General features: G+C 40.3%; 1 protein-coding gene across 1 annotated transcript; it reads right to left on the reverse strand.

Moving 5' to 3' along the window:
• Positions 1–12148: 12148 nt before the first annotated feature.
• Positions 12149–16579, reverse strand: LOC126355575 (trypsin delta-like). The gene is made up of 2 exons (XM_050005938.1): positions 16172–16579; positions 12149–12511 (listed from the first exon to the last, which is right to left on the reverse strand). The coding sequence occupies exons 1-2, from the start codon at positions 16574–16576 to the stop codon at positions 12149–12151; spliced, it is 768 nt and encodes a 255-aa protein (XP_049861895.1). The 5' UTR covers positions 16577–16579.
• Between the last annotated feature and the right edge of the window lie 55510 nt (positions 16580–72089).

Consider the following 72089-nt stretch of genomic DNA (forward strand, 5'->3'; position numbering starts at 1 on the left):
AGAAAGAGTGTCTTTCACTGTCAGTCTACTCAAGAAATACAATGCATGTACAAACATAATCGTCCTGCTGTTACCATGATACTGTCATGACAACATAGTGGATCATGTCAGGTGACGCTGTGATAGACTTGTTACTTCCTGGAATGAGAGAATTACCTTGAAAAATTCACCTGATGTATTCATGGTATACCTATCAAAGATTCTGAATTAATTCCAGTTTCATGTGTCATCGGCTTATCGAATGTCTGTGTACCGACAGGGCTGATAAGGGCAATGAGGAGACGATGAACGTACGTCGCTTGCTGCATGAATATGTCGAAACACTGTAAAGAGTAAGAGACAGCAGACTTCAGTTCCAAACTAACTCAACAGTAATATTTGACCTCCTTTGTGACAGAGCTACAAACAGCAGTATCGATCACAGAATGAAAATCTTTAAATTTTGTTATCATAAAACAGTTCGCTAGGTAGCAACCAGTAGGTGTAGACGTACGAAATATAAAATACTACGAAACTGCCATTGAAATTACACAAATCTCTCAATGAAATCGTGTCACTAGCTACTCTGTTAACTGTGTTTCATTCAGCAACTACGTTCACAGCCACATTTCAATATTTATGCCGTAGTTCGGTAAAGCTACTTTAGTATGAAAAATTAATTAATTAATTAACATAGCCATTCTTTGTATGGCATTATTATGAGACACGACTTGCATGAGTGTACCACATTTTAATTGCGTTCCTTGTTAGGTTATTAATTAAAACGGAGACAAATATCAGAGAAATTGTCAACAATATGACCCGCCTCGTTATAGAAAACCGTCTGATGATGTGCAGGTAGTTTTTCGATCCCACGGACGTATCGACTTGCTGACTGAGTTAAGCCACGTGAGCCGTTTGGCCCAGCTTCTTTCGAGTTCTCAGGGTCGGTCTGTCCTTAGTTTTTGCCCTTCTGAGAACTTCTTTTTCTGGTGGAGGCGCAGGCGTCTCGGCGGCTGGTCGATATCAGCGACGGTGGCCACGAGAGGCCGCCATCGGCATTACGACAAATGGTGTTATCGTTGCAAGGCAGTCTGGTGGAACGTCTCTGGCTGGAAGGAATCCGCAACGTGAGTAACAACTGTTGATATCTCTACAAGTGTTGGGAATCCGATACATCGGTATTTTAATGAATATATTTTCTGCGCTCGATATATCCAGGGAAGTTATCAATTATCCACATCTGGCAGGTGCAAACGTGACTATATTCAGTACACTGAAAGTATGATTTAGAAATTGCCTTTAGTCACAACTTATGTGTTTTTATAAGTAAACGATGCATTTCGGACTTTGTGGATCCATCATCAGGTGTAATTTGTCTTAATAATTTCTTTGTTTTTTCTCATCTGTGAAGTGAAATGCATATCCTGTCATGAGAAGGTTGATTGGTAGGTTATGAATTTAGTAATCAAACGCAGAAAATATGTGCGAAATAGTGTAAAAGATGAACAGTGTAAACTTACTACATAATCCATGAATAGCGGTTTTAACGTTTTAGAAGGTGCACATATTTCCCGCGTTTGACTTGCGAAATTTATAACCTAATATCAAACATTTTCATGCCAGGAATATGCATTTAACCTCATTCAAAAGAAAAATTAAGCATGTATTAAGACAAATTACACCTGATAATGGACGCACAGGGTCCGAAATGCTTCATGTGATTACCAAAAAACGCAAATCTCTGACTGAATTAGGTTTTTTTGATTTATTCTTCCAGTGTATCGATATATCGAAATGGCGATCAAAAATAATCGACGTACCAGCCAGAAAAAATATCGGCTTCACATTGTAGCCTAAATATACTGTCGGTTTTAAAGCTGTATATCGAAGTATTGATATTTATTAGATATTCACTACATCAACAAGCTATCAGTCTGCTTAATCCCCTTAGAGAAAGAACTGAACGGAAAACAATGTACTTTCACGCTTCGCGATAACCACTTTGATGACAATCATAATTGCAGTTAAGCGGCACAATACAAGGTGTCCGATCGGTTCATTGTTCTGTCTCGTCACATATCGGGTCTGTGTGGTACACTTCATGTCGACGTCCTGTTTGCTTCATTTCTGCAAACGCCAGCGAAATAGCGGTGATAGTGTCAAATGTGCATGCTGAAGTTAAGCTATAATACTAGAGGTCTAAGGTGCTACTAATTTATTTTGCTTTTTTGTTTCATTCTATGTAGTTCTATGTAGTCTATGTAGTCTGTAGTTAAACTGCTGTAAATGTTATTTGACGGTATCGATACCATAATAGTGTTTGCTTTTTTCTTTGTAAAAACTTTGATGTTATGGTTTGCTCCTATGCTTCTTTTGTGTGTTAAGATATATAATGGCGGTTTATGATCACACACCTGTCTTCTTCAATTTTTTTTTATTTTGGGCCTACTGAAAGTAAAGTTAACACAAGTATTATTATGTATGAAATCAGTTACTTCTTTTCTATTAAGAACAGTGCAAATATGTTTGTAAGAGAACTATATTTAAATTCGTGCTATGTAGAAAGGTTTTACTCAACTTCAGACTGAATTCATGCCCAATTTCTAAATCAGTATCGATCTGCGGTAATAGCATTAATGAAGTTACTCAGTTTGAGAAAATATTTCATATAGAAAAGTGCATCAGTGTTTGTTGTGTTGGTGAGAATAGGTTTGTTTTTTACTAAGATTCCTGGCACTCACTTTATGATTTTCGTATGCTTGTCCCTGGGTTCATTGCACTTTCGTACCAGAAAATGTATAGGCCTTGTCTTTCCAGTAAAGTTGCGTATATCTTATTCTTTGAAAAGAGATATTTCACGTTTCTATGCCTAGTTAGGCTAGCGACCGTTTTCTTTATTATTTGAGCAGTTTGAATAGGTAAAACATTATCTGGTATTTGTTGAACAGTTATGTAATCCTGACTTTTACGTAAGATAGGCAACCTCATTTAGGCACATCACGGTCAGTACAACAAAATTCCTTTCAGAGGGTAACATTGCACAGTTTCAGAACGTAAATAAAGTGCAGTACGAGTGTTATACGTGGTTTATGCCGACAGGACTATTAATTCTGCTGGGACATGGTACGTGGTAAACCAAATTTGGTAACGGATAGTAAACACGTTACGGAAGCAGTGCAGTGTTATAAAGCGTTGTAGTTTCCGCCGGTGAGACTGAGCGCCGATTACGTCAGCGTATTTCTCTCACACTTCTCCACCCACCGCAAACCAGCCTTGTCATTTAAATTTTTGCTGATCAATTTTTTCAGTTTTTGAAGAAAGCCGATGTGACGAAATAGCAGACTAGTTCCGCTAAAAATTGTTTTTAACGCACCTGGTGTGCTGTTGCTTAATTTTGGATATCTTTTTATTTCACTTACATTGCCACCTCCCAGGCAATCGGACTCCTTTTTTGAACCATGTCAACTTGTTTCATATAGTCAAAGAGAAAGACTCACATGTTGAAAGTTGAAGAAGTAGCAAGACTCCTTCACACAATGAAACTGAAGTGTATGACAAGATAAAAATAAAAATATTGGCACTCGATTACGCCATTCGATATCGTTATATCGATGTATCCAATGAAAACAGACCGCCGATATATAAAGCTATTTCTTGGATTAATATAGGTATAACGATGTATAGCTATTTTATGTTTGGTCCTAGCGTGAGTTAGGACGCGACAGCTAGAACAGACAGGAGGAAGCCTCATCAGTTGTCAGAACGAAAAGTCGAAGCGTGTTTCAATTAGGTTCAGCGCGATTATCATTTTTATTCCCAACTACCAATCTACGATTGATGTTTTAGCTGTTTGCCTATGTGAATTCCCGAAACGATGATCCCGGATTGTGTCGCCTTGGTGACAATTGTTCCATGTTTATTCATTCACCATTTAATCACGAATTGCTGTATTCTCGATTTTTCCAGACATGTTCGAGGTAACAGATGAAAATCCTTAAACCTTGACCATGACTAGATGTTGTTGACTTCTTTGGACACGAATTACGTTTGGCGGGTTCAGGACTTACAGAAGGGTCTCAGTTTAGTTCATTGTTTACATTTGTGCGTTCACTAGTTTCAGTGAAGTTTCCACATAGATTATATCTTTCATCCCATTTAAGACTGTGGTTTTTGTTCATATGAAATATCTGTTTCCAACTGGTCACACCTTTTAAGAACTGCTGTGATGCGCGAGGCATACGGCTTTCACCGTCACACCTTGGCGAAAGATGTTGCCGAGAACCGAGAAAATTCTCGCCAAAAGTAAAATCTAACTTCACTAGTCGACCAGTCTAGGGTAGCAACAGAAGACATCAAAATATGAACTTAAGTTTTAAATCACTTGTTTAAGAAATCATCTATGCAAGACGATAGTACCCAAAAAATAAATGTTTAAATTCTGATGAAGAACCTCTTAGAAATGTTGAAACCTGGTTATTAAGACTAAAAATAGTGACCTAGAGCTCATTTGTTTCAATTTTAATTTATAAACAGTCACTACACGAAGCGGCTATGTTTAAAATTTTGCAAAACATAACATCATCCGCGTATGCTCTGCATTTGAATGACAAATGCCGTAGGGAGATCCCGGTAAGACGGCGGCGAAGGCCTGCGAGGCACGGTTCTAAGGCGGTCGCGTAAAGGGGGATCGACGAGGGGCAACCCTGTCGCACTGATCTTAAAATCTGAAAATACTCAGTTCCCCCTCCGTTGACCACCATCGCTGATCTGGCGCCGTGCAACAGCCGCATCACAGCATTGGTCAATAATGGCGGACATCCATCCTGTTCATCACCGCCGCTAGGTACACGTGATCCACGCCTGCACTTTTTTCCAGTTGCATGGGACTTTGCACTGAATTTGCATGGGACTTTGCACTGAATGAAATATTTGCAATAAACACAGCCAATTCTGTAGAGTACTCTTTGTAAAAACCAAACTGGGATTCCAGCAGGAGCTGGGACTTACTTGGTTTCAACTCCTTCACTTGTTTGTGTTTGAAGTCATGCTGGTACAGTCTGCTGCTGTGTGTTTCCATTCCATGATTAATGTGATTTGAAGGGAAGTAATAGAACGAGCTCTAACATGGCAAGTAAGCGTTTCCGGACACATGTCCACATAACATTTTTCTTTCTTTGAGTGTGAGGAATGTTTCCATAAAGTTTGGCTGTACCTTTTTGTAACACCCTGTATAGTTACTCATTGACTAGTCTGGTGTGGCAGTAGACAACAGCAAAAGTACAGTCAATGTTTTAATTTCTTATTTAAGAAATCATTCATTTAGGAGATCATACAAACATACCAGCATTTGAACATTGCACAAACCACCACATGGAGGACACAGTAATAAGCATCACTGATACAGAGAAACAACTGAAAGAGTTGAAACCAAGTAAGTTCCAGCTCCTGGTGGAATCCCAGTTTTTACAAAGAGTTCTCTACAGAATTGGCTGGCTCGCAAGACACGCCGCCCACACGATCACGCGCGGCCGTCCTGACCTCGGCTCCTTCCACAAGCTTCTACGTTGCTGGTCACGTAGCCCACATTTACCCTTAACCGCAACCAGAGCAAAGGTATATGAAGCTCTGAATTGCAAGAGTACGTTCCAAGGACAGTGTTCTCCATCTTGATAGAATAAAAATCAGTGATAACAGCACACACAAGATAATAATGAAATTTTCACTCTGCATTGGAGTGTGCACTGATATGAAACTTCCTGCCAGGTTAAAACTGTGTGCCGGACCGAGACTCGAACTAGGGACTTTCGCATTTCACGGGTAAGAGCTCTTTACAAGCGAGATTGTCTTTGACATTGAGAATTTCGGATAGTGCGAAACCCTCACACACTGTAATAAAACAGTACTACATCAAATGAAACTTGGATATGTTTGTGGGCAATATCCCTTCAGTTGCTTTTCTATGCACGTCCATAAAGCTTTAACAGTGGTTGCTTTTCGACCAATCATATCCCATATCATTCAACGGGAAAAATGTCAAGTACCAAGGAAGCAATGACATACATCGTGCTTCGAAGAAAGCTTGCTCATTCATCTCCACATGTGGTTGTACATTGTTGTATCTGCGAAATTCCGAACCTGTAGTTTTCTTTTGGATTGTCTGTTCTTCGAGCTTTAAATCCATTTTCACCTCCTAAACCTTAGAAATATGGTTAACATTATGTACCGGAATACCCAATGTAATATAAAATTTCTTGTAACTTCCTGGCAGATTAAAACTGTGTGCTTCATGAACTCCTTTCCTATTGTATGAGGTTTCATAGATTCAGGAATTTGAAGAGTGACACAGTATGGAATTTGCAAACTAGCTTCTATTGACTGGAAAAAGAAGCCTGAATGAATCCATGCATGAACATTTCAGTGCACCTTATTAGCATTTGTAGAATTCAATGTTTCAATTTATCCTGGGGTGTTTACTGCAGTTTGGTAATCATATGTAATGGTGAGCATAGGTGGCCCAGCTGTTGCAGTGCGTTTTTGTACCTTAGCTTTCAGCACTGTTTCATACCCTTCAACTAATCTGTACATCTGTTGATGTATCTCTTCCTGTCAGTCTACTTAACAGGAATTTTCATAAACAGCTGTCAAGAATACAAGCCGTTGACGGAAGATGTTTCTAGTACTGGGGACAAAATGTCTCAGAAATGGCCATTTACTCTCCAGTGCCTTTACTATACTCGCTACCCAACTACATAAATCGCACGGCATTTTCGAGTATACTGTTCGGTGTCTAACACAATTCTTACATGTTCGCACCGAACATAAGGGAGTGCTCCGCAGGCCGTTTTCGACTCGGATGTACATGGATTTCAGATTCAGTGTGTTTAGAAACACCAATCAATCGGGATGTGTTTGTGTGCAAACAGGAGGAAGCCTCATCAGTTTTCAGAACGAGAAATCGAAGCGTGTTTAAATTAGGTTCAACGCGATTATCATTTTTATTCCCAACTACCAATCTACGATTGATGTTTTAGCTGTTTGCCTATGTGAATTCCCGAAACGATGATCCCGGATTGTGTCGCCTTGGTGACAATTGTTCCATGTTTATTCATTCACCATTTAATCACCAATTGTTGTATTCTAGATTTTTCCAGACATCTTTGAGGTAACAGATGAAAATCCTTAAACCTTGACCATGACTAGATGTTGTTGACTTCTTTGGACATGAATTAAGTTTGGCGGGTGTTCGGTTCAACCTTCGCGTCTGCCAGCCACATCTTGGATTGTTGTGAGTCTCCATAACGCCTCTTTTGTGTTCTGGTTTGATACGGCCGCGGTTGGGTTTAAGAGCCTTGGTTTCTGCTCGTTGCCTTTTGAGTCACTCGTAGCTCGGTGTTTCCATATTGACGGTGGTTTCACAAAGGTGCTGTGCTATTTCGCACCGGACTTATTCCCCCCTCCAGTGTGGATTTATTAAAACTGCATCTGGACAAGTGATATGAAACCTACCGTCAAAGCATGCCTTAGTGCTTTCTAGTTTTGCGGGTGAGAGAACCATACGCCTTGCCGAAGACGCCACCGGTCTGATGGTGTGAAAGGACGCACGGATCTTCGACAGACGAGGAACGACGGCTCTGCAAACGACTCAAGAGTTACGTAAACGAGTTGAAATTACCTTCTGGGGGCTTGTCTCAAATCGTTGTTTTGATCCTTAAATGATTAAGACTTTTAGAAATTTTCTATTTTTTGTTTGACTGAAAGAAATTGTAATAGTTTGTGAAGTATGATGGAATCGCTGAAATTTTAATATCTTAAGGCAATTATACATAATTGGAAAATCGCACTGAAAACACCTTTTTGGTGTGTCTCTCAAATTGTGTCCTTTCTTAAACAGTTAATACCTTTTCTTAAAAAAAATGCCGTTGTTTGTTTAATTGAGAGAAAAATATAAGGTTCTGCTAAACATTCTGGACTCATTGTGAGTTTAATATCTTAAACAATTTGATACATATCTGCAAAGTTGAGCTAAATACAAATTTTTGGGGAATCTCTTGAAATGATTTTTTTTTCACTCTTAAGTGGTAAACACTCCTTTTAAGAAATAGGAAACTCTAATCATTTATCAAGCCCTTGAGTAGGCCTGTAGTTTACGGTATGTGTTTCGCATTTATGTTTTTGTTATTATATTTCTTATAACACCGGATATTTTTTCTTATTGAAGAAGTTTTGGCGCTTGTTTAAATAAAGTGTGTAAACTAAATGGTGGAACGTGGCTCTTCTGTCCTTGCCTATCCGTTCCACTTTCTATTGGCGTCTTTTCTAAAACTGTAATTACGTCCTGGTTGGCCACGTCAGTGGTTACCACGAGAGTGGTTTTTATTGCTAAGGAGGAAGAGGGGGGGGGGGACCATTAAGAATCTTTCACCTTGGTCATTTATTAGTGATATAATATTTAAGATTAATTATTGTTACTTATACACTTATGATTTTCTGGTCACAGGTCACTGTGGGAGCTCGCCATTGCCTGGGGCTAAACTTGTTAAGGAAAGGCCTGATCGGCTATGAAGGATAGATTCACTCTCAAGTTGGCGAGGGAAGCGTACCCGACGTCACTGCATGGGTTAGGGCGGCGTTGGATAATACCCTCGTCATTGTGGCAACTGTCGGGGAAGTCTGATTTTCTTGACAGCGGTCTTCCCACTCCTAAATAACTTGCTCGTCTTCAGGCAAAACTATAGCACTGGGAAGATCGGGTTAGTGTTCCTGGTCAGCTTAATCCTGGTGCAGACCAAATGAGATATATTCAACAGCCAAAGGGCCAGGTTGCTAATTTGAAAGATGTTGCAAATGAGCTCGCTATAGAGGGTGTAGTAAGTCCGATTGGGGAACAGGTTTCTGACACCCAAGTTCGTCTGAATAATTCTGATCAGGCGCTCACTTCTCTTCAGCGTTTTGCAATGAGTTATTTCAAAAAGTTACCATACGCTATGGGAATTTTATTGAGAGAAACTGACGAGTTGTCCATTGAGTCTATGAGTTTCACCAAGGATGTTTTATGGCTTTCGGTTAAATTTCAGCGTCATGCTGACTCACTGAATTTGCCACATGATCAGTTTCTTCGCTCACTGTACCCGTTAGGGCAGGGGACACTGAGCCGTTTATTTGCTGACATTTTGTTGAAGGAGTTACATCAGTCTCAAACTGTTCCCACGTTTGAACAATGACTTGCAGTGTAAACATTATTGGCTCGTGTAATCAGATACTCAACCTTTAAGTAAATGTATTGAGCGGATCCGAAATGGTGTTTTGGCTTTAGAATTGTAAGTTACCGAGGTCAAATTTTAATCAACATATTGGAAGGAATGAGACTCGAAGATCGATCTCTCATAACCTTTCCTTGTAAACCTTCCGCCTTTGATAAATTAAGTGCTTTGGTTTCCACATTGAGTGACTTCGTTACACTGATAATCAGCGTTTTCGATCACCTTTTGGTTGTTTGTGACCTAGAGCCTGTTCGGTGGAACATAAATTCGATAGTGTCCCGAGAGAATGATCAAAGGTTTGTTTCCGTTACCGGAAGATAGCACATTTTTTGTGAGTGTGCGGTTCATCAACAACTGGAGGTAGACAGCCGACAGTGTCGGAAATCGGGGAAGGAGTCCATACCTTTCTTTCCTAGCCGTCGTTGTCTAATTAGGTGCGAGGTGGGTGAGCCTTTACCCATCGTTTGTGCGCAGTTGATTCATGAACCAGTTTACGCCTTTGTTTATTTCGGCTATCATTGGTAGATGGAGATTGAACTTTATGAAAGTTTGCTCCCTTGTAAAATTCTTCACTAAGGTGTCGATGTCTTAGCAGCCAGCAGCTTCTTGTAGTCGGCAGGTTCATGATTAATTTAACATCTGGGAAGTTTTCCTGGGGGTTCAGTTGTTGGTGGTAAAGAATTTGTCCGTTAATTTTATCCTAGGCTGTGATTTTGTGTATCGCACGGGACTAATGTTTGATAGTCAACAACGAACTATTTGCATTATGAGATTTTCACTCTGCAGCGGAGTGTGCGCTGATATGAAACTTCCTGGCAGATTAAAACCGTGTGCCCGTCCGAGACTCGAACTCGGGACTTTTGCCATTCGCGGGCAAGTGCTCTACCATCTGAGCTACCGATGCACGACTCACGCCCGGTACTCATAGCTTTACTTCTGCCAGTATCTCGTCTCCTACCTTCCAAACTTTACAGAAGCTCTCCTGCGAACCTTGCAGAACTAGCACTCCTGAAAGAAAGGATATTGCGGAGACATGGCTTAGCCACAGCCTGGGGGATGTTTCCAGAATGAGATTTTCACTCTGCTGCGGAGTGTGCGCTGATATGAAACTTCCTAGCAGATTAAAACTGTGTGCCCGACCGAGACTCGAACTCGGGCCCTGTTCGAGTTTGAGTTTGAGTCTCGGTCGGGCACACAGTTTTAATCTGCCAGGAAGTTTCAAAGAACTATTTGTTTTAAATTTTATCCCTTAGAGTGAAACGGTTTATGGTGCAAATGGTTCAAATGGCTCTGAGCACTGTGGGACTCAACTGCTGTGGTCATTAGTCCCCTAGAACTTAGAACTACTTAAACCTAACTAACCTAAGGACAACACACACATCCATGCCCGAGGCAGGATTCGAACCTGCGACCGTAGCAGTCGCGCGGTTCCGGACTGCGGGCCTAGAACCGCGAGACCACCGCGGCCGGCGAAACGGTTTATGATCCTGTAAACATTCGCTGCCGGTGTGTTCTGTTTTTCCTGCTACTGCACGTTATGTACTGAGTCATTTGGAGCCTAGGCAAAGGGATCAGTTGCCGTGGTTGCGCGATAACTTTCCGGAAGTCGTCACCAAGAGGTTTGGCATGATCCTGTTTGTCAGTTGCTCTACAGGCTATGCCTCCCCAAGGTGAAGTGCCTAAGTGTCTTGATAGACAGCCTGTTGCATGACGTGGTCATAATAGCATCTGCCTCCCCATACGTGTCACGAATGTTCATGGTTCTTAGGTAATAAGGTGGAGTCCCAGCCAGTGGTTGACCACAGGTTGGTGAACAAAAGGGTTATCTTTGAATCTGTGCCTATACGTGATATTCCTCATTGTTGCACATTATTATTTGTCGCCAAGTATTTCACCGTTTTCTGGATGTGAACCATATTACAAATTAGCACTGTCAGAGGATTCCATGCACGCAGCAATGACAGTGGGTTGAGCGTCTGGTGCCAACAAGGCAGACGCCTAAGAAGACAATTTGCTAGATGGAGTGAACAAGTACGAGTTGGGGCCGCGACTTCTTCAGATAGCGCGAGTAGGGGAGTGAGGAAATTATTTTCAAATTAGTGTTGCGTAGCACGAGATACATTCAGAAACTTCGGTGTCTAACAAGTGAAAGGATGAAAAGTGTGTATGTCCATTTAAGCGGAGTGAACTTAAGATCGATATAACAACGCGTTTCAAGAACAGAATGTATAACAAACCCAAAATTAATTATAAACACTTTAACTGGAAGATTCTTTATCCAACATAGTTTGTTTAAAAATTTATACTTGAAATTGGAAGTAGTATATTGAGAGGTCAGATGTTACATGTGAACACGTTTGTAGAAGTTGTGGTGATGTCCAAAAATGCAACCTTCAAACAAGCCAAAGAAAAAAACAATACCATTGCAAACCACAGTTCAAGCAAATGAACAGTGAATAAAAGCGTCAAAAGCACAGGGCACCTTAAAATTAAATTATTGTTCGTTCCTGTTGAGAACGTCGATAAAGTTTCCATTTTTGCATGTTCTTCATAATCGCTAAAGAAATATGCCGATGCCCGTTGATCTGACCTTCTTTCTTCACTTTGGTGTTTTACAGTTGTCACATGATTGTTTGTGGTATTGTCCATTCTACCTCTGTCCGTTCATTCCCTCCATTTACGACTCAAAAATCTGATCCTGTTCCGTTTTACATCAACTCCCGCAGCCACTATATGTGCGTATCTGTTGCAACGTGGTACTTTTTTTTTAATATCTCCAAATCTACCTGGTTTCCTGCTACCAGTGATTTACCTTCTTACTGTATGTTAAAGAGTGCACCCTCTCTGATGTTGTTATGGACAGTGTAAAGAAAGAACGATTTATTTATAAACCACTCCATCAGTTGCTAGACACCACTTACTTGAGTTACCCAGGAACGCAAATTCGCCACGTTGGCATAGACGCCAGGGTAGCCGGGCAGAGCGCATCCTCTGCCCCAGGAGACGATGCCGTACTGGGTGGATCCTTCCACCAGGGGTCCTCCGCTGTCGCCCTGGCACGAGTCCTTTCCGCCCGCATCTTCGCCGGCGCAGATCATCCGCCACGTGATCTCGCCGCCGTAGGCAGAGTTACAGGAGGTACGGGCCACGATGGACGTGGTGACCGCCTGCAACTGCAGGGGGGAGGAGCCTCCGATGGACAGGTCACCCCAGCCCGTGACGGTCACCGCTGTGCCTGCAGATGGTTCCGTCGAGCCGAGGCTCACCGCCTGCAAAGTACAGTACACATTCATCAAGTAGCGCCCTTGAAAACAGCAGAGCAAAAGGCGTCCGTAGCATAATTTTCAATTCACTCTGTTAACACAATTATTCCCTAAGTAACATTACCGTACCAAAGTATGATTAGGTTATATATCGAAATCGATTGGTGAAACTTAAATGGGAAACAAGTGCAACTCTTGTACACACAATCATATCCCTCAAATATCTTAGGGCATTTAACTACCGCTTGTTCAAGATATTACCGATACTGCCGAGAATTTTTTCGGGTTGTATGGCCGTAGTCCATGGAACTCTTGTAGGATAGAAGAGGTCCGTGAACCAAGACCATACAACCCAGAAGAATTCTCGGCAGCTGAATTATCCGGCCATGAAAGCCTTCATTGTATGATTACGGATACTGTTTTCTTCTACATCTACATTCGCCACTTCAGTTTCCTTCACAGTTTCCAAGTGACTTCAAATACTAGCCGTGTAGACTATTTCGTTTTTGGCCTGCTACGTATTTCTTTGCAAGTAAGTACATCAGAAAGTAGTTATAAATTTTTTCTTGTCTCTCTACCAACATTACTTTGCTACCACGTAATCTCTAATACCACAAGCTAGTGACCGGCTGGTATTTCATCTTCTGCCTAAGGTGATGTAAGATAGTAATATCCAAGAAAAATATGGTAACATTTCGTCTCTCGGCAGTTAGCACAAATTTCCAAGCTTTTGGTTGACACAAGTATACAGTTGTGTCCTAATGAGAGAAATCTGACTGTATTACTGTTCTCCACCACTGGCAAAATGATGTCAGTATTGGAGAGAGAACTCAAGTCTAGCAAATGGTTGTCGGGTGAACTGTCTGCTTAGCTGCAAACCTGCCCACTCGATTCAAAATTTTGATTTCATGTGGTTGTTGTTGTTGTCTTCAGTCCTGAGACTGGTTTGATGCAGTCTCCATGCTACTCTATCCTGTGCAAGCTTCTTCATCTCCCAGTACTTACTGCAACCTACATCCTTCGGAATCTGCTTACTGTATTCATCTCTTGGTCTCCCTCTACGATTTTTACCCTTCACGCTGCCCTCCAATGCTATATTTGTGATCCCTTGATGCCTCATAACATGTCCTACCAACCGATCCCGTCTTCTAGTCAAGTTGTGCCACGTACTCCTCTTGTCCCCAATTCTATTCAATACCTCCTCATTAGTTATGTGATCTACCCATCTAATCTTCAGCATTCTTTGATTTCATATCAAGACCATAACCCAAAAGCTCTATAGCTTTAAAATTCATCGATGACATTCTTGAACACTCTTCCTGAAGTTTTACAATAATTTCAATATCGTTTGCTTAGTGAAATGAAGTTTAGCGCATTCTAAACCGAACACATTGTCTTCTGTATTACTATATTGTTTACAACAATGGAAATGTTTTGTCAGTAAGAAATGAATATTAGCTAAGTGATGGAAAGAAGCGAAAGTTTTTATTGATGTTCCACAAACGACGGACTGCAGTCATTGTGTCCACAACTGCAACCTGAAAATTCCTAATGTTTCACTGGTTTTGGAACAACTATTAAAACCGACAGCAGCGTAAAGTCGATTACGAACAGACAGCACACATTCGACCGTACCTCTAACTTCAGTTCACTGTAGTGCGAACAGCAGCTAATCACTCTGGTTCACCGTCGAAAATATTTCTGATGCTACGACAGCACTGCCAGGATTACTGAGCATGTGAAACAGATCGTTCTGCCTGTTGGACAACATTATTTTCCATTGCCGCATTGTTTGGGAAGCTGTCATACAGAGAGAAATTTAAGCAATAGAGTTTAAAAATATATTTTGCATATATTTTCACAACAATACTCTTCTCATACAGACCAACAAACAATCCACAACTTTCTAATAAGTATGACGTACTGTATTCATATTTTAGGAATACATTGAAAGCTACTTAAAATCGGTTGTTTGTATGTATTTGATCGAAATGAACACCAAAGCAGGATTAGGTTCAAATGGTTCAAATGACTCTGAGCACTATGGGACTTAACATCTGTGGCCATCAGTCCCCTAGAACTTAGAAATACTTAAACCTAATTAACCTAAGGACATCACACACATCCATGCCCGAGGCAGGATTCGAACCTGCGACCGTAGCGGTCTCGCGGTTCCGGACTGAGCGCCTAGAACCGCCAGACCACCGCGGCCGGCAGGATTAGGTATATCAGCTCTAAGAGAATATTTTCATGGCAAAACTGTTTCACTCAGTCGAGATTACGTACCGGAAAATGAGGAAATACTATATTATTCACATTGTTTATGATGTTATACTACAGTATATGCTTTCAGTCCAGCACGAAATTATGTTACTGCTAAAGTACAACATTTCCTACTGCCCATACCATACCTATTTCTTAGCATAACCCCTTCATATAGTGCCTCATCAGCCCGAGTTTCGTAATTCAGTTTAGGCCTAAGGGTAGAAATGTGCATTTGAAGTTATACATAGTTTCAAATTTTGACGTCTAATTTACATTCAATGCTTATTCCTGAACGTCTATTATAGAAGAGTTTTTATTATAGATGAACAGTTTCTATGTGTGGGCCAATCTGTCATTTTTAGATTTGCCTTGTCTCTGCCATCTGACCTGTAAGTGAGCATACACGGTCGTTTCATAAACTGCCATTAAACAATGACTTGTCCTCCGACTTTTAACTTTTGCTAAATTGTGACTTCTTCCATTTTATCGTTATCTCAAATAGATTCCTACAATGTCTTTCATTAAATATGTCCTTCAATCTGACTTCTTCATCCACCAACGTCAGCCGCATTATTTGTTCTCATTTATTTGGTCCATCTGAATTTTTTTTTCTTATCATTATTTGCTTCTATCTCCTTCATGAAAGACAAATGTATGGTGTATCCTCTGTTTTATTCAGTCTTGAGTTTGGATGAGTCAACAAACCGACAGATGGACGGAATTTGAAATGCATGTAACAAAATACGCATAAAGAAACACTTTGGCCTAGACAATAGACGAATGGGCTATAAATCTAGAAAAAGAGAATTTGGAAGTGTAGCGCAATAGAGTATCCACAGTTTATAGTGCCTTTTCTGTTTGCTTAATGCATTGCCATCAAGTATAAAGTTACGATAACAAACCTAGATGATAACCATCTGTTCATTATGGCCGAGAACGTGAGCTCATACGAATAGTTAATGTATTATCTTTGGATGAAGGATGATCGTCAGAAACCCTAAACCTCCTAAAGCGTGGAAGGAGTTCAGGTAACGATGAATTAAAGATTTCAGCGAATTCCAGGTCAGATCTATGACAGAACTGGGATGTAAGAAAATCCGTCTCCTTGATAAACAACGTCTATTTAACTAATAACAACCAGATATACCGGGACGTTTTAGATGATTGAAACAAGGATCACAATTGGGAAGGTGGAGGTAAGTTATTATGGCAACATGTATAATCCACGACCCTTAAGTAATGATGATAACTATAATGCCCTACGACTGTACCTTTAACATCACTTAAAGATAGAAACTATGTTCAAGGGAAAGGAAAAAAGCTGATCTCGAGCATAAATTCTTAACTTAAAGACAAACTCGATGTATGGGGAAGCAAGTGATTTCTGAGTGCTTGTTGTACCTGAACGTTGCTATCGAAGGAGAATGATCCGGAGATTTGTACGACACCGATGTCGTAGTCAGTGGTAATGGAGTCGTAGTCCTGGTGGTAATATCCGTCGGCAGCATCGTACACAGTTCCGCCGCTTTCGCGGATGGACGATCCGGCCCTGAAGGACATGAAGCTGATGAAGGCGCCCTCGAGACAGTGGGCCGCCGTCAGCACCCAGTTGGAGCTGATGATGGAGGCGCCGCAGCTGTGGGAGCCCAGCTTCTGCAGCGACAGCTGCCAGGGGTACTGCGAGATGTCTACGGCCTCGCCGCCCACGATGCGGCCATCGAGGCGCGGTCTGGGCAAGTGGGACCTCGAGGATGGCGCAGCGCTGCAGAGCGCCACCAGCAGGCACAGGACGACGGCTGTCTGCATGGTTCTGGCCGGCGGATGCACGCAGTCCCCTGTGAACGGCTTTTATAGCGATCTTAAGAAGTACGTACAGCTCTCCACTTAAATGACCACTTGATAATCTGACACTCACGGCCTCTCAAGTACTCTTAATGAGGGCTGTGTAGGAATGTATGACGCAATGACTCTTGATTACTAAGACCACACTTGAGACCGTTTATATGATATCAATTCGTCATTAACAGCCTACTGAAATGCTACACTGATATATCAATGACAGACTAGTGAATGACTTATTTACCAGGGTAAGGTAAAACATCCCTGGGCGAGGATAAAGGCTAAAAATATTTATGTTCTCTGTGAGCGAAGACTAAACGTTTTAAAAATTTCCCTGTACATTCAATAATAAAATAAACTTATTGAATGAACTTGATACTTCCCTCAATAATTTTTATTCCTATTCAAAAAATGGTTCAAATGGCTCTGAGCACTGTGGGACTCAACATCTTATGTCATAAGTCCCCTAGAACGTAGAACTACTTAAACCTAACTAACCTAAGGACATCACATACACCCATGCCCGAGGCAGGATTCGAACATGTGACCGTAGCTGCCCCGCGGTTCCGGACTGGAGCGCCAGAACCGCACGGCCACCGCGGCCGGCTATTCCTATTCAAATCGAGCTAAAATGTCGACATAAACAGAAGACTGTTGAGTCTTTAACCATCACCATCAAAGTAAAAGTCTTAGTGAACACAAGAGCGACTATCTAGAGTACGGACTACAGACCATATGACAAAGGACAGACCCTTAAACAAGCGTAAAACTCATTACAGTTAATGGATTGGAATGAGGAACGCTACTGCCGGGCGTACTGGCCGAGCGGTTCTAGGCGCTACAGTGTGGAACCGCGTGACCGCAACGGTCGCAGGTCCGAATCCAGCCTCGGGCATGGATGTGTGTGATGTTCTTCGGCGTTATCGAATTGGAATTAGAATTTGCATCATTTGCAGTAAGAGTCTTAATTACGTAAAAGTATTGTTGCCTCAGTGCTCCCAGTAAGGCAATGTAAATGACAGTACGTAATGCATTTAAATTCATGAAGACGAGTGAGAAATACTCTCTGACGTCCGTCACACAATATTTATATTAACTGAGGGCGTCATCAGCGGTACGTGGAACAATAGCACTGAAATCTGGTTTTGCAGTAGAGAGCGGATGAAGTTATGGTTGTGGAGGGGGCCATAATCATTTAATGTTAGTGGCACAAAACACACAAACTTTTATTTTACTAAGAACCACTTAATTCCACACTGACTTAAAAGGATCAAATTGAAACAATACGGCTGAAGGCCTAGTTAAGAAAACTTGCAGTATCTCATGGGCTGAAGGCCCAAACCCACACCGAAAACAAGAGCGGCTCAAGGTCTGAACACAAGTTATAAAAAATTGCTTTAAAGAATAAACGCGGCTGAAGGCATTATTTAAAAAAATATTTCACGTAAATTCACTGCTGAAGGCCACTCACGAGACATTGAACAACTGAGGCTTAGCGCCTGGATAATAAGAATTTCAGATAGAGCAAATTAAAGAAAATAGTTTTAAAGGAATCTATTCTCAAAATTTTGATTTAAGTCGGCTGAAGGGCTTATTTAATATTAAAACAAACTAAATTAATAGACGGCTGAAGGCGTTGCAGAGTATATCAGACTAAAATGAAAATCTCAATCTATAATCAACAGAAAGGAGGTGCTCAGAGGTGCTCCAAGGGTCGGCCTGAGGAGATAGCTGTAACGTAAGGTGCGGTGAGACAGGCAGCCAAGAATAAGGTTAAATAAATGGATGGCAACCCGACCCAGGGACAGCTGAATGACCAACCAACAACCTAATCAATTCCCTTCCGCCCGACCAACGGCACGACAACAGAAAGTATGAGCCGCGACAAAGATACCAGCAGCACTACGTCCCTCAAATTGGTGTCTAAGAACAGCCGAGGCACAATAACCACACTGAAGAAAAAACTATGAACAATCAACTAAAAGCCTGTCGAACTACACGCCGTGCAATGGCGAGGGAAAACACACTGCCAGAAAACTACACTAACGACCAGGGCAGATAACCGGGCGTTAACGGCCACAAAGCAGAAAATACCGCTGGTGCACTTCACTGATAAGTAACAGCCAATTTAATACTTACCAAATACACGTTGTCCGATAAGACAACAGATCGAACGACCAACCAAGGTCATACTCAAGTCGTGTGTCGACTACGGTCGGAAGAGCCATGGCCATCCGGACCTCAGTATGCTTCGTCCCGACTGAACTCCGACACACGACGACCCGGAAATACTAGCGGTCGCTCCACAGATAGAGCGACAGTGATCTTATAGATACACACTGCTACTGCCACTCACGGGCAGGCAAGTCTGCAACTTAGTGACGCCAGTAAATCGAATACGAAACTAGACGGCAGTACCGCAAATGCAAGATGTCCAGCAATAAATGGCGCGGACACGAGCTGTGCACAGCTCAAGCACGTCTCTCTCGTCTGTAGATAACAGCTATAGTGCCCGTTGTGTTCATTAAAAAATCGCTAAATATAGTAACCGTACTTAACAAGCCCCAATATTCTTCTCAGGAAATAATAGTAGTGGTGTATTGTGTAGCACAGGAAACACCACTTCCGATCAAGTGAAAAATTGAGTCGTATTAAAGAAAGCAACATATGCTCCCCACATCGTGAGTAACTACACCAGTTTAATCAAATTGTAAAACAGTGTTTGCACCAAGAGCACACTGTTTGCAAGAGAAAGACCACTGCAGGAAATACTCCTAAAAACGGGGGTAATGATTTTATAATAGAAACTGTTGGAGTAGCTTACAGTCTCTAACCCGTAAGAGTTGACAGGCTTATGTGGCTGGAACAGCCTATTGGACAATAAGACGTTAATCTTGAAAGTGTGTTCTTTTTAAATGACCTACTCCTCTTCAACCGTGGCTACATTTATTGAAGAAAGAAAGAGAATGTATTTGCTCAGGAAAGGATGATTTCGGGTGAAAGCCATTTTGAAGTGGACCTAAAATTGAATGTTTAATTTCATAGTGACGGCATTCTCCCACGTTGCACTTTTGTGCTGCTCATATTAGCACAATATAAGAGAAAAATTATGGCGTGGAAACTTAATTTTTTATGTATAAAAATTTATCTTCTTAAGCAGTAAAGCAAAAACTGTTTGAATGAGGCTGGTATTACTAACAGTAGGGTTTTAATAAAATTACACTAAGGCTGAATGTCTACATCAACAGGAAAACTGTATTGTCATTCACCGCTACCAGAGTAGTAAATTATTTAATTAATAGTGTCGTCGTAACTGCAGTCTGCTTCACATCTCTGTGCAGCAAGCTACGTAAATTTAAGTAATAACTGTATTTTTCTAACTTGTCACCTCTTTTTAGGTTTGTTTTTGCTTTTAGGAAGCTTTAACTTTCGACTACTAGTTATAGTGGTCTATAGATTTCGTGATTATTTTGAATACAGTCCAGAGACAGTTAGTGCTTATTTTAATTGTTTCCAAAAATAAGTGTCTAGTAACCACAGTTTAGTCAGCTATCAGATGCCTTTAGTGAATTAGCAGTCTAGTTAAAAGTTGATTACCTAACTCTGTACAGTAAATTGTTGATTTCTTAAGATGGATAGGATGTGGACTGCTGTGTAGGGACGCACACAGCTGAACGTGCTGATGCCCAAGATCAGCTATTTTACGGCTTCTGCCTCGGAGTGTAGAGACAGTGGGGGGGGGGGGGGGAGGGGGTGGGTTCTGGTGCGTCGCATGGTACACCCCAGGTGTTACATGCTTCACCTACGGTCCCTGCTGTCTAGACATATTCGAGGGTACCGTGCGTGGTTGGGCCACCGTCTCCACAAGAGGAGTGGTGGTTTCAACGGCGTTCACGTCGCAGAGGCGGAGGCTGAATGTGGAGACTGGCCGTGTGGCATCACCCGCTCTGCCTGGCCTGTGAGTGGGCATGTGGCCGCTCCTTCAGCAAGGTCGAACAGGCACCCCGGGGGAGGGGTTTATTAGTGTTTGGGAGCTCCAATGTTAGGCAGGTGATGGAGCCCCTTAGGGAAATAGCTGAAAGGTCGGGGAAGAAGGCCAGTGTTGAGGCCCTGCCGGCGGCAATAGAGATGACTGGGTGCACCCAACTGCAAACTGTTGCTCACGTCGGCACCAATGACTATTGCCATCTGGGTTCAGAGGTCATCCTCAGTTCATATAGGCTATAGAGGGAGTTGCTGAAGTCGGAAAGCCTCGCTCGCGGGGTGAAATCTGAGCTATTTATAGTGTCGTTCCCAGAACCGACGGCCGTCCTCTGGTTTGGAGCCGAGTAGCAGGCTTAAACCAGAGGTTTAGAGGCTCAGACGATTCTGTGGAGATCTGGGATGCAAATTTCTCGACCTCCGCTATCGGGTGGAGAAATGTAGGGTCCCCCTGAATAGGTAAGGCGTACACAACACGCAGGAAGCGGCTACAAGGGTAGCGGAGTACGTGTGGAGTGCACATGTGGGTTCTTTAGGTCAGAGAATTCCATCCCTAGGCACGACAAGATGCCTCCTGAGACGCGACAACGTAGCAGTAGGCAAAATACAACAGGAAGTGACAATATTAATGTGGTAATAGTAAATTGCAGGAGCGTCTATAGAAAGGTCCCAGAACCGCCCTCATTAATAAACGGTCATAATTCCCACAAATTACTACAGATGGAAAGTTGGCTGAAACATATGTACACGGCAGATACAGGCTGGACAGTGAAGAGGGAGGAGTGTTTATAGCAATAAAAAGTGCAGTAGTATCGAAGGAAATTTACAGAGATCCAAAATGTGAAATAATTTGGGTGTAGGTCACGGTTAAGGCAGGCTCAAACATGGGAATTGCAGGTCTCTATAGGCCCCATGACTCAGCAGCAGCTGTTGTGGCAGAACACCTGAAACAAAATTTGGAAAATATTTCAAGTAGATTTCCCGACCATGCTTTAGTTTTGGGTGGAGATTGTAATTTACCAGACATAGACTGGGAGAATCAAACGGTTATGACGGGTGGCAGGGATAAAGAATCCAGTGAAATTTTTTTATGTGCATTATCTGAAAACAACCTTGAGCAGTTAAAAAGAGAACTGACTCATGGCGATAACATATTAGACCCGAGCTATTTGAAACAGTTAACGCAGAACAGGGGATCAGCTATCATAAAGCGGTTACAACATCTGTGATTTCAGCCGTAAATAGAAATATTAAAAAAGGCAGGAAGATTTTTGTATTTGGCAAAAGTTACAAAAAGGAAATTCAAGAGTACTTGACGGCTCAACACAAAAGTTTTGTCTCAATTACAGACAGTGTTGAGGATCAGTGGACAAAGTGCAAAACCATTGTACAATATGCATTAGATTAGTATGTCCCAAGCAAGATCGTAAGCGATGGAAAAGAGCCACCTTGGTACAACAACCGAGTTAGAAAACTGATACGGAAGCAAAGGAAACTCCACAGCAAACATAAACATAGCCAAAGCGTTGAAGACTAACAAAAATTTACAAGAAGAGAAATGTAGTGTGAGGACGGCTATGCGAGAGCCGTTCAACGAATTCGAAAGTTGATTTCTACGCACTGACTTGGTAGAAAAACGTAAGAAATTTTGGTTTTTTGTCAAATGTCCAGAGATTCTGTGATCAAAATGGTACTGAAACAGAGGATGAAAGACTAAAAGCCGAAATACTAAATGTCTTTTTCCAAAGGTGTTTCACAGAGGAAGACTGCACTGTATTCCCTTCTCTAGAATGTCGCACAGATGACAAAATGTTAGATATCGAAACAGATGACAGAAGGATAGAAAAGCAATTAAAATCACTCAAAAGGGGAATGGCCGCTGGACCTGATGGGATAGAAGTTCTATTTTACACAGAGCACCTTAAGGAACTCGCCCGCTTCTTGCAGCGGTGTACCGTAGGTCTCTAGAAGTGCGTAGCGTTTCACAAGATTGGAAAAGGGCACAGGTCATCCACGTTTCCAAGAGGGGCGTCGAACAGATGTGCAGAACTATAGATCTGTATTTCTAATGTCGATCAGTTATAGAATTTTGGAACACGTCCTATGTTCGAGTATAATGACTCTTCTGGAGACTAGAAATCTACTCTGTAGGAATCAGCATGGGTTTTGTAAAAGACGATCGTGTGAAACCCAGCTCGCGCTATTCGTCCACGAAACTCAGAGGACCATAGAGACGGGTTCCTATGTAAATTCAGTGTTTCTTAATTTCGCAAGGCGTTGATACAGTTCGCCATAGTCGTTTAATGCACAAAGTTAGGGCATATGGACTATCAGACTAATTGTGTGACTGGATTGAAGAGTTCCTAGATAACAGAATGCAGCATGTGACTACGAAGGCTTTCCCGGCGTAATAATTGATAATATTCTTCTCGGGTATGCAGCCGGATCATAACGTCTTCATGAAGACGTTATGATCCGGCTGCATACTCGAGAAGAATATTATCAGAATGCAGCATGTCATATTCACTGGTGAGAAGTCTTCCGAAGTAGGAGCGGTTTCAGGTGTGCCACAGGGGATTCTCGTAGGACCGTTGCTATTCACAATATATATAAATGACCTTGTGGATAGCATCGGAAGTTCACTGAGGCTTTTTGCGGATGATGCTGTAGTATATCGAGAGGTTGTAACAGTGGGAAGTTGTACTGAAATGCAGGGGGATCTGCAATGAATTGTAGCATGGTGCAGGAAATGACAATTGAATCTCAATGTAGACACGTTTAATGTGCTGCGAATACATAGAAAGAAAGATCCTTTATCATTTATCTACAATATAGTAACTCAGCAACTGGAAACAGTTAATTCCATAAATTATCTGAGAGTAGGCATTAGGAGTGATGTAAAATGGAATGACCATATAAAATTAATAGATCCTTTATCATTTATCTACAATATAGTAGGTCAGCAGCTGGAAGCAGTTAATTCCATAAATTATCTGGGAGTACGCATTAGGAGTGATTTACATTGGAATGACCATATAACATTAATCGTCGGTAAAGCAGATGTCGGACTGAGATTCGTTGGAAGAATCCTAAGGAAATGCAGTCCGAAAACAAAGGAAGTAGGTTACAGAACATTTTTTCGCCCACTGCTTGGATATTGCTCAACGTTGTGGGATCCGTACCAGATAGGGTTGAGAGAAGAGACAGAGAAGATCCAACGGAGAGCAGCACACTTCGTTACAGGATCATTATTTTACTAATCGCCAATCCAGTGGAGGACTCTGCAGGAGAGACACCCAGTAGCTTGGTACGGGCTTTTATTGAAGTTGCGAGAACATTACTTCACTGATGAGTCAAGCAGTATATTTCTCTCTCCTACGTATATCTCGCGAAGAGACCATGTACTGTTTCTCCTGGGTGGACTTGGGTTAAAAAAATAAACTAATTATTACGATAAATTTTATAAATAATCGACAGGTACGCCAAAGAAGAAGAGATAGAACTACGATGGACATGTTATTCTATGGACTCTTGCGCTTCTATGCATGAAATATCTTTCCTTTGTCATTCGCGTATTTTATTTGCTTCAAACCCTAAAAAAATATAATGGTTATTTTGTCAAATGAATTTTTTTATATGGTCAGTCCATTGTAAATCTGATACCTTTATTGTCTTAAATAGATATGGGCCTTAACACAGAATTTTCATTGTTAGGCACCATCCCTAAAAAAAAATTAACGTTTTCTTTTAGCTCATCTACGAAACGTGCCGTCGGTTAGGACAATTAACTTTATTTCAGATCCCCCGGGACCGGACGCAGCTACTAATAATTTAACAATTTTATTTACAGGTTTTCTTTAAATAACGAGATAACATCCCAGGCAGACAAGGTCTGGTTACAGGATTCCAGTTCCATTATAGGATTTCATTTGTAGATGCTACTCTTGTTATCTTATATTGGGCAATCGAGACGAAACCACGATGTATCGTCGATTACGTAACTACCCTGAGATCTGAGCTAGTTTACTGAGTGCTTACACACGTCGGGCTAAATTAAACATCGTATTACACTATTAATAATATTTATACATTAGTTATTTCTCTTTTATGCTGAGCCATTGCATTAATGTGTGTTTCTTTTTTGTATAAACACGAATCAAATTTGTGACTGTAGGCTTTCCCGCCGTAAACTATTGATGAAGGTTTCTCTGGTCTCCAGCCGGGTGGTAGCGTTGATGTCTCGCGACGTTTCGGGAAGTCGCCAAATGGTGGGTAATATGACACTTCCCGAAACGTCGCGAGATATCAACGCTACCACCCGACTGGAGTGCCGAGAAACCTTCAAAACGAATCATACTTTATTACACTACACTAACAGTCACAAAACAAATAATTTTTTTTAATTTTATTACATTACACATGGCGCCGGTAGTAAGTGTTCTGCAGCATTTATGATTGAATATCTAAAGAATTCTTATGTGTATATTTTTTATGTTTAAACAGCTCGAAGCAAATCCACCAATAACTGAATTCACTGAACACATACTAGTGCGGCTGAAATCGAAACTGGATTCCTACGACCTATCTCCATTGTTGTAATTTATTACCTGTATGTATACCAGAAACAGTGAATTTTAATTAATGCATAAAACGTTTCCGTTTCATGTACCATACGCATGGGAAGTACGGCAAGCTGATGAAAACTGAATGAGTGATCGCAGATCAACGCTGTTTCTCAGATCTGACATAAACCGTAAGGTAAGGAACTGAAGGCACGCGACCAGGTTTCTAATCAGTAGCAACTGGGGGCGTGCAGTTAAAACAATCAGTACACATAGCTTTCTTCTAGTTTTTCTATTGTCACTATTAGTAGGCAGTGTTGAGTGGTTATAGTTTGAAATTTGTGTGTGCACTGATTAGTATCTGCTAGCAACATGGTTAGGTCAAATACTAGACGTAACCGTGTAGAGGTTGAGAATTGTGAAAGTGATGACCAATTAGAGAATATTCCTGGATCATTGGCAGGAGGGTCGGCAGCTAATGAAAATTAACAGGCTACGAACCAACATGATAGTGTAATGTCGCAGATTGACATTTCTCAATCGAGTATACAATCGCTGGGCGTACAAGAGAATGTCGAGACTGCGAGAGAAATCAACTGCGAGAGAGTTAACGAAAGTGTTCGCGCACAGGTCGACGTCGCAAATCCAAACGATATGCTTGCACAGCTATTCCGGAAATTAGAATTAATGGAACAGCAAAAAAAAGAAGGAACAAAAATTAATGGAACAGCAGAGGAAACGAGAGCGTCAGAATGATATCCAACGCCAGAATGAGTTTTCCGAAAAAGTTGAGACTTGCCTAATCGCCACACTGGACGAGAGGATAGTCAAACACGAACAAGCGTTGAAACAAAAACTGAATCATGCTCTTGATGACATGTATCAACGCATATGAGAACATGTTAACAGTGAGATAGAAAAGGTTTAATTTGAGGTACCGGAAGTGAAGAAAAATTTACAACAATTACCCGAAAAGGAAATACTTTGGCTGGAGAGGTATCAGAGGTCAAAGAGCTGCAGGAACCCTCTATGCCAAAGGTAAGCAAATAACCAAAGACATAGAGGAAATCTCTTTAATTATTGAGCGAAAGGTAGAAGCTGAAGTAAAGCTTATAATGCTTGACCATGGTGAACACATGAGTCAGCAAGGTACCTCCATGATCCACGAGATTAGAGATAATCAAGTGAATGACTATGGTAATAGAGTCACGCACTGTGCCGCATCTAGTCCCTGCGGCTGTCGTTCCTTTAACTCAAGCAGGGTGAAAATTATGCTTCAAATCGAGGCGCATGCTGAAACCCACTAGCAAATAGTGTAACTGTCAGTCCATATGCAGCGAATACAGGTTAAAATAACCCGATAATTGTTCGCAGTGAAGCACACACTCTGACCACACTGAAACAGGAAGAGTCATTACTGAAACATAGACAATTTCAGGTATTTTCCGAAGAGAAAAAATCCTGTCATCCAGTAATATTTATAAAAAGTTTTAAGAATGTTTTACCTGCATCGTGGCAGGAGAGGCAAGAGATACAGTTTGTTATCTCTTATTTTACCGAAGATGCCGCATTATTGGCATCTGAAGTTGCAGAAAACTCTCATTGTTTTTGTGAATTCGAGCAACAATTTTTGGCCAATTTTAGTCGGCTAGTATACAAGAGAGATTGCGGAAACAGGTATACAATCCAGAGATGTACAGTTTCAAGCGAGGACACTTAGAAAATACTTTGTAAAGTACAAGATGGCCAGTGGCGTCAGAATGTGACTGCTAACTGGTCGGCGCAGTCAAATAGACCGGAGCAGCGAGCTCCGATTAATAGTGTCGAGGCTGTTCCCATGCTGGCGAATACTGCGACTCCAACATGGGTTAGTAAACCAAGTAGCTCACAAAATAGTGCGAGTAGACAGCACAATGTGCAAATAGTAGAAGTTACCGAGGAGAACCAGCCAACAAACTGCAGGAGGGCGATGTAAGCCTTCAGCACTCGACCACCAGGAATAGAAGTGAAGGCACCCTCGAAAATAACATTAATCGGATTGCTATGTTGCGCTATAATAACGGCCAGGGTTTGCGGGAGGAATTAATCACCGAACCGCGTAAATGTTCTGACCAGCCAACAGAGGTTGTGCAGTCCGCAGTACACGTGAAAGTAAACGGTGTACTTGCTAAGGTTTTGATTAACAGAGGAGCGGCTCTGTCACTCATGTCGGAGGATTTCTTTAAAGTTATTAACGACCATAAAAGACTGCCTACGTTGCAGGTTCAAAAATGTAAAATTACGGCGGCGCTAAACGGAAAGGAACCCAGGTGCAGGCAGGAATAGAAATAAAGAATGATGCGATATTATGCACGTTCCTCATTGTTAAATATTTAACTGCAGCTTGCATTCTGGGATGGGACATCCTGAGGGAAAGGAGTGCTATAATCATCATCCCTCAGGGCTTGTGCTTCCTGCGAACGTCTACCTTGGATTTTCAATTACAATTGAGTAAAACAATGGCAAGGCACAATAGGTATTGTCGGTGGTTCGAAAAGATAGAACTACCGTCCTTGTACTCAATATTCAGGATAATGTTTCACTAAAGGCGTATCCTGAAACAAGTGAGCAATATGACGAAGAAGTTGTTCAGATACGACAGGAGATTCAGTCCTAGGTTAAGGGGTCAGGATATTTAACCGAAGAGCAGCAGCATGACCTCTCTAAATTATTGAGTGATTACGCTGGCACATTTTCGGAAAAACCCAGAATAATTCAAGGCTACGTATATGATATGCAGGTATACCCGCATCAACGTTTTGTCATGCTTCTTATTCCGTGCTGTGGAGTAAACGCGACGCTGTGTGGAAGAAAATAAAGAAAATGTTAAATTGGGGACTCATTGAACCCTCCCTTTCTCCCTGTAGTAGTGCCTTACTAGCTGTGGGAAAAGCGGATCGGAGTATCAGATTGGTACTTGATGCTAGAGAAATCAATACAATTATAATACCAGTAAGGACAAGGCCAGAAAACCTCGATGACCAAATACAGAAATTTCATGGAGTAAAGTTCCTCTCGGGTATCGATTTGAAAAAGTAATATTGGAAGGTCCCTCTAACAGAACAGTGCAGGAAATATACTGCCTTTATTTTTGGTGGGAGGACGTATCAATTTCGCGTGCTTCCATTCGGCTTGAATTTCAGTGCGTGTGTATTTATCTCTGCAATAGACAATGTGCTAAGACCAGAATTGTTGGATCTAGTAAGACTCTATGTGGACGATTTATTGAACGCCACAAATACGTGGGAGGAGCACGTGCAACTCATAAAGCGAGTGTTGGGTAAATTCTCACAGGCTGGTGTTACAGTTAATTTAAAGTAATCGAAATTTGGGTGGCACCAATTGAAGTAGCTGGGCACATAATATCACCCAAGGATATTTCTCCAGAACCAGAAAAACTAGAAGCCATAAAGAATATGCCGTACGCTATTAATTGTAAACAACTAAATGCATATCTGCGGTTAGCTTCCTTTTTCAGACGGTTCATACCAGCACAGTTGAACAGTAGAGCGTGTTACCACTATTAAAAAAGAATAGTCAGTGGATGTTCCCTGATCAATGCGAGCACGACTTTGATCAAATTAGAAATTCCTTGTTAAATTCTATAGTACCTCACCACACTGATATGTCGAGGGATTTTTCCATTGTGACGAATGTTTCCACTACAGGCCTGGGGGCGTGCTTGTTCCAAGTGGATGACACATCAGGGACTACCGAGATAAAGATTATTGGTTTTGCTAGTCATGTTTTGTCACCTTGTGAACGAGCCTACTTCGCCACGGAGCTAGAAGCTCTAGCTGCAGTCTGAGCTCTCCGTAAGTATCACTACTACGTACACGAAAAGAAGGTGATTGTTTTTTCTATCACCAAGCACTTAGTTTCTTACTATTCTGTAAGTTGCTACATGCTCGATTAGCTCCGTGGACTTTGGCCTTACTGGCGTATTTATTTGTATTAAAACATGTAAAGGGAAGTCAAAACGTGGTGGTGGATGCATTATAGCGTTTACCACAGGACTTAGGCGAATTCGCTGAATTAGTAGAGCTATCATCCGAGTATAAAGTACTGCCATTGCAGCATGGAGTTTGACGACAGAAATATTTGTCTATGTTTACGAACATAGCGAATTTACCAGAGGCAGATCGGCTGTGGGGAAATGTGCGAGAAATAATTAACCGTGGGGAGGATAGTGAATTACAGAGGCACTAATAAGTCAAAGACAATGTTTTGTTCTAGAGAAAGAAATCTAATTGTGAACAATGGCTTGTTTGCATTCCAGGAGGGGGTTTAGAAAATCTAATTTGGTATACACAACATTGTTGGGGACATTTCGGAATAAAAAAGTGTACAGTAAAGATCGATACGTATTGGTATTATCCAAACCTACAGAAACATGTACAGAGGTTAATACGCAGCTGGACCAAAAGGTTAAAGCCACTAATATAGGTAGAAGAGTGGAACTGCACCCGGTTACACCGAAGAGACCACTAAGCCTTGTATCAATCGATATCACAGGACCTTTACCCACTGCTCGCGGAGGTATAAAGTATATCTTGGTGGTATATGGCTTGTTCACAAAGTATGTGAAGTTATATACTATAAAACGTGCCACATCTATCCCTATTATTAGACGGATAGCAATGGAATTTGTTCCGCTGATGGGCAAGCATATAACTATCTTGTCAGATAATGCTTAATATTTTAAGAGTAAAAAGTGGAAAGATTTATTAAGCGATCAGTGGATCAACCACATATTGATATCCACCTTTAACCCACTAGCAAGCCCGTGTGAAAGAATTTTTCGGGAGTACAATAGATTCATGAGGACATATGCTGCAACTAAGCATACGAAGTGGAGTGAGTACCTCAACATCTTTGAGCAAATATATAACAAGTTACCTCATGAAGTCACACGTTTTACACCAGCGGAACTAATGTTTGAACATCTGGAGAGAAATGAATGGCTTGAACCCATACCTCAGCTGCCCAGAACAGAAAGTCACGAGGAAAAAATAAAAGCCGGCCAGACTGGCCGAGCGGTTCTAGGCGCTTCAGTCTGGAACCGCGCGCCCGCTACGGTCGCAGGTTCGAATTCTGCTTCGGGCATGGATGTGTGTGATGTCCTTAGGTTAATTAGGTTTAAGTAATTCTAAGTTGTAGGGGACAGATGACCTCAGAAGTTAAGTCCCATAGTGCTCAGAGCCATTTGAACCAAAAAATAAAAGAACCCGGCGGGGTTTGAAGGCACAGGGGGCTCTCAGAAAACGACGATATGGCCGACATTTAAAAATGGTGCAAAAATACCGCGAAGGAGACCTCGTATTGTCAAAGGCACACCCAAAAGCATCAGCAATAAAGAAAGTAAACCGAAAACTGCAAATAGTCTCCACAGGACCGTAAAAAATATTAAGAATTCCAAATGAAGGATACTATATTTTGGGGTATCCCGACTCAGGATCGATACGCGGCTCATACCCACACCGTCGCTTAAGATTGTACATACACACAAAGATAGACACTTGAGAAATAGAATATTTGTTCTAGACTTGTAATGTACATAGTAAAATACTTTAGTAAGTAAGAAATGTTATATTCATGTGTCAATATCACTGATACGGCTCTCAGCACTATCGGACTTAACATCTATGGTCATCAGTCCCCTAGAACTTCGAACTTCTTGAACCTAACTAACCTAAGGACAGCACAAAACACCCAGTGATCACGAGGCAGAGAAAATCCCTGACCCCGCCGGGAATCGAACCCGGTAACCCAGGCGTGATAAGCGAGAACGCTACCGCACGACCACAAGCTGCGGACATCATTGATATTTTTGTAGTTTTAAAATAAGATATAGTGGTAATAAGAGCTTCAGTCTGAAGGAGGAACTTGATTTCGAAACAAAAAGAAGTAGCAACAAATGTTGCATTGATGGTAGAATTAAAAGACAGTTGTCAGTTTTGAGTGTATATAGTAATATAAAAATTTCTTGTGCATTTTTTTGTGAGTAACCAATTTTAGTAAATAAAATGTGATTTGATATTACGTGATCAATAAATTGCCAGAGTACATGGGAAATAATAATGTGAAATATTGACTAATAATTGACTTCTCGGTGTGTGAATATAAACAACCATATTATGAGTACTTAAGAACACTATTGACACCACATGATAGTTTGTTTGTTACGAGGGGCACTTTTGAAAACTGAAGAGAGCATCTCGTGTAGAGAAAGTAACTTCATGTCACCAAGTTTATAGTTGAGGTCTAGCAGGAAATGAAGCGTGCTAAAACATGGATTGTGTCCATGAAGTTGAGACATGGTCTTACGGCAAACGGTTTCTCACTTAAAATTTACAATAGCTAAGTGTGTGGATCTGTGATGCATCGCTCATAACATACAATTTAACTGCCTGAGAATCGGTAGTCCAGTTGACCCAAGGTCTACTTTCGTCACGAAAGGTTGAGGACAGTTGATGACAAAATCTTATAACTAACATCAAATCGTAATGTGGACAGAATGTTAAGGTCATGACTTGACAAATTGAAAATGCAATGTCAACTTAACAGTATAAATAATGTTCCAATAGACAGTATATGTGAAACAGTCAGTTGTAGAAGCATCAGCGTGTGCTGTGCAAGAAAAGGGAGAAAAAAATACTAGCAAACGCATCAAGACTGTGTCAATGTGCATTCTGTTTATCAGTTAACAATTTAAGGAGAAAAAGACTCTACTTTTGGTGTTTGACGACTGACATAGTAATTTATTTTGTTCTGATATAAAAAGTAGTTTTAAATAGTTAATGCGTAAGACTATAGCTGTTCAGCAAAGATGAATTCACGAAATAATATGAATGGTAATATCGTGTGAAGCTAAATGTTTTACACGGGGATCTTGGTAGTAAATGTGAACCGAAGTGAATCGAACTTTGGACACCAACGATAGTGACAAGGTAGATAACTCAGTGTGTGTTATACAACTGTGTACGTGCATGTTGCGGACGACGGTACAGAGTTGGAGTTTATGTAAGGTGACTACAAAAGTTCACAGGGCATTCTGAGAGTGCCAAACGTAGCTAGTCACGGAGTAATAAACTGTATAATTTTCTAAGGAATTTGACAGAAAACACATCGTGTCCTGAAAACTGGACTAAAGGTTATTCGGAAACCTGAACACGTTACAGAACATTGAAGCAAATACTCGTGAATGAATACTGAATGAATGAACTGCTAAAAGCTATCTTTTCCCCTAGCCGGTAACATCTGTTACTGAATTAGTTAACACTAATGCTAGTACGGGTTATTTCATGTTCACGCTCATTCAACGAACACGATGCAGAGACGGCGCCGAAGCAGAGGCGAAACAGCTGACCAGGGAGCCAACGGCCGCCGCTCAACAATCGCTTGTCCGCGCATGATGGTTGGGGAGGGGGGGGGGGGGGGTCGCCTGGCAGCTTCGTCACGTGCAACATCGCCGCGCCACCGTCTTCGTTACACCAGCCACTTAACTTTGGAGAATCGACTATCGACGACGTGTATTGCGTGTGATGAGTGCGTCTGTTGTGGTAGCAAGCTCCAATTATAAGAGTCAGTATGTCTGCCACTCCCATTATCACATATGAGAAATTGATGTAACTATCAATATGTAACTACTGTAATTGTATTTTTTTATTGTACCTTTTCTCTGACCTAATGCACTTGGGGAACATTCAATTAATATGTCCTTAAGCAATATCAATATTCAGATTGTGATGTAATTTTGAGACGCTAGATAAATGCTATAATAGTCCGAAGACCCTGGGCTAGTTCTTGACTCCCGGTTTTCCCATGCCCGTGAAACAGAATGGGGGGGGGGGGGTTAACATATGTCGTTTTCCGGTGAGATTAGTCAACATTTTTCCAGACTTAAACTTCTGTCACACAAATAAGAAGATTAATCTTGCTCTCCCTTTCCCTTTGAGAAAACAAGCAATTTAAATGATAAAACGCACAAACTAAGTTTACAAACTAACTGAATAATCATGTATGTACAATCGTGTGGAAGAGCTGAACAGTACTGTGGTATGTCTGGTTCAAAGACATCCTTTTGTCCCAGCCATACCAGGGGGCCATTGTACTATTTCTCCTGGGTCGACTTGGGCTTAACAAAAAAAAGTAAAATAAATATTACGAAAAATTTTATAAATAATCGACAAGTACGCCAAAGAAGAAGAGATAGAACTACAATGGACATGTTATTCCATGGACTCTTGCGCTTCTATGCACGAACTATCTTTCCTTCGTCATTCTCTTATTTTATTTGCTAGGTTTCGGACCTAAGAGGACGTTCTTGTGTAAAAGTCATCTGGCTGTACCAGCTGATAATGTAAGTTTTACCTAAAACTCGATAAACATAAGGTTATTTTACCAAAAGGATTTGTGTATGTGGTCATTCAATTGGTAGCCTGATACTTGGATTGTCTTAAGTAGATATGGGCCTTAACCAAGAATTTTCATTGTAAGAAGCCATCTTAGAAAAATCTTTAACTGTTGTCTTTTAGCTCATCTATGAGACGTGCCGTCGGTTAGGACAATTAATATTATTTCAGATCTCACGAGACCGGACGCCACTACTAATAATTTAACAATTACAGATTTTCTTTATATAACGAGATAACATCCCAGGCCAAAAGGTCTGGTCACAGGATTCCAGTTCCATTATAGGATTTCATTTGTACATGCTACTCTTATATTGGGAAATCGAGATGAAACCACGACATGAAATTACCTACTACACTCCTGGCAATTGAAATAAGAACACCGTGAATTCATTGTCCCAGGAAGGGGAAACTTTATTGACACATTCCTGGGGTCAGATACATCACATGATCACACTGACAGAACCACAGGCACATAGACACAGGCAACACAGCATGCACAATGTCGGCACTAGTACAGTGTATATCCACCTCTCGCAGCTATGCAGGCTGCTATTCTCCCATAGAGACGATCGTAGAGATGCTGGATGTAGTCCTGTGGAACGGCTTGCCATGCCATTTCCACCTGGCGCCTCAGTTGGACCAGCGTTCGTGCTGGACGTGCAGACCGCGTGAGACAACGCTTCATCCAATCCCAAACATGCTCAATGGGGGACAGATACGGAGATCTTGCTGGCCAGGGTAGTTGACTTACACCTTCTAGAGCACGTTGGGTGGCACGGGATACATGCGGACGTGCATTGTTCTGTTGGAACAGCAAGTTCCCTTGCCGGTCTAGGAATGGTAGAACGATGGGTTCGATGCCAGTTTGGATGTACCGTGCACTATTCAGTGTCCCCTCGACGATCACCAGAGGTGTACGGCCAGTGTAGGAGATCGCTCCCCACACCATGATGCCGGGTGTTGGCCCTGTGTGCCTCGGTCGTATGGAGTCCTGATTGTGGCGCTCACCTGCACGGCGCCAAACACGCATACGACCATCATTGGCACCAAGGCAGAAGCGACTCTCATCGCTGAAGACGACACGTCTCCATTCGTCCCTCCTTTCACGCCTGTCGCGACGCCACTGGAGGCGGGCTGCACGATGTTGGGGCGTGAGCGGAAGACGGCCTAACGGTGTGCGGGACCGTAGCCCAGCTTCATGGAGACGGTTGCGAATGGTCCTCGCCGATACCCCAGGAGGAACAGTGTCCCTAATTTGCTGGGAAGTGGCGGTGCGGTCTCCTACGGCACTGCGTAGGATCCTACGGTCTTGGCGTGCATCCGTGCGTCGCTGCGGTCCCAGGTCGACGGGCACGTGCACCTTCCGCCGACCACTGGCGACAACATTGATGTACTGTGGAGACCTCACGCCCCACGTGTTGAGCGATTCGGCGGTACGTCCACCCGGCCTCCCGCATGCCCACTATACGCCCTCGCTCAAAGTCCGTCAACTGCACATACGGTTCACGTCCACGCTGTCGCGGCATGCTACCAGTGTTAAAGACTGCGATGGAGCTCCGTATGCCACGGCAAACTGGCTGACACTGACGGCGGCGGTGCACAAATGCTGCGCAGCTAGCGCCATTCGACGGCCAACACCGCGGTTCCTGGTGTGTCCGCTGTGCCGTGCGTGTGGTCATTGCTTGTACAGCCCTCTCGCAGTGTCCGGAGCAAGTATGGTGGGTCTGACACACCGGTGTCAATGTGTTCTTTTTTCCATTTCCAGGAGTGTACATTAGTGTACATCGAACAGACTTGGCAAATATTCTCTGGTGCAATAATCACACGGCTTCTCAGGAGCCTAGTTTTGGACAAATAAGAAAAGGACAATTAATTATAGACGATTACGTAAATACCCTGACGACTGAACTAGTTTACTGAGTGCTTACAACTGTCGGACTAAATTAAACAACATATTGCACTGTTAATAATATTCCTACACTAGTAACTGCCCTTTTATGCTGAGCCTTTTGCATTAATGTGTGTTTCTTTTTTGTATTAGTCACGGCTCATATTTTATTTTCTTTCATTACACTATTACTCAAAAAATATTATATTTTTTATCTTATTACATTACAAAAGTTATCTGTTTGTGGCCACTGATGAAGAAATTATCATCGGACCTAGTCCTCCTTTAGCAATGGGTAAGAGTAAATCTGTATCCCCTTCATTTAATTTGTGACCTATGAGGTTTCCCAACTGTGACTGGACGGAGTACAGTTCATACTGCTTTATAATCATCCGTTATTCAAGAAACGAAATAGGCCTTCCTAAGTCTTAAAGAGCCGATCATAAAACTGTATGATCAAGATCAAGATAGTATCCATTACACTGAACTCATGAAAGAAATTTTTTATCTCTTACTGATAAAGCAACTACTAGGATCAGCGTTTCACAGGCATTGTACAGTTTATGTGATCTGATAGCCTTCGTAGCTGATAACAGCCACAAAAAATTAACCAATTATTGTTATTTGATTATCTGAAAGATCATTTTACGTAGCTGCTCTTATATAAGATGTGTAATGTGGCAATCCCTATCGATAGCGTACTGAAATGGCGTCAAATACTACTTATGAAATGTAACTGCTATTCAGTATTCCACAGAAACTTCTACTGTTCTTGCTGACGTGTCCACAAACGAAGCGTTTCGTCTCATTATGTTGCAGTCTTCTAATAAAGGCCATCACGTGGTAATGTAGTACGTGACGTTTCAACTGAGTATTCGTCACTCGTCATCTTGGAGATTTGTACTCATCTAGGAAGTCATGTAAATTATTTCAGTTTCTACTCTAGCTTATCGAAAGTACACACCAGCCTCTGTCTAATGCAGAACTGTACACTAGATGCCACAGAAGGCTGCCCCACCGCTATGAACGGGAGTAATGAATATCGCAGTAGAGAAACAATAATACCAGAATAGGTCTATCAGGAGAGCTCAGTGATTCCCAAAGTGTGGTCATAGAATTTCACCTGAGTAACGAATTATCAAGGACATTTCAACCTTTCTAAACCTGTGCAGTCGCCTTTAAGTGATGTTGGTATGAAGTGGAAACGCGGAACAATACCAGCAGGTAATCGAACGCCAGACATAACTCATGTAGTGACAGACAGGGACCGTGGATCATCGACCATCAAGGTCGATAGTTACCAAAATTTGCATGAAATCAGTGGTAGAAAACACTTTTGACTTCAGAAGTGCTATTAGCAGTCGATCTAGCACGTTTTTTTCCGTGGGAAGGGAGTTTAAAGGAGGCCTTCTGCTAGGCACTTTAGTGTGAATTGCAGAGTAACCATGTAGATGTAGATGTAGAATAAAACAATCAAGAAACTCTTACTAAGCCACACATTTCTGTAGTCAGTTCTAAGCAGGGCTAGAGTTGCCAAAAAGAATATTGACTCTGGCCACTTGATGACGAATAATGAAGAGAGAAAAATCACTCTGAGCTATGTCAAAGTTCTGCAGAAGAGTCTGAATTTGGCAGATGCCTGTTGGATGATACTTGCCATAGTTGGTACCTAAATCTACATCCATACCATTCGACCACTCCACTGTACACGCCAACTATCGACCGCCACGGTCGATGATACAGGTTCTCTGTCTGTCACTACATGAGGTATGTCTGGCGTTGCATTACCTGCTGGTAATGTTTAGTGTTTCCACTTCACACTAACATCACTGTGTAGGGAGTGTGCCGGTTTGGACCATTGGGATCATTGCTCTCCAGGTATAACCAGTCCCTCCATTTGGCCAATTGTTGTAATGTATACAAGCCGGTGTAATTTGTCACTAATGTAAACAAACTTCGTTCACATTTGTTTGTTTAGGGTTTTATTAATGGGCAAATCTGTTTAACATAATTGCCTGACTGTCACCCTAATGACCAAAAGTTACATCCCGAAATGGCTCTTTCCCCCGTCCAAGTGACTTCGTTGCATTATGCAAATCTAATTTATGACAATAAGCTTTTAGCCTAACTCCATTTATCATACTTTACGATCTGAAATGGCCGTATTCCCTCCACGCTTCTGAAGTGCGATACTATTGCTGGGACTCTGTCCCGCTCAACCAGTCGCCCACCAACCATCACTTCTTGGTGTGTCAAGCATCATGATATTAACTGAACATTCATATCCTGTACGCCATTAAATCATCCCCTAAAGTACTAGCGGTAGCGGAAGTTTAAAATTGTAATTTCATTTTCGCTGTTTGAATCAGAGAATCACATCAATGGCATTTTAGCATGCATACAAATGTGTAGCGCTAGCTGCAATTAATTTATTTTTGGTAATTTCCTGAATTCGAGCCAAGAACAGTTGCCAACGTGGTAACGTAGAAGTAGATATCTTCGGAATAGTGCAGCAACTTAAGTCACTTAATAAGTGCAAGTCTTCCGGTCCATACTGTATATCAATTATTTCTTTCAGAGTATGCTGATGCAATAGCTCCATACGTAACCATCTTATACAACCGTTCGACTGAAGATCAGTTGCATGGTTCACACAGAATAATCAGGAAAGGTAGTAGCATTAATCCCCTAAATTACTGGCTCATATCATTAATGTCGATTGCAGCAGGATTCTGCAACATATACAGGGTGTACCAACAAGAACTATGCGATGTAAAAAAATTCATAAAAGTTGTTTTGTCTGAGATATGTTCCTGAATAATGCACTGTTTGAAAGAGCAAACTCTGTTTTTTACATGGATCCCTATAGGTAGCAGCAGTTGTAGTAAAATTGGTGTCGGGACAACAGAAAGCGTTCGTTGTGATCTATATTTTGCGCTGTGCAGTACAGTAATAAGTGTTCAGCCTGATTTTCGTTCTAGGTATGCTGTAGATCCTCCTACAGCACAGAGCATTAGACGATGACATGAAAAATTCCAAGAAACAGGTTGTTTGTGTAAAGGCAAATCGCCGGGCCGTCTCTGAGTGTCTGACACAGACGTCGACGCGTCCGCCACACCCCATTGACATATGCCGTGCATCTGAAAAGGGGCATGTTGAACACCTATGAGAACGTACGACAAAAGAAGTTTTTGAGTTTCCCGTTCATCAAAATACAATATTCATTCTATATATTTATTTGTTTCAGAAATATGGGCGTTCTAACTAGGATGATTCTCTTTAATACAACCTATATTTTGTTCGGACATCATGAATTACCTCTATGAGGACGGTCTATTGACAAAACCATGGATTTAGGAAACGTCGTTCTTGTGAAACAAAACTGGCTCTTTACTCAGATGAAGTGTTGAGTGCTACTGACTAGAGAATTCAAACTGATTCCTTATTTCTTGATTTCCACGATGCTGTACCACTGTACACTTGTAATGAAATTGTTTGCTTATGGAACACTCACTGTCTCAGTTATGTGACTGGATTCGCGATTTCCTGCCAGAGAGGTTGCAGTTTGTAGTAATTGACGGAAAGTCTTCGAGTAAAGCAGACGTGATTTTTGGAGTTCCCCGAAGTAGTCTTATAAGCCCTCTGCTGTTGCCTACCTATATAAACGAAATAAGGAAAATCTGAGCACCCGTGTTAGGCTTTTTGCAGATGATGCTGTCTTTTATCGTCGAGTAAAGTCATCATACTGTCAAAACAAATTGCAAAACAATTTACAAAACATATCTGTGTGGTGTGAAAAATGGCAATCAACTCTAAATAATTAAAAGTGTGAGGTCATCCACATGAGTGCTAAAACAAATCCGTTAAACTTCGGTTACACGATAAATCAGCCAAATCTGAAGGCCATAAATCCAACTAAAGGTACCTAGGAATTACAACTACAAACAACTTAAACTGGAAATAACTCATTCAAAATGTTGTGAGGAAGGCAAACCAAAGACTACGTTTTATCGAATGAACACTTAGAACATTCAACGGATCTACTAGAGAGAATGCGTACATCACTCTTCTCTGTTTTCTTTTGGAGTACTGCAGCTCGATCTGGGATCCTCACCAGATAGCATTAACTGAGTACATCGAGAAAGTTGAAAGAAGAGCTACACATTTTGTATTATTGCGAAATAGGGGGGAGTGTATTTCACTGACATGATACAGGTTTTGGGGTGGACATCATTAAACCAAAGGCATTTTTCGTTCCTGTGGAATCTTCTCGTGAAATATCATTCATCAACTTCCTCCTCCGAATTGGAGATATATTTTGTTGGCGCCGACCAACTTAGGGAGAAACGATCATCATAATAAAATATAGGAAGTCACAGCTCGCGTTGAAAGATATAGGTATTTGTTTATTCGAGATTGGAATAATATTCGAGATTGGAATAATATAAAATTACTGTCATAGTGGGTCGATGACAGGCCTACCAGGCATTTAAGTCTGATTTGAAAAGTATCCGTGTAACAGTAGATGTAAACATATATCATTCGATGTGTCATTGCAGATTTGAACGCTATACGTTTTTCAACCAACAGTTTTAAAAATCGATACGTTACCCGACAGAGGTTTTGAGTAAAAGCACCGTGAACCTTGGCAGTGTACAGTGTGATCCAGTAGTGTTGTCGTGGCAGCAAGCATTTTAGGAGAAGCTAGAGAGAGAGTTACGTGTTGTCTACGACACTGTGTGGTCTTTCAATGGCTTACAGAGAGAAAGTTGCAAGGGATGATGAATTGTGAAATCTGGTTTCTTAATTTTGCTCGGAGAAAATTATTTTTAAGATAAAGTGTCGCTTCAGTGCTTGCTAGCTCGTAGTTGTGATATGTTTTGGATAAAGGAATTATTTAATGGAGTTTTCTTAACTGATTAGGGTTAGTCAGTTTCATTCTCAAGATGTAAGTGAAGTTATCAGTTCACATGGCTTGCACTCATAAGTTATGGATTTTACCACTCCCTTACCATTTTCAGTGATTAATCGCATGGCAGAGCACTGTTTGATATAAAAAATAATGTTTGTGAAGATCATCATACTAATTTTAGAATAAGTTTCAGTATTGCGACACAATTTTCATAGGTATCTATCCATTTAATTATTTTGCAAGTTCAATTTCCAGTTTCATCACGAATGTAATTTCTCTGATTATATGTATCTCCACATTTCACATAGCGAAATACATTTTTCAAAAGGTGACGTTTGGTGTAGTTAGAATAGTTGCATGCCTTTGCATTGAAATCGAGATGATCGTATCATTTCATCTATGTGGTTTTACAGTTTTGATTCTTAAGTTTCTGCGTGTTAATTTAATATCTAATAGCCACAGGTCAAGCGTTTTCGTTTGTGTCGGAAATGAAACCGATTTTGTGACACATTACAAGTTCCTAATCAGGGGTGAATTATTTATTCTCACATGAGTGCGTCGGTAGTTCGGTTTTTGAATATCTGCATATTAATCTAATTTATTAGGCACAGTTCCTGCGTTTTCGTCAGAGTCTACAGTACAGTTAGTAGTAGTAGTAGTAGTAGCAGTTTTATTCATCTGTAGATCTCTTTTTACAAGGATATAGGACATGTCAAAGTATTTACAAGCTTAGATCAATTTACAATAAGCTAATTCGTATACACATATATTTACAGACTTCTAGTTAGAGACAATCATTAGATTTTACTCCTTGTATACAATAATTTATTTACAAATAACTCATTAAATAATGTAATGCCACACTATTCACTCATATTTCACTATCAGTCACTGCACACACTATACACACATTGTTTCATAACACTTCACTCACTACATACACACACACACACACACACACACACACACACACACACACACAGGTGATCCTTGGGCCATTTTCTGTACTGCAAGTTCCCATTTGCTATCCTGAAAAACTGAGTCAGCATCCCTTCATAATGAGTGAGATGTTGAGCTCAGAAAGAGGAAGAGGTGTTAGTATTGTGCTATGCATAGCTTGAGGGGAGAGTGTCTCTAGAAAGGAAAAAAGAAGAAAAATAATAAAGTGAAGGTGTTATGTGGAATATTGGATGTTTTATAATCATCATTATTATTATTATTATTTGTTTGTATAACATTTTTTTATCAAACCCCTACTCTGCTTTATCTAAGTAATCCTTCAATGTATAAAATGTATTGCATAACAGGTATTTTTTAGCTGCCTTCTTAAATAAGTGTATTTTTGAAATTTCTTTATCTCTTTTGGTAATTTATTGTACAGTTTTATTCCTTGGTAGAAAATGCTGTTTTGAGTTTTATGTTTATTTTTTCTTGGTAAATGTAAGTTGAGTCTATCTCTTGTTGCATGGTCATGGACAGAGCTGTTTGTGCAGTAATTGCCAATGTTACTTTTGATGTGTACAACTGACTGGTAAATGTGTTCACATGGAGCAGTTAAAATTCCCAGTGTTTTGAACAGATCTTTACAATGAGTTCGACTACTGTTTCTTGTTATTATTCTTATGGCTCTTTTCTGGAGTTTGAAAATTGTGTTCATATTTTGTGGATTTGTTCCCCAAAAAAGAATGCCATAGCTAAGAATTGAGTGTACATATGAATAATATGTAACTAAAAGACACTGCATGTTACACACAGATGATAGAATTCTAAGGGCATAACATGCTGATGACATTCTGTTTGCAAGTACCTTTGTGTGTTCGCACCACTTCAGCTGAGAGTCAATATTCATTCCTAGAAATTTTGCATTTGTTACACAGTCTATAGAGGTGCCATCTACATTTAATTTAACATTGTCATTTTTCCTCTTCAAACTGAAGTTCATGGCATTAGTTTTCTTTATGTTTAATGTCAATTTGTTGCTTATTGACCAATCGTAAACTTCCTTGAGAGTTTCATTTGCTTTCTCGGTAAGGAGTTCTCTTGTTCTCTCAGTGACTATAATATTGCTGTCATCAGCGAAGAGAATTTTCTCACCATGAGTAACACTACTGGGAAAGTCATTGATGTATATCAGGAATAGTATTGGTCCTAATATGCTACCTTGTGGAACCCCTATATTAATATGTTTTGGTTCTGATAAGTATTTTACTAAATGTTTAGATCTATTTGAAGTATGTGTTATCTCTACTCTTTGTACCCTATCTGTTAGGTATGATCGAAACCAGTCATTAGCTACCCCTCTTATTCCTAATGCTTCTAATTTATTTAATAGAATCTTGTGGTCGACTGTATCAAAAGCCTTAGAAAGATCCAAAAATATGCCTGTGACACACTCATCTTTATCAAGAGCATTAAGTACAACTTTTGTGAATTCTACTATGGCTGACTCCGTATTTTTGCCACTTCGAAAACCAAACTGTGATTTGCTTAAAAGATTGTATTTATTCAGATAATTCATTAATCTGTCTTTCATAATTGCTTCTATTATTTTTGAGAATGCTGACAGCAGGGAAATGGGCCGGTAATTTTCTATGTCTTCTGCATTACCTTTCTTAAGCAAAGGTACAACTCTTGCCTGTTTTAGCTGCTCTGGAAATGTCCCTGATGTGAAGGATTCATTTATTATATTTGTTAATGGGCCTTGTATAATCCCTATGCATTGTTTCAGTACACACATTGGTACATCATCTAAGCCTTCTGACTTTTTATTTTTTAGCTTTTGAACAGTTTTATTGACTTCATTCTCTGTGGCTGGAAGTAACATCATTGTATCTAGTGCAACAATTTTTGCAGGTGTTATATTTGTTTTGGGGAATTTTTGCTGTAACTTCTCTGCAATACTTGAAAAATGCTCGTTTACATAGTTTGCTAAGTGTTGTGGATCATTTATTACCTTATCCCCCTCCCTTAGCAGTATGTTATTCTGCGTTTGTTTGCCTCTCCCTGTTTCCTTTTTTATAACATCCCAGACTGCTTTGCTTTTATTCTCTGCATTATATATTATTTTGTCATTAAATGACTTTTTTGCAGCAATCAGCACCTTCCTATAAATCTTTTTGTATCTATGATAGAAATTTAAGAATTCTGGATCACTGTGAATCTTTTTCATGGAACTGAGGTGTTTAAGTGTTTCGGAGGACTTCTTAATACCTGCTGTTATCCATCTGTTTTTGTGAGATGTTGATACAGTCATGCATACTTTTGGAAATGCTGTTTCAAAGTTCAATTTAAACAATGTGGAGAATTTGGAGAATTTCATATTCACATTGGTTTCCTTATACACTTCATCCCAGCTTTGTTTTTCTAGTTCTTTTGAAAAATCTTTTATTTTGATTTCTGATAGATGTCGTTTATAGGCTTGTAGTTTAGGGAATGATTCGATGCCTGATTTTACTGTTGTTATTTGACAGAGATGGTCTGATAGTCCGAGATCTTTTACAGCTACATCACATTTTTCCCTGTCTATATTTGTGGCCACATGGTCAATTACTGATGCAGTCATTGTAGTAACCCTTGTTGCACTATTGACCAATAGGGACATGCCAAAACTTTGAAGGATATTTATGAAGGTGCTGCTGGATTCATTTATGATATTAGTGTTGATGTTTATGTCCCCACACAGAATTGTGTTGACCTTTGTACTTGAGACTTTATCTAGAACTTCTGTTAATTTATTGAAAAAAGTGTCCACACTACCACTGGGAGATCTATACACACACAAAATGATTAATTTCTTGGTGATATCGAGCCCTGATAATTCAATAGCTGATATTTCAATGTGTTTGTCTTCACTTACTGTACTGAGGTCATGTCTAGATTTGAACTGTGTTCCTTTTCTGATATAAATGCATGATCCTCCACCCCTTGAAGTAGTTCTGCAGTAAGAGTTTGCCCTTTCATACAATGATAATACTACATGTTGGATTTCTGTGTCTCTACACCAGTGCTCAGTAATACAAACTACTGTGCAGTTTAAAGATTGGAGCTCAACTTCTAATGCTTGTATTTTATTTTTTATTGATTGCATGTTTTGATGGAGGATTGTTAAGTCTGTGAAATGCCCCATGTTACTCTTTCCGATGGTTTGTTTTTCTTTGTGACATCTGGTATGTGTGATTTTTGAAGTGTTATAATCTGTCTTGTGAGTGATTGTTTCAGTATTTTTTGAACTGCTAGAGATACTCTTTAGGCAGGGGAACCTGTTGTCTGGATTTATCCTAAAAAAGACCTACTTTTCCTACCTATGACAACAGGTATTTGACCATGTGTGGCCCGAGATCCACCCCCTATACTTTCATGAATCAGCTGTACCAATCTTCCCTTCCCAGTCCTGTTTAGGTGTAGGCCATGCCTAGTGAAACCCCATCTGTTGATAGTCCCGACGGGCACCAGAGAAACATGAGCAAAGTTGGCCGTCCTCAGAGCCATCCCCAGCCCCACATTGACTCGCCTCACAGCTCCATCAAGGCGTGGCTGATCATGACGCCGGAACAGCTCAACAAAGTGTACATTGGTGCCATGAGTCAGGGAAGCTATCTTGTCCAGGTCACCACCTATTTCATATGCCCCATCCCTGTCCAAACTGTTTCCCGCCCCACCCACTATCACTACATGGTCCTCTTTTGTAAAATCCTTACATAAAGACCCTAGGTCCTCTATCACATGACTTAGCCCTGCATTTGGTTTGAAGATACTGGTGGCCTGGTACGCTGCCCCTAAACTTTCCTGTAACTGAGGGCCTACACCTCGCCCATGGCTACTACCTAGCAGCAGCACTTTCTTCTTCCTAACACTTTGTACATTCCTAGGCTTCTTGGCCTCGGTTGAAGTGTGCTGCACATTTCCTGCTCCTCGTTCTACCTGAGGCTCTTCTCCACTTAACTCTGGCAATGGCAGATACCTGTTTTTGGTGTTGATGATAAAACTATCAGATCGCGTTCTCTTTCTTCCTATCCTCCTACCAGCTGCCAGTTCCCAACCACCCTCCTCCCCCCTATTTCCCTTGATCCTTATCAGTTCCTTCCTTGCTTCCTCCAACTGTGCCTGAAGGGCACAGATTTTCCTTTCCTGCTCCCCAATCAAAATGTTCCTACTGCATACTCTTCTGTTCTCCCAACATTCTCCCCACTGCATCCCCCCCAGTGAAAATATTTCCTACAAGATTGGCAACAAATCCCTCTACTCACTACCCTATAACAGCTCCCACATTTCTCACTCATGGTCAGTTTCGAAAGAATAGTTAAGTTTAAAGAATGTTTTAAATTTGTCAAGGTCGCGAGATTGTATGTCTGCAAGCAAAAAAAACGACACAAAGATCTTATGTGCGGTGGTTGTTGTTTTCCTACTGATTTAGAGATGCAAAAACAGAAGAATGAATTTGTAATTACTTTGCTTTTAGAGAATTTAAGTTATCAGGCGTGTTTGGTCAGGTTTTTAAACGTTTATAACTCGGAAAATTTAGACCTAGATCGCGTCTATCTAACTAGAAAACAATACGAAATGTGTTAGTTAAATACGATTTAGAAATGTTTAATTACACTTTTATTGCGACAATAGACACTGATTAAACTAGTAGCTGTCTTTTTTAAACGATTTTTGCACTATCAAGAAAACTTGAATAGAATTTGTTGTGTTTATGTCACGCAAAATTACGGGTTATGTCGCGATTATCGGGACCTCAGCTAAAGAACAAGTTTTTTCAAGAACAAGCTCTGCTTGGACGCTAATATTCAGTTGTGTGACAAGAACGGACACTACAGCAAGTAATAAAAACAAAGAATATTTAAATTTGGCACTATTTCCTCTTAAATAAGTTATTTTAGCGGACGAAGAAAATACCTGTGATCTCACTCGGCGGCAGCACGTTCCGTTAGTCTGTTTGTCTGCATAGTTTAGTTTTCCACTGTCTTTGTATGTGCAGGAACTACGATTGTTGTGTATGGATGCGAGCTGAGTTGATGACACTTCGCTCTCAGCTTTATGCTGTGATGGCTTCGGTTACACAGCTCGAGTCTGCAGTGGATGGGCACCACCTTTGTGGGCCGCCCATGGGGATCTAATGGACGTCCGGCACGTCCGAGTCCTCTGATCGGTTTTCACCGGTGGCCAGCCCAATTACTGCTCGCACTGACGTTGACCCCTCGCCTGTGGCCGTGTGGAAGGTCGCCTTCGTGCTTGGCAGGCGGCGAAAGACTTTCCAGCGGCCGTAAATAAGGCCTCCCTATTAGCTCGACAGTCAGTTTCCAAGTGCTGTCTGTGGCTGACACTGTCACTCAGTAAGATGCTCAGCCTGCAAGATCCGGGCATTCACAGGGAATGAGATTATTGGTAGTTGGACGCTCCAACGACAGGCGCGTTATGGGCCCCCTTAGGGACATGGCTCCCAAGAAGGGGAAGAAGGCCAGTGTGCTCTCTGTGTACATAACGGGTGGAGTCATTCCAGACGTGGAACGGGTCCTTCTGGTTGCCATGAAGAGTACAGGGTGCCGCCAACTGCAAATGGCGGCTCACGTCGATACCAATGATGTGTGTCACTCTGGACTGGAGGAGATTCTCTCTGGTTTCGAGCGGCTAACAGAAGCGGTAAAGGCTGCCAATCTTGATTCCGAGATGACGGCAGAGGACCGATTATGGACCTCTGGTACAATGGAGGATCGGAATCAGCAGCTCAGACGGTTTTGCGATTCCTCGACTTGCGCCGTACGGTGGTTGGGTTTCGGGTTCCGCTGAATAGGTCAGGAGTCCACTACACACAGGAGGTGGCTACACAGGTAGCAGGGGCTGTGTGGACTGGGTGGCATTTTAGGTTAGGGGATTGCGGGAAAACACAAGAAGGGCTTCAGTTACTAGCATTGTTGGCCGAAAACAGGAAGAACATACATACAGTAACCATCGGTATAACAGTTGAAAATTGTCGTAGTTATGTTGGGAAAGTACCAGAGCCCCAAGCGCTAATAGAAAACACTGATTCTCAAATCGATGCAGGCACCGAAAGCTATCTAAATCACGAGATAATCTCAGCTGAAATTTTTGGGATGAACCTAACGGTGTTCCGAAAAAACAAGCTAAACACTGTTGGCGGTGGCATGTGTGTTGCTGTTAGAACTAGTTTACCTTGTCGCGAAATTGAAGTAGATAGTTATTATGAGCTAGAATAGGAAATCATTCTTGGCAATTGGAATAAAATAATTATTGGTTCCTTCTACCGACCTCAAAATTCAGATGACACAATCGCTGAAAGATTCAAAGAAAAATAGAGCTTTGTTTCTAAGATATACCCGACTCAAACAATTATACATGTTTAACTCCGGCGGTACGCATAAAACATCGTCCGAGATTGTGCTCAACGCACTCTCTGGAAATTTTTTTGAGCAGTTAGTTCACGAACCCACGCGAATAATAAACGGTTGTGAAAGCAGAGTTGACCTATTAGCAACAAATAATCCTGAGCTTATAACGAGCATCAAAACGGATAAAGAGATTAGTGAACACAGGATTGTCGTAGTGAGACTAAATACTGTAACCCCAAAATCCTCCAAAAATGATCGAAAGAAGCAGATAAAATTGACTTGACACCATCCTGAGAAACAGTCTCCACTCCTTCCAAATTTACACTCTAAGTGAGTAAGTAGCTGTTTAGATTTTTATATTGGTAACGCCACGTCTGACACAGCACTGAAAGACCTGAGCAGAAACAAGGCCCCAGGAGTAGATAACATTTCATTAGAACTACTGACGGCCTTGGGAGAGCCAGTCCTGACAAAACTCTACCATCTGGTGAGCAAGATGCATGAGACAGGCGAAGTACCCTCAGACTTCAAGAAGAATATAATAATTCCAGTCCCAAAGATAGTAGATGTTGACAGATGTGAAAATTACCGAACTATCAGTTTAATAAGTCACAGCTGCAAAATACTAACGCGAATTCTTTACAGACGAATAAGGAAGATCAGTTTGGATTCCGTAGAATTATTGGAACACGTGAGGCAATACTGACCTTACGAGTTATCTTAGAAGCTAGATTAAGGAAGGGCAAACCTACGTTTGTAGAATTTGTAGACATAGAGAAAGCTTTTGACAATGTTCACTGGAATATTCTCTTTCAAATTCTAAAGGTGGTAGGGGTAAAACACAGGGCGTGAAAGGCTATTTACAATTTTTCCACAAACCAGATGGCAGTTATAAGAGTCGAGGGGCATGAAAGGGAAGCAGTGGTTGGGAAGGGAGTAAGACAGGGTTGTAGCCTCTCCCCGCTGTTATTCAATCTGTATATTGAGCAAGCAGTAAAGGAAAAGAAAGAAAAATTCGGAGTAGGTATTAAAATCCATGGAGAAGAAATAAAAACTTTGAGGTTCGCCGATGACATTGTAATTCTGTCAGAGACACCCAAGGACTTGGAAGAGCAGTTGAATGGAATGGACAGTGTCTTGAGAGGAGTATATAAGATTAACATCAACAAAAGCAAAACGAGGATAATGAAATGCAGTCGAATTAAGTCGGGTGATTCTGAGGGAATTAGACTAGGAAATGAGACACTTAAAGTAGTGAAGGAGTTTTGCTATTTGGGGAGCAAAATAACTGATGGTGATGGCCCAAGTAGAGAGGATATAAAATGTAGACTAGCAATGGCAAGGAAAGCGTTTCTGAAGAAGAGAAATTTGTTAACATCGAGTATAGATTTAAGTGTCAGGAAGTCATTTCTGAAAGTATTTGTATGGAGTGTAGCCATGTATGGAAGTGAAACATGGACGATAAATAGTTTGGACAAGAAGAGAATAGAAGCTTTCGAAATGTGGTGCTACAGAAGAACGCTGAAGATTAGAAGGGTAGATCACATAACTAATGAGGAAGTATTGAATAGGATTGGGGAGAAGAGAAGTTTGTGGCACAACTTGACCAGAAGAAGGGATCGGTTGGTACGAAACGTTCTGAGACATTAATGGATCACCAGTTTCGTATTGGAGAGCAGCTTGGAGGGACTAAGCAGATTCAGAAAGAGGTAGGTTGCAGTAGTTACTGGGAGATGAAGAAGCTTGCACAGGATAGAGTAGCATGGAGAGCTGCATCAAACCAGTCTCAGGACTGAAGGCCACGACAACAACAACAACACCCACACCATGACTTAAAATTGTACATATACATAAAGATAGACACTTGAGAAAGAGAATGTTTGTTCTTGACTTGTAATGTACATAGTAAAATACTTTAGTAAGTAAGAAATGTTAGATTCATGTGTCAGTATCATTGATATTATTGTAGTTTTATAATCAGATATGGTGGTAATAAGACCTTCAGTCTGAAGGAGGAACTTGATTTCGAAACATAGAGAAGTAGCAACAAACAACTTTCATTGATGGTAAAATTAAAAGACAGATGTCAGTTGTGTTTGTATATACTAATACAAGAATTTTTTGTGCATTTCTTTTGCGAGTACCCAATTTTAGTAAATAAAATATAATTTAATATTACGTGACGAAGAACTTGCCAGAGGACATGGGAAATAATAATGTGGAATAGTGACTAATAATTGACTTCTCGTTGTGTGATTATAAACAAACATATTATGCTTATGTAAGAATACTATTGACATAACGTGACAGTTTGTTTCTTAAAGTAGTGGCCTTCAGCCATCTAATTGCATGTGACCGAGGGGCGCTATTGAGAACTAAAGAGAGCATCTCATGTAGAGAAAGTAACTTCATGACACCAATTTTAAGGTTAAGGTCCAGCAGGAAATAAGGCGTGCGAAAACATGGATTTTGTCCATGATGTTGAGACCTGGTCTTAGGACAAACGGTTTCTCACTTAAGATTTAGAATAGTTAAGGGTGTGGATCTGTGATGCATGGTGCATAACACACAATTTAACTGCCTGAAAATCAGTAGTCCACACGACCCAAGGTTTACTTTCAGCACGAAATGTTGAGGACAGTTGATGAGAAAATCTTTTAAATGACATCAAATCCTAATGTGGACAAAATGTTAATGTCATGACTTGTCAAACTTAAAATGTAATGTCAATGTAACAGGATAAATAATGTTTCAATAGTATATGTGAAACACTGTCAGTGCAGAAGCATCAGTGTGTGCTATGCCAGAAAAGAGAAAAAGTACTATCAAAAGCATAAAGACTGTGTCAATGTGCATTTTGTTTATCAGTTAACAATTCAAGGAGAAAAAGACTCTACAATTGGAGTTTGACGAATGGAGCTATTCTATTTGGGGAGCAAAATAATTGGTGATGGTCGATCTACGGAAGATATAAATTGTAGACTGGCAATGGCAATTAAAGCGTTTCTGCAGAAGAGAAATTTGTTAACATCGAGTACAAATTTAAGTGTCAGGAAGTCGTTTCTGAAAGTATTTGTATGGAGTGTAGCCATGTATGGAAGTGAAACGGGGACGATAAATCGTTTGGACAGGAAGAGAATAGAAGCTTTCGAAATGTGGTGCTACAGAAAAATGCTGAAGATGCCATGGGTAGATCACATAACTAACGAGGAGGTATTGAATAGAATTGGGGAGAAGAAGAGTTTCTGGCACAACTTGACCAGAAGAAGGGACCGGTTGGTAGATCATGTTCTGAGACATCAAGGGATCACAAATTTAGCATTGGAGGGCAGCGTGGAGGGTAAAAATCATAGATGGAGACCAAGAGAAGAATATACTAAGCAGATTCAGAAGGGTGTCGGTTGCAGTAGGTACTGGGAGATGAAGAAACTTGCACAGGATAGCGTAGCATGGAGAGCTACATCACCCCAGTCTCTGGACTGAAGACCACAAGAACAACAACAACAACAACACCACATAGCGCTTGGTATGAAAATCACTGGCTGTGCTGTGTGCAGTCTGTGGGTGGTTGGCATTGTTGTAATACTCGCCAAGGTAGTGTTGGGCAGTTGGCTGTTAACAGCGCGTAGCGTTGCGCAGTTGGAGTTGAGGCGCCAGCAGATGTGGATGTGGGGAGAGATCGGATGATCTGGACGTGTGTCCATCAGTGACAGTAAATTTGTAAAACTGGATGTCATGCAATGCTATATATATTATGACTTTTGAACACTATTAAGGTAAATACATTGTTTGTTTTTTATCAAAATCTTTCATTTTCTAACTATGCCTATCAGTCGTAAGTGCCTTCAGTAGTTAGATTCTTTTATTCAGCTGGCAGTAGTGGCGCACGCTGTATTGCAGTAGTTAGAGTAACGCTGATTTTTGTGAGGTAAGTGATTCTTGAAAGGTAAAGGTTATTGTTAGTCATGGCCATTCTTTTGTAGGGATTTTTGAAAGTCAGACTGCGTTGCGCAAAAAAATATAGTATGTCAGTTTAAGCACAGCCATTTATAATTTTTTTAAGGGGACGTTTCATATGTCGACCCTAGCCGAGGATACCTCACTGGAATCTTCTGATTTTTTCTTGTAGTTAGTGTAATTAATGTAGCTATTGTTTATTGCTAGCTCTTAATTATAGAGAGAATTTCATTTGTAGTTGGTATTTTTCGTTGTTGCACAGTAAAACAATTGTGGCACCAAGTATTTCACTACTACGTTTGTAATTAACTAGATATTGCTTTCAGTGCTACGTTAATGTGTTTTATTATTTTTCCTATTCAAATTGTGCCTTTCTGGTTATCGTGTGAAATACGTGATAATTATGGCGTGGAAAAACGTAACTCTAGGCTCCAAAGTAAATTGAGAAATGATAGCGACGATGGGCGTAGCTTACCAGCACCGCGTGTAATGAATTAACAGACATTCGAAGTAGTAATTTGTTAATTGTGGATAGGGAAATGGAGCGGCCTCAAATAATGGTGTAAACAGTGAAACAAGTAGTGAACAGGGAAGTATTATGGATCGATCGGTCGCCAACAGCTAGCCTCAGGAATCCGAAATGACGGGACACAATCTTGCAAATACTGTAGATTCAGGTTTTGCGTCCTCGTCGTTTTCTCATATAAGCCAAAACAGATTTTCTGCTTTTCAAAATGCGAATATTGCCGGTTGAAATGCACTGCCGAATAACACTGAGGAACATGTTTCAGACACCAGTGCATTGTTATTACAATTAATGCAACAAATAGTACAAAATCAGAGACACAGCAAAAGCTAGACACAATGGAACAAAATCTTCAAAAGTTAGACACAATGGAACAAAATCTTCAAAAGTTAGACACGATGGAACAAAATCAGAGACAAACAGAGCAACAGTTTCAAAAGTTAGACTCAAAGGAACAAACGCTTGAACAAACACGTGAATGTTTAATTGCTGAGTTACTTAAAATCGAATCGAAATGTCAAAAAGTCTGTAAAGACGTAAAAACACAAATTTGTGAGCATTTTCAACCTATTTTTTCGCGTCATGAAAATGCATTACAGAATCAAGAAACAGCCATAAAAGAACTGCAAACTCTTGGTCATGGAAATCACGACACCTTGCTAGATAAAACTGACTCAGTTGCATCTACCGACTCGGTTACGCAACTCAGGAAAACTTAAGACACAGTAGATACGATTTCAACACAAATGGACACTCTGAAACTTGGTTCAGAAAAACACACTGAGGAAGTCAGTTCACTAGGGAGAAAGTAGCCGAGCTTCATGATCAGTTCACTAACTTATCTATAGAGGGAGATGATGTTCTGAATGACACAAGACCTGTAGCCTTCACTGACACAGAAGAGTACGAACAAATTAGAATATTCTAACAAAATCAAAATCTAATCAATACACAGTACAAAAGAGAAATCCGGGAAGAACAAGATCAGTTGACACAGGTAATACAAGAATTACATATTTTAGAGGACACTCGCGCTCCAATACGGGAAGAGGGACATAGAAATACGGAACAGCCACAAAATAATAACATAGGGCACTTCGGAAATTATGAAATAAATTGGCAAGGTACATGGAATTATGAGATGGAACCGCCGAAACGAAGTAACAATGACCGATATGCGACTCGCCGACATGATGATTTTGACTATAAGCTGTTCATTACCACTCATTAACACAAAACATTTAACAATTCTGGCAACGACGTTCATCCACAAGCATGGCTCCATCAATTCTCTCATTGTTTTCATCCCAACCGGTCATTGGAGCACAATATAGAAATTATGTGTGGCTACTTAGAGAACGAACCAGCTGTAAGAATGCGATCAGTCATTCACGATTGTCACAGTGAAGGAGAATTTTATCATGCCTTCCTCTCAGCATATTGGTCTCAAGCTACACAAGACCGAGAAAAACATAGCATCATAATGATGAAACATTTCTAACAAAATGAATTTTCCAGTCTTGTCAAATATTTCGAAAACATGTTACATAAGAATCAGTATCTTTCAAACCCATACAGCCCCTCAGAACTCATCCGCATTTGCTTAATCAAATTGCCTGAACATTACGACACATTATTTTGACAGGACGTCGCAAAGACGACGTTGAAGCATTTCAGGGACTGTTACAAGAATTGGAAATTGACACTGACAATCGCGGTAAGCGAAAACTGGAACACAACAATTACAGGTCACATCAGTCACAATTCCACGATGACAGAAATAATAACTGGACACGACAAGGCTATTTTTACAACATAAATTGTGATCAAAACAGACACCACCCGTATGACAACCGTTGGCAGAGTAGTAATAATTACAGGGAAAGATCACCTCTCCGCGGTAATGACTGTCACACAGACAATCAGAGAAACAGACAATATGGGAACTAAAATAATTACTATCAAGGGAGACAGAATAACTTCAGACGCAACGGTCCACCGTGCTGTTACGATTCCAGGAGAAATTCTCCCCCACATGACCAACAAAAAAACAAACTATGTAAACTACCGACAAAACGACCGACCTGAATTTCATCAGAACTGGCGGGATTCAAACAGGACAGCCCCTATCGACAAGGTGAATTTGTAGAAGTTAGATCTCCAAATCCCAATATTGACGCGCGCCAACGAAGAGACAATAGGCAATGACTCACACCGCTGGCAGCCACAAAACGAACTTATGAAGTTGACGACGTAGCTGCCGTGGCTAGTAATTACGTAAAAATGGAAGATATTAGTGATATCTTACTCCAGGAACATGACGTAAAACATAACAACATTGCTTATCCTGTAATTCACAGTACAGTAAATGACGTAAAATTTACGGCAGTATTTGGCTCTGGCAGTCCCATTTCAGTAATTAGTGAATCAGCCTTTAGCAAATGCAACAAATCGAACGACTTCCCCACACTTCCGTTACGTAAGATTAAATTACAAGGTGCAGTCGTTGAAAAAAGTGTAGATGTACGCCAACAAACCAACTTTGAATCCTTGTATCAAAGCCACAGCTTCTCTATGAAATTTCTTATTGTACCATTATTGTTGACGGAAATTATATTGGGAGTAGACTTTATGAATGAATACAAAGCAATATTAAACTTTCACAATGCTGAAATAAGTTTAGAGAGAGAAGGTAAGTCAACTGCTTTGAAATTTTTATGTTTGGCTTTCAAACCATGACGCGGTAATTAATCGGCTTTACCTCCTATTAGACAACAGTTCCGAATTTTCGACGGAACTTGACACTAATAACTCTGCAAGTACTGAGAGGGATGATATAGACAGCGTATTTGATTCTAATGAGTAAATTTAGAATAAAATTGAAACAATTGTGACTTGTAATGACACTGATAGACCCTAACTTTTTGAGATTTTGCAAGCACATTCCAGTGTTTTCACTCACAAAACAGGAACAATCAAGTGATTTCAATACCAATTTCGTGTTTGTGAACATACTAAATTTTGTGTTAGACCATACATATTTCCAGCACATGATAGGGACCGTGTTAGAAAAGAAATACAATCTATGATTGACAAAGGCATTATTGAGTCTGCAGTAAGCTCATACAACAATCAATTCCACGTAGTTGAGAAAAAAAATGGAACCATCAGGCTTGTCTTCCATTCGAGACAAATCAATACTATCGTTATTCCTGAAACAGACAGGCCGATAACGTTGTAAGAACTTCTTCAAAATTTTAATGGTGTAAAGGTGTCTTCCATTGATCACAGATCCAGCTTTTATCAAATCGAACTTCATCCAGAAAGTAGAAAGTACACAGCTTTTCTTTGTTTCGGCGTTTGTTATCAGTTTCGGAAACTCCCTTTTGGTTTGAACATTTCATCGGCAAGCATTCATTGGCAGACTAAATAACATATTACCTGAGGTCCTACAGCGTCACATCACCTTATATGTGGATGATATTCTAATAGCAGAAGCTTGATGGGAACAACATAATCGCATCCACAACAAATTGTTATGTATTTTTGCAGAATCTGGAATTACAGTTTACTTGCAAAAGTCTGACTTCGGTAGGTCAAAGGTGAGGTTTTTGAGACATATTATTTCTTCTGAAGGCATTCAGCCGGATCCTGAAAAGTTAGAAGCAATCAGAGCCATTCCAGTTCCATCCACAAAAAAGCAAGTCCGCTGTTTTACAGGTCACGTAAATTTTTACCGTCGTTTCCTGTATATGCCAATTCTAGTTACACCAAAACTCTGTTCTCTGACTGGAAAAAAAATACTATTTGCAACTGGGACGAACAGGCACAGCTGGAATTCAATTCTTTTAAAGAATTGCTACTTAATGCGCCAATACTAGCTCATCCAGATCCGTCACAAGAAATCTGCCTTAGTAGGGATTCTTCTAAAGTAGGTCTTGGTGCCCATTTATTTCATGAAGCCATAGAAAACGACACTATTGTTCAGAAAACCATTGCTTTTGCTAGCCGAGTGCTAATAAAATCTGAAAAAAAATCCGTTGCTGAATTAGAAGCTTTAGCTGTCGTTTGGGTATTTAATAAATTCCCTTTCTTTCTTTCTGGTAAGCAGTATGCAGTGATGATCGTGCATTACAATTTCTCATGTCTTCAAAATGAAATCATGACAGGTTAATACGTTGGGCATTGTTTCTGCAAGAATTCCACTTCACAATATTCTACATTCCCGGCAAGGAGGACATTGTTGCGGACTCACTGTCGCGAGCACCGGCTGTGCTTGAGAAAAGTAACACAGAAGGCAACCTCGAGAAAAATTGTGTGACACAATTTACATTTTTGCTTTTGTGCTGTATCTGTTTTATATCTCCACAGTTTTTCTGAATTCTTTTGGAAAGTAAAACATGTTTCAGTAGTAACTTCTGTGGTATGGCTACAATCAGACAGACTTTTTCGTAGCACAACAACACGTTACAGTACAGTACTTTCTTGACCACGCTAATGTACGTAATAACTACGATATCTATACACATAGCATTTCATTTTTGTTTATGATAAGGTTAGTACATTGATTTAATCAGAACTTAGCTTTCGGAGTTCGATAACTACGACACTTCCACGGAATTGTCTCACAGGAAGACGCACATTTAGCGCTAAAGGACACGTATTTGAGTGATTAATTGTGTATTTAATAAATTTATTTTTAAAGATATTTGAATTACAATGATGCAAAGGTTTTCCATGATATATTTCATTCCATTTCTGTAATCTGTAACATCTGAGGGTATAATTACTTTAATCCTCAGGCGGTACACGCTTACTTTGAGTACCATGTGTTTGGCAAGCACAAGGAGCCCCAGCTAATATGGTATTTGCTTGTACAACTTTACACATCGGTACCATATTTCTCTGACACATAAATTACACAGCTATCTGATCATTTAACTGAGAGAGACAAACCTTTTATTTTACTACGTCAGTGACACATTTTTACTCAATTACACAGATGGATAACTTCACACTTATGAAATTGTATTCTGTCTGTATTTTGTGATCTGTTCATATTTTTTAGGAACCATTGTGATACTATGAGAGCTTTGAATAATGTATTTGATATGGTGTCATGATTTTTAAAGTTCTTTTGAGGTATATGACACTATGAAAATGATCAGAGAATTTTTTTAGGTTTTGAAATTATTGGAGGAAGCTACGACGATTTTGAGATTTGGCTGAGGTGTTATAATGTTATTATTACGACTTCTATGTGTATTATGCTGTTGAGGTATGTTTATAATCAATAAGCTGATGCTACATGGGGAATTTGATTATGCTACATATGTATAATTATGAAATATTGAAGAAGTGTTGACGAATATGTATATAAGTGTAATAAGATAAGGAAAAATGAGTAGTGGTTAGGGCCTCTGATTTGTGAAAAAGGATGTTGGAAACCAAGAATTGTACTTTAAGAGTTATGAAACGTGGCTACATGCGTGAATGTATCAACACTACTGTTCATGAGATTTCGTTTCTACACATTTCTACTGTAATTTTTTGATCTGTGAAATTTTTTTATATGAGACTGTAGCGGACACTGCTGGCGGCTCACATCCAACTGCGCAACGCTACGCGCTGTTGACAGCCAACTGCCCGACACTACAATAGCAAATTCTAACAATGCAAACCAGCCACCGACTGCACACAGCACAAAGTATCATTAACGTCGATATTCAGCAGGATTTTGGAACGCTTTTGTGTTCGAACATTATGAATTACCTCTAAGAAAACGGTGTATTGACACATAGTCACGGACGCAATAGATAAAATCACAGTTGCAGAATTAGCCACCTCAAATTAGGAAAAGTGTTCATGATGACTTTCAGCCAACTGATAATAGTTTTAAGGACACATCAAGTAATAACCAAATTGAACAGCGTCAGCACAACAAAACACATTCGGAAACGGATGAAAAGGTGTAGCTGAATGATTTCAATGAATGATTTACCCGGCCGTGGTGGCCGAGCAGTTCTAGGTGCTACAGTCTGGACCCGCGCGACGGCTACGGTCGCAGGTTCGAATCATGCCTCGGGCATGGATGTGTGTGAAGTCCTTAGGTTAGTTAGGTTTAAGTAGTTCCAAGTTCTAGGGGACTGATGACCTCAGAAGTTAAGTCCCATAGTGCTCAGAGCCATTGGAACCATTTCAACCATTTCAAATATTGAAAGAAATCAGTATCACAACAAAGAGTTATTACTGTTAGGATAGTGCAGTGCCGTGTACCGTGACCACTCACGTAAATAGACAGAACGTGCTAGCTGATATTACTTTTCGAGAAGCACGTAAGCAAAATGAAGCACTGGAAATTCAGTCGGAAACACGGAATCTACAGTGCAGTATTATTTATGAGAAGGATGACGAATGTATTATAAAAGCGATAAATTTGCATACCAATATAATGATGGACTCTGAACACAATCTACCTGTTCACTTTCCGGAAGGTCAAAACGAAAAACTTTGAAACAATTTCAATACGCGTAATTAAAGGTCAACCAAGTGCAAAAGTGAAAAATAACGGCGATGTGTGATCAACTCAAAGAAATCTGAATAAAACGTAATAGAGATAGTGGCACTATAATTGTTATTCTCGTGCAAACAATACAAATAAACGAAGAAACTTCTGGACCGGAAGCTGATATTCATGGAAACAAAACTACTCTCGCAGACAAATTTGTGAACAGCCGAGGCGGTGCATCAAAGTATACTGAAGAATGATAATTTCACATGCAAACGTTTCCACACGGCTGGAAGGTTCAAGGTGCTTCGAAATTTTTTGCAAAATCAGAGAAAAAAGGGGTCGCCTCCTGTGTTTCACTGCTCTTTAGTGAATATGTGGAAAGATGGACATAGGGCCCAAAGTTGTCGTAGTGAAGATTGCACCGTATCTTTAGTTTTCTGCACTGCTTCCTACTCTTCTGCTACCGGACTGATCACCCTGTAGTTTGGCCCCTTTACAACCCAAACCAACCACTTTTCTACTATCTTTCGCATATGCCAAAAACAACTGACGAGCTATCGTACTGCGGAAGAGCAGTCACAATCCGAATCGATTATATCACCCAAACACAACAAAATTCCTGATGATGATGAGATGATAAGTTAACGGTAGGTGAGGGGTTTTGATGTTAGTATTAGTAAGACAATCATTTTTAACAGCTTTGTATGGGAAATTTGAGAGACCACCTATAAATTAGTTATTAGCGGTTCAACTCGAATATTAATAAAAAGTATTCAATATTTTGTTGGTGTATAGAAATAACGATTAATGATAGGAAGCAATTTAACGATGCATGATAGATATGCAGAGGACAGTGACTAAGTAGTAGAGTACGTTAATAACTTTTTGTTTTGGAGCATCTAATTGTAACTGAATGAAACATTTTAGTGCTAAACACGTATCAAATTCAGTCTTTGCAAGGCATCTTCAGTAACCTTGAATATGTACATATTTTTCCTTAAACAATTTGTTTGGCGTTTGGGCTGATATATATCTAGGTTCTCGACAGCCTTGGCAGTCTCCTTTTCTATGATGTACTAATAATTTAAAGATTTACTCACAGGTTTCGTTTATGTTCTCCATGTCGCGTTTCTGATCTAATGTTGGCACTGTTTTTCTCATCATTGTCATTTGAAATTTTGTTTTTCAGACTGTGTGTGTGTGTGTGTGTGTGTGTGTTTGGGGAGGGAGAGAGAGACACACATAGACAGACCGACAGACAGACTGAGGATTTGTATTTGTTTTAATATGGCTACATGTGTAAGTTGAATAATTTGTATGTTATCATTTTCTTTTATTAAATTTAGTATGAATTTTATGATCAGATGTGTTTGCTGGTTTCGCAGTGGAGTTCATCTATTATTTTTCATTTGACTCAGCTGCCAGACAAATGTCATCCATCGCTCTGTACCGTACCAAACTGTGATTTTAAATATTTCATCAGATGTTATCTTTTAATACAATGGACTTTTTCAGTGGACTATGAAAATGTTGCCTCAAGTTCCTATATATATTGTTTTTGCGGAATTATGAATCTGAGCATACTTCTTATTTCTGTTATTGCTTCTGTAGTCACGCTGCTGTGAGATATGAGGGCTTTTCGTATGATTTCTATTGGTCCTGCGACAGGGATGAAGGTACACATGTTCTGTATGTCCGGATGTGTTCTGTTATGTCTCATGTGTTTGTCGCTGTTGTGTTGCTTTCCATTTTACAGTATGTTGTGATTAATATTTGGTGGTGTTTGGCCATTTGGTTCGTTGGAGCTTTCCTGAATATATCAACTGCTCTCGTTGTTGTATCGTGTTTGTGTATCCATGGTTGGCTGCAGAGTGTCGATTCTTGTGGGTCCTACGGTATTACATACTATTTCTGTTTATCATTAAGTGCATGTTCAATGTTTTTAAGTGTTTGCTTTAGGTTTTACTGTAATCCTGTACTTGGTTACGATTTCAGATTTTGAATGGTGTTTGCACTGACGTATTACTTGCTGATATTAGTAAATTGGCATTTATCCTGAAGCACTGTTACATTTTCTTTGTCTGCCCTCGTAATTATAATGTTATTAGTAACTAAGTTTTGTCCCAAAGTTCTGTAAATATATATACTTTGCGTTTCTTTTTGATGGTTATAGGTGTTACTGTGTTCAGCCTAGCAGCAACTACCTTGTGGTCTCTAACCTCTGTATTCGTCACAATACTCTTTATTTGTCCAGAATTATTTGTTGCTAAAAGATCAAGTATGCTTTCTCAACCATTTACGCTACGAGTGGGCTCATGAACTAGTTGTTCAAAATAGTTTTCTGAGAAAGCATTCAGTAGAATTTCGGATGACGTTTTATTCCTGCCTCCGGCTTTAAACGTATAATTTTTCCAGCATATCGAGAGTAGATTAAAGCGACCACTTACTATAATAGTATAGGCGACGTACTTTTCTTTGAACTGTTCAACAACACTATGTACTGAATCGGGGGTCGGTAAAACGATCCACTTAATAGTTTAGAACGATTGTAAGGCATAACCTCTACCCGTACTATTCCACACGAACTATCTACTTCAATTTCGCTACAAGGCAAACTACATCTGACAGCAGTGAATACTCCACCACCAACTGTATTTAATCGATCCTTTCTGAACACTGTTAGATAGTTTGAAAAAATTTCGGCTGAACTTATTTCAGATTTTAGCGATCTCTCTGTACCTACACCTACTTGAGCTTCAGTGCTTTCTATTAGAGCTTAGAGTTCTGGTTCTTTCCCAACACAGCTACTACAATTTACAACTACAATACCAATCGTTTCTACAACTACCTACTGTGTTTTACCTACCCACTTTCAGACGGACGTCCCTTCTGTGGTTTCCTGAGACCCTCTAACGCAAAAATCGCCCAGTCCCTCCCACACAGCCCATCTTCCTCCTGTGTGTTGTGGACTCCTGACCTATTAAGAGGAACACGGAAACCCCCCACCCGATGGCACAAAACAAGGAATCTGCAGCCTACACCGTCACAGAACCGCCTGAGCCTCTGATTCAGACCATCCACTCGGCTCTGCACCAAAGGACCACAGTCGGTTCTATCGACGATGCTGCAGATGGTGAGCTCCGCCTGCAAGGCTGGCAGTCTTTACCACTTCTGTTAGCCAGACACAAGCCTCTCCAATCGATGGCGACACACCTCATTGGTACCGACATGATCCACCACGTGGAGCTGGCTGGACCCTGTACTCCTCATGGCATCCAGAAGCACCCTCTCCGTATCCGGAATAACACCCCCCAGAATGCACACGGAGAGCACACTGGCTTCCCTCCCCTACTTGGCAGCCATTTTCCTAAGGGGCCCCGTTACAGGCCTAACGTTGGAGCTTCCAAGTATCAGCAACCCACCCTCTGTGAATGCCCAGACCGTGCGAGCTGAGAAGCTTCCTCTAGAACAGGGTGGACGACTGCATGTTGCTCAAAGACATCGTTAGCCACAGATAACGCCCGAAACATGTTCGTGGAACGAACCCGAGGGGGGGGGGGCTATGATCGGCCCCTCAGAAAGGTTTTCGCCGCCTACCATACTTTGAAATGATCTCCCACTGGACCACAGGTGAGGGGCCAACCACAGTGCAGGCAGTACCCAGGGCGACCACAGCAGTGGTCCGATCGGACGACATGTGGGACGTGCTCGACGTCCCTCGCATCCCGCGTTGGATCCAACACAGTGACGCCCCTTTCCCTTGGCACCAGCCTCAGGCTGTGTGACGGAAGCCAAAGGAGCCTGGGGTTCTAAGTGACAGGTCGCCAACGGACCTCGCATCTGCACACAACAATCACATTTCCTATCCATTACTGCTGTCGCTCCTGTTTGAAGCTCGTGAAAATATGAAACAAGCGAACGGCGTACTCACCTTATTAGTAGCAGGAACTTGCGGTGCTGCTCTCGCTGACGGCCTAACGGATACTGAGCGGTTCTAACCAAACAAACAAAAGCCTGTACGATACGAGCGTCGACCTAGCTGTACACTATCCCAAATGCAAAGCATAGAGAATAGACATAATTATCTGCGTATTCCAGGCCGTTGAAAGGCCTTATAAAGAATAAATGCGATATGCAGGTCGCGCAAACAATGTTTCATATAGTTGTAATTATATGGTTCGAAAGTAAAAATTGTAAACATACCGTAATATTATTCTCAATTGAAGACGACAAGACTACAAAATTTGAGGAAGAAATGTGTCTGAGAATGACAAGCATTTGCTGGATGCAGTCATATACTTTTATGCATAATGGTAAGGAAAAATATTAGGTACTTAGTAATGACGAAGAAAAGGTGATGATGTTGAAGTCGCACACTCCTTGACAGAGTGTAGGGGACGATATGGGAGACGCGCACCGGTATACTAGGCAAGGCCCTAGTGAAGGTGGGTGCCATTGCCTTCCTCCGACCATAATGGGGATGAATGATGATGATGAAGACGACATAACAACACCGAGTCATCTTGAAGCAGGCTAAAATCCCTGACCCAGCTGGGAATCGAACCCGGGACCCCGTGCTCAGGATGAGAGATCGCTACAATGAGACCACGAGCTGCTGAAGAAGAAATAGGTAAGTTTAATAATAATCAAATAATAAACGAAAAAACAGGTAAGAATAATAATCAATAATGCAAGTCATTATATAAAGTGAGAAATAATAGTGAGAGGATATTGAGATAAACAAAAATTCAGAAGAGGAGGATAAGGTGTGAGGAATAATATGTAATGAAAGAGGGAGGCTATTAGTGATCTTCAAATTATTTAGTCAAGAGGACTTGTTGGAACTCAGTAAAGAAAAAGTAAGTAAAGTGACATTATATATTGGAAGATCAGCATATATCTTTAAATTTATAATCACTGTAAAGCTGGGCGTCACAAAAATTGATGGAAGACAGTTAAAATGATCTATGGAGACGACACAGAGCACACATTCAATGAAATAGCAACTAGTGCACCAAAACAACAAGGGATATTTCTGGATCTGACCATAAACAGAGCTAAATGCCCACTAAAGCTTTATGCACACGCAAAAAGAGGAGGATTGCATCGTGTCACATACGAAAAAAAAATAATTATAGAGTAAAACTGAACATGGTTTGCTGAACAGCTGATGAATGTTATTATTTTTTCTTTATTGTTCGCAGCTAAATAATTGGATATCATTGACTATTTTTTCAATATGGAATATGCATTGCTGTAGCATTACTGTTGTATTTTGTCACATGTCTTGCACCACAAAGCAGAAGTAATTACGTTATGTGATCAGCTAACAGAAATAGAAATAAAACGTAATAGAGGTAGTGATACTAAATATGTAAGTAGGCTGTTTATTTTTTTTTATATTGGTAACGCCATGTAGCGCTCTATATGAAAATCACTGGCTGTGCTGTGTGCATTCTGTGGCTGGATGGCATTGTTGTAATATTCGCCATTGTAGTGTTGGGCTGTTGGCTGTTAATAGCGCATAGCGTTACGCAGTTGGAGGTGAGCCGCCAGCAGTGAAGGATTGGGGAGAGAAATGGCGGAGTTTTGAAATTTGTAAGACTGGATGTCATGAAATACTATGATATTATGACTTTTGAATACTATTAAGGTAAATACATTGTTTGTTCTCTATCAAAATCTTTCATTTGCTAACTATGCCTATCAGTAGTTAGTGCCTTCAGTAGTTTGAATCTTTTATTTAGCTGGCAGTAGTGGCGCTCGCTATATTGCAGTAGTTCGAGTAATGAAGATTTTGGGTGAGGTAAGTGATTTGTGAAAGGTATAGGTTAATGTTAGTCAGGGCCATTCTTTTGTAGGGATTTTTTAAAGTCACATTGCATTGCGCTATTGTATAATTTTTCTATAGGGACATTTCATATGGCGACCCTGCCATGATACGTCACTGGAATCTTCTGATTTTTTCTTGTAGTTTGTGCATTTAGTGCAGCCTTTGTTTATTGCTAGTGTGTAATCATAGAGAGAATTTGCTTTGTAGTTGTAGTTTTTCATTCTTGTACAGTAAAATAGTTGTGGCATGCATGTAGATTTGCTCCAAGTATTTCGCAGCTGCACTTGCAATTAACGAGATATTATTTTCGATGCTATGTTAATGTGTTTTCTTATTTTGTTCTTGAAATTGTGCTTTTCTGTGATGTCGAATGAAATATTGTGACAATAATGGCTTGTAAAAAACGCAATACTAGGCTACAAAGTAAACTGAGAAATGACAGTGAAGACGAAAGCAGTGTGTTAGCGCCACCATGTAATGAATTACTAATTTTCAAAGTAGTAATTTGGTAATTGTGCATAGGGAAATGGAACGGGCTGCATATAATGGTGTAGCCAGTGAAATAATTAGTGAACAGGGAAGCATTATCGATCGATCAGTAGGCAACAGTTGCCTCAGGAATCCGAAATGACAGGACACAATCCTGCAAATACTGTAGATTCAGGTTTTGCGTCCTCGCCGTTTTCTCAAATAAGTCAAGATACATTTCCTGCTTTTCAAAATGCGAATATTGCCAGTTCAAATGCATTGCCGAAAAGCACTGAGGAACATGTTTCAGACACCAGTGCATTGTTATTACAATTAATGCAACATATGGGACAAATGCTTCAAAAGTTAGATACAATGGAACAAAATCTTCAGAAGTTAGACACAATGGAACAAAACCAGAGACTAACACAGCAACAGTTAGACACAATGGAACAACATCTTTAAAAGTTAGACACAATGGAACAAAATCAGAGACAAACACAGCAAAAGCTTCAAAAGTTAGACACCACACTTGAACAAACACGTGAAGATTTAACTACTGAGTTACATAACATTGAACCGAAATGCCAAAAAGTCTGTAATGAGAGAAAAAACACAAATTTGTGAGCATTTTCAACCTATTTTTTTGCGGCATAGAAATGCATGCACGAAGCAGCCATAAAAGAACTGCAAACTATTGTTCATGAAAATCATGAGACCTTGCAAGTTAGAATTGACTAAGTTGCATCTAACGATTCGGTTACGCAACTTGCAAAACCTCAGGAAAACTTAAGACACAGTAGATACGATTTCAACACAAATGAACACTCTGAAACTTGGTTCAGAAAAACACGCTGAGGAAATGGGCTCACTATCGGAGAAAGTAGCCGAGCTTTCTGATCAGTTCACTAACTTATCTACAGAAGTAGAAGACGATCTGAACGACACAAGACCCTTAGCCTTCACTGACACAGAAGAGTATGAACAAATTAGAAAATTCAAAGAAAATCAAAATCAAATCAACACACAGTACAAAAGAGAAATCCGGCAAGTACAAAATCATTTGGCACCAGTAATACAAGAATTACATATTTCAAAGGACACTCTCGCTCCAGTACGGGAAGAGGTACATTGAAATACGGAACAACCACAAAATAATAACAAAGGACACTTCGGAAATTATGAAAGAAATTGGCAAGGCGCATTGAATTTTGAGATGGAACCGCCGAAACGACGTAACGATGAGCAATGTGCGAATCGACGACACGATGATTTTGACTGTAAGCTATTCATTACTACACGTAAATTCAAAACATTTAAGAATTCTGGCAACGACATTCATCCACACCCATGGCTTCATAAATTTTCTCATTGTTTTCCTCCCAACTGGTCATTGCAGCACAGATTAGAATTAATGTGTGGCTACTTAGAGAGTGAACCAGCTGTAAGAATCCGATCGGTCATTCACGATTGTCTCAGTGAAGGAGAATTTTATAATGCCTTCCTCTCCGCATATTGGTCTCAAGCTATATAAGACCGAGTTAAAACATAGCATCATAATGATGAAACATTTCGAACAATATGAATTTTCCAGTCTTGTCAAATATTTTGAAGACATGTTGCACAAGAATCATTACCTGTCAAACCCACACAGCCCCTCAGAACTCATTCGCATTTGCTTAATCAAATTATCTGAACATTTACGACATATTATTTTGGCAGGACTTTGCAAAGACGACATTGAAGCTTTTCAGGGACTCTTACAAGAATTAGAAATTGACAATGACAATCACGGGACGCGAAAACAGGAACACAACAATTACAGGTCACATCAGTCACAATTTCGCGATGAAAGAAATAATAACTGAAGACGACAAGGCTATTCTTACAACGTAAATGGTGATCTAAACAGACACCACCCGTATGACAACCGTTGGCAGAGTAGTAATAATTACAGGGAAAGATCACCTCTCTGTGGTAATGACTATCACACAGAGAATCAGAGAAAGAGACAGTATGGGAACTAAAATAATTATTATCAAGGGAGACAGAATAACTTCAGACGCAACGGTCCACCGTGCAGCGATAATTCAGGGAGAAATTTTCCACCACTTAACAGACGAGAAAGAGACTATGGAATCTACCGACATGATGACAGACGATATGATCGTAACGACAGATCTCATTTGCATCAGAACTGGTGGGATTCAAACAGAGCGAGGCTTTCTCGACAAGGTGAATTTGTAGAAGCTGGATCTCCAAATCCCAATAACGACGCGCGCCAACAAAGAGGCAATTGGCAATGACTCATACAGCTGGCAGCCACAAAACGTACTTCTGAAACTGACGACGTAACTGCCATAGCTAGTAATTACCTAAAAATGGAAGACATTAGGGATATCTTACTCCAGGAACACGACGTAAAACATAACAACATTGCATATCCTGTGATTCACATTACAGTAAATGACGTAAAATTTATGGTAGTACTTGACTCTGGCATTCCCATTTCAGTAATTAGTGAAACAGTCTTTAGCAAATGCAACAAATCGAACGATTGCCCCACACTTCCGTTACGTAAGATTAAATTACAAGGTCAATCTTTGGAAAAAGTGTAAATGTACGCCAACAAACCAACTTTGAATTCTTTTGTCAAATCCAAAGCTTCTCTATGAAATTTCTTATTGTTCCATTATTTTCGGCGGAAATTGTATTGGGAGTAGACTTTATGAATGAATTCAAAGCAATCATAAACTTTCACGATGCTGAAATAAGTTTAGAGAAAGAAGGTAAGTCAATAGCTTTGAAATTTGAAGATTGGATCTCAAACCATGACGAAGAAATTAATCCCCTTTACCTCCTATTAGACAACAGCTCGGAATTTTCGACGGAACTAGACACTAACAATTACTCTGCAAGTACTGACAGGGATGAGATCGACGACATATTTGAAACTAATGAGTTAATTCAGAATAAAATTCAAACAATTGAGAATTGTAATGACACTGATATGAAGGACCTTTTTGAGATTTTATTAGCACATTCCACAGTTTTTACTCACAAAACAGGAACAATCAAGGGATTTCACTACCAATTTCACGTTCGTGAGCATACTAAATTTTGTGTTAGACCATTCGTAATTCCGGCGCATTATAGGGATCGTGTTAGAACAAAAATACAATCTATGCTTGAAGAGGGCATTGTTGAGCCTGCAGTAAGCACATACAATAATCCATTACATGATGTTGAGAAGAAAAATGGATCGATCAGGCTTATCTTAGATTCGAGACAAATCAATACTATCATTATTCCTGAAACAGACAGGCCGCAAACGTTGGAAGAACTTCTTCAAAATTTTAATGGTGTAAAAGTTTTTTCTTCCATTGATTGCAGATCCAACTTTTATCAGATCGAACTTCATCCAAAATGTATAAAATACAAAGCTTTCCTTTGTTTCAGCGTTTGTTATGAGTTTCGGAACTTCCATTTGGTTTAAACATTTCTTCGGCAGCATTCATTCGCTTGCTAAATTCCATATTACCTGATTTCTTAAAACGTAAATTACCTTATATGTGGATGATATTCTGATAGCAAAAGCCTCATGGGAACACCACAATCGCATCCTCAACAGCGTGTTACATATTTTTGCAGAATCTGGAATTACAGTTAACTTGGGAAAGTCTGAATTTGGTAGGACAAAGGTGAAGTTTTTGGGACTTATTATTTCTTCTGAAGACATTCGGCCTTGTCCTTAAAAGTTAGAAGCAATCGGAGGCATTCCAAGTCCGCAGATTTATAGGTCTCGTTAACTTTTACCGTCGTTTTCCGAATATGCAAATTATAGTTACATCAAAACTTTGTTCTCTCACTGGGAAAAATACTATTTGGAACTGGGACGAACAAGCACAGTTGGAATTCATTTCTTTGAAAGAATCGCTACTTAACGCGCCAATACTACCTCATCCAGATCTGTCACAAGATTTCTGCCTTAGCACGGATTCTTCTAAAGTCTGTCTTGGTGCCCATATATTTCAAGAAGCCACAGAAAATGACACTACTGTTCACAAAACCATTGCTTTTGCTAGTCGAGTGATAACAAAATCTGAAAAAAATTATTCCGTTACTAAATTAGAAGCTTTAGTTATCGTTTGGGCATTTAACAAATTCGGTTTCTTTCTTTCTGGTAAGCAAGTAAAGATATACAGTAATCATCGTGCATTACAATTTCTTATGTCTTCAAAATTAAGAACCTTCAACATTGCAGCGCGTCAGCAATCGTTTGTTAATATATTAATGGACTGAGATCCGCCTCGATTGCGAAAAAACACCTAGTGTTTACCTAGGTTTCAGTGTAGATAAGTACACCTTCTTCAGAACAATAAACTCAAAAGTGTCTATAAAGACCTTTGCCAATAATTAAAAGCTCAGCATAGCTATATATTTATAAAAGGAAAAGATGACACATAAAAGTACATGTGAACAAAGTCAAAAGAATAACTTAACTTAATGGTGTACACTCCACCTCACATCAGCATGTGTTCGATGGGCCGTGTCCCGTCGCAAACTGCGGCAACCAAACGGTAGCTCGCTTACCAGCTAGACACGCTATCTATGCACATGCGCAAGAAATAGGAAGTTACTTAATGCGCATGCGCATAAAAATACGAGAAAGCCCGTATATTCCCAAACGTGGATCAACGTATACCAAAATTAAAATGGACATAACCCGAGACGAGCTAAATACAAGATAAAACCTAAAGATCAGCACACAGGGTTACTGTATCTCGGAAGAGTAACATACATGATTGTTGATTATGAAAAATTTTTTATTTGTTTATTTATTTTTTTTAATTTTTATTTTTTATTTTTAGAAGCTGTATGAAAAGTCAGTAGTTAGTCAAATGAGGGGGGAGGGGGGGGGGGGTTGAGTCGACGTAGTCTAAAGACGTCGTGGAGATAAGGATATAGGGATAAAACGTGAGATGTTCACCGGGCTAAAACCACCTACATCGTAAAAAGAATAAAAAGATAAAAAGTAGATGAACAGCTTGACCAACCGCGCTCGCCATATCATCAAAACTACGAGTGAAAAGAACGAAGTAACGGCGCAAAACCATCAAAAAAAATGTTATTTCTTAGTAGGAGTTGGTCATTGAGGATATTGTCTCTATCATGTTGTAGATGCTTAAAGATCTGCATTTCTTCTAAGATATCTAATTTTAAGCCCTTGACCTCAGCATGAAGTAGCTCAATGTTAACTGGAGGGCTCGGCGCATGAGCCGCTTGCACAAGATGTTCCGCGTAAGTAGAGCCTTTAGTACCGTCACCGCTTCGCGTAGGAATATGCTCTTTATATCTGAGACCCAGAGCTCGCCCTGTTTGCCCGATGTAAAATTTTGGACAATCCCCGCATGTAATTTTATATACTCCTGATTTGGAAAGTTTATCGCTCTTACTCTGCAAGGAGTGAATTAAATTCCTATGTAGACTGTTGTTAGTAGAATAGGCGATTCTGAAATTATGGGCTCTGAGTAAACGCCCCAATTTGTAACTTATATTGCCTATGTAAGGGATAGATATTGTTGCCACCTGTTTGTCATCTATCGCATCCCCTAGGGTGGAAGACGTAATATTTTTTCCCCTTACTTTCTTATTATACATCTGTCTTACCAGCTGAGGTCTATAGCCATTATTTATAGCAATATTCTCAAGTGTGACAAGTTCAGTTTCTACCGCATCTGGTGCAAGAGGGATAGCTGTAACTCTATGAATACTAGAATGAAAAAAGGCCATCTTATGGGCGTACGGATGGGCCGAGTCTGCAGGTATAATATTGTCGGAAAACGTGTTTTTCCGAAAAATACTAAATTCAATGTGGTTGTCAACTACTGTTAATGTGAGGTCCAGAAAATTTAAGGACCTAGTATCGGATTCTCGCTCAATTGTAAAACTGACATTAGGGTGAAGCTCATTAAAAATCGAAAAATACGATCTACGTCACTTCGAGAACCATCAATGATTAGTAAAATGTCATCAACATATCTCTTGTAAAATTTTATTCTCCTAAGAATCTCTCTGTCGCTGGCAAAAAAACTGGACTCTAAGTAGTTCATAAAAATTTCTGATAAAATCCCAGCTAGGGGGCTTCCCATAGCCAAACCTGCTGGTTGTAAGTAAAATCTCCCATTAAATGTGAAGTAGTTGTGTTTCAAACCGATCCGTAGCAGCATCATCAACTCATCGATCTCATTATCTAACAGTGTTTTATGGTGACGTAAATTGCACTCTAATATTTGCAGTGTCTGGTCTACCGGTACATTAGTGTACAAACTTTTTACGTCAAATGATACTAGTTTAGACTCTTCAGAACAAGTATTAAATTCGTACCAGCCGAGGTGTCAGATGCAGCAAGTAGATACTTAGATGTTACTTTGAAAAGAGCTAAGGCAAGCATGGCTATTGACTTTATTAAACAGTGTAGAGTGCTCAACCTCTCCACAAGTTTTATAGATGGTTTCGTAGGTAAATCCTGCCGAAAAATGCCAATCCTTAGAAAGAAACTGCGTTACCAGGTATTCAATGCTAGAATCTCCGATTTCTATGCCAAGAAAGATAAGTTGAATGAAAGAGCTTATATGATGTACTTAGAAATTTCGAAGTTTTATTCTGTTCACTTTAACTTTCAAATAGACGCGTTTTGGCTTAGGGCAAATGAGTGGTTGGCTCTACAAATGAAAGAGATTGCCAACAGACATGACAGAAAAATTGCTAACTTACTTGGGAAGCAGGAACCTGTTAAAAAAATGACTCACAGTGATTTTATAGCTGAACCTAAAAAATTCTTTGACCGGGTCATTAATAAAACAGACATTGTATTTTCGCCCCAAGAGGAGTCTCTCCTCTCTAAAGGATTAAAATTTAATTTTGAGCCTAGCACCGCAAATCCGAAAATTCTAGAAGACACAATAGTTGACTTGAAAGTCGGTCTAGATGATGCCAAAATGCCTAATGATAAACAAACCCGATTTTCTTACGAT

The sequence above is a fragment of the Schistocerca gregaria genome, chromosome 3, assembly GCF_023897955.1.
Source record: "Schistocerca gregaria isolate iqSchGreg1 chromosome 3, iqSchGreg1.2, whole genome shotgun sequence".
Classification (NCBI taxonomy): Eukaryota; Metazoa; Arthropoda; class Insecta; order Orthoptera; family Acrididae; genus Schistocerca; species Schistocerca gregaria.

Coding starts and splice junctions, on each gene's coding strand:
- LOC126355575 (XM_050005938.1), bottom strand. CDS start 16,576: ATGCAGACAGCCGTCGTCCTGTGCCTGCTGGTGGCGCTCTGCAGCGCT. Junction 12,512..16,171: donor CCTTCGATAGCAACGTTCAG/GTACAACAAGCA, acceptor TGTACTTTGCAG/GCGGTGAGCCTCGGCTCGAC.